General features: G+C 40.7%; 1 protein-coding gene across 1 annotated transcript; it reads right to left on the reverse strand.

Moving 5' to 3' along the window:
• Nucleotides 1-358: 358 nt before the first annotated feature.
• TRPA1 (transient receptor potential cation channel subfamily A member 1) lies at nucleotides 359-58,564 on the reverse strand. The gene is made up of 27 exons (XM_054985009.1): nucleotides 58,448-58,564; nucleotides 54,435-54,597; nucleotides 51,468-51,643; nucleotides 48,176-48,283; nucleotides 45,542-45,650; nucleotides 44,830-44,975; nucleotides 44,337-44,473; nucleotides 38,338-38,386; nucleotides 36,416-36,515; nucleotides 36,209-36,309; nucleotides 33,791-33,960; nucleotides 33,545-33,709; nucleotides 31,524-31,638; nucleotides 29,905-30,071; nucleotides 27,330-27,423; nucleotides 19,036-19,095; nucleotides 17,271-17,369; nucleotides 16,264-16,334; nucleotides 13,887-14,031; nucleotides 9,263-9,352; nucleotides 8,966-9,138; nucleotides 6,818-6,947; nucleotides 5,994-6,176; nucleotides 3,028-3,096; nucleotides 2,534-2,644; nucleotides 2,242-2,339; nucleotides 359-702 (listed from the first exon to the last, which is right to left on the reverse strand). Exons 1-27 carry the CDS (start codon nucleotides 58,562-58,564, stop codon nucleotides 504-506), a joined length of 3,345 nt encoding a protein of 1,114 aa, XP_054840984.1. The 3' UTR covers nucleotides 359-503.
• Between the last annotated feature and the right edge of the window lie 13,525 nt (nucleotides 58,565-72,089).

Raw genomic sequence — 72,089 nt, forward strand, 5'->3', positions numbered from 1 at the left:
CAATTGTATTAGAAGAAATACCTTGTGCTATGCCTTGTACAAGCAGAAAAGAGAGAGGGAATACAATTGCTTTCAAAGCACAAGCAGACAGCAAGGAGTAACTTCAGCATTTCCACTGTCCAAGGAATGCTGCATACATGGAACTTTCACAAGGGATCCAGCCCAAGGTAAAAACACCATTAATACTATTTTCATGCAACTGGAGCAAAAGGGCCTCTGAAACTAAATCACCAGATTTCCTTCCTGGGAGTTAGACCCACCAAATAAAATGGGGCTTACTTCTGAGCACACTTGCTTAGGATTGCTCCCATAATAACCTGCACACAGGTTACAGTAATTATAGTAAGGCTGCAGCAGAGGAAGGAGTGGTATTACTCATCCAGCAGTCTGTCATGTTTGCCGCTGATATCAGGAAGGGTAAAGTAGTCATTCAGCCACTGCATGCGATTGATTGAGAGGCTTCTTGCCTCAAAGACTGTACTTCGATTCTTGCTAGTAAACTGCTAGGCATCTTTACATTTTACAGCCTTTAACACTGTATCCCATTTGCTGTTCTTGTGGTCCAATTGCTCTTTCCTAAATTTGTGCTGGAATAAATCATTTGTATCCTCATCCTCAACCTCAGATATAATCTCCATTTTTTGTAAGACCAATTTAAGGAGGTCATGCTGTTTCTCCAGGAGTGTTGCCATATCCTTAAGTCTAAAACATAAGAACACATAAAGCAATTGTTGTTATTAGGATATAGAGATAGTTATAACATCAAAGATGAAAATGTTCTTTTAAGATACCCTGTTTATCCATTTTGCAATGCTGTACTTTAACCTACAGTAGCAAGGGACTACTTCATTTTTCAGATTTCAAGAAATTTGTTTCAAGGGCTGTATTTCTAAAAATGAAAAGAGGCTATCACCTCACATGCATGAGCTTCTTCTCTGCTTCCCTCCTTTCCCCTTAGCCATTTTTTGGCAGAAACAGTAAGGCCTGTATATTCCTACACTGATGGTAGACTGAGGTTGATGGGGGACTACAGAATATCTCCTATTTTGCAACCCTAGCCAGAATGAAGAGACAGACACAGGCTTGTAACTAAAGGGCCATTTATTAACTTAGCATTAACTGTAAACACAGCAAGGGCCAACTAAGCAGTACAGGTCAAGCCACAAGATCAGCCTTGACCTGTCTGGGCAAGCCCCACAGTCCCGGGTGTAGGCCATCCTACACCCATTGCCCCAGCCATACAGCATGAGGTAAGGACTTGTCCCTGGGGATCCCTGCAAGCATCTGCCCATGTTATAGTAGCTGTCACAAGAATACCGCATTGCTGGCATACCCTGTTTCCCCACCCATGGGGAAATGCCTCTGGGTGCTCACTGGCTTGCTCCCTATTCCCCAATACTCTCCTGCCACCACAAGGGCCAAGCCTCTGCTTAGGCCCTCACTCCCCACAGGTAGCTTAAAGCCAACTGAAGCCTTTGCTGAAGGACATCGAGAAATATCTCGTTGCCGTCTGTCAACAGGTATACACTGTTGCCTTGGTAGAGGTGGGAAAATTCAGCCCTGATCCTGGGGTGTGGTAAGTAAATCCCCAAGCCTTCCCCCAAGGGTTTTTTTGATGGCTCTATTAGCCTTACGTCGGGCCCCTTCGATTGCCCGCAGGCAATTGTAGCATCTCAGACCAAAAGATAAGCGACTGCTGGCCGGGATGCAGAGCCACCTACTGAAGGCCTGTGGCCCCACCACAGACAAGTTCCCGTATGTCCGGGAAGGGAGTTTGTCTCTTCCTCCATGCGGGGCTGCAAATGCCAGCACCTGGCTGAAGCAGCTATGCTGCTGCCAGGAGTGCCAAATTTCTTTCATTGTCCCTTACTCTTAATTTTTGTTAACCTAGTGGCTTGAATAGTTGGTTTTTGTTATTCTGAGAAGCTCAAAAAGGATACACTTGAGAAATTCTGCTTTATCCTGACGAGACTAACAGTATAGTTTGAAATGTATGTTCAACAGAAGTCCATTTTATAACATCTTTTACTTCCTCTAGCAATCTCAAAAATACAAAGTGTTTAATTATGTTTTACTATTTCCATTCTGTACACCAAAAACAATAGCCCACTGATTGACTGCATGTTGCACATTTAAGATGGCTCGCTCCCATGAAAGACAGACCTTTTAATTTAAGTAGACAATCAGAACAACAATTTTGCCATTAACTAAAATTTTAGTACCATTTTCCTTAACAAATACCTGTATTTCTGTTTCAGTACTTCTAGTTCTAAAGTTGTATCAGCACTTTGAGTTTCTGTTGCTGCATCATCACATCCAAAGCAATACTGAAACACACTCTGTAAAAGCAAAAATAAATCAAATAAAATTAGAAATTTAAACTTATTTTCTCAGAAATTTACTGATTTCTGTTTTCTTTATTGACGTAAGAAAAGGCTTCACTCAACAAAATCAATGGCAAAAGCCATTAAACTTTATGGCCAAAATAAATTAGCTGGAGTATAAATAAGAAATAATTATTTATCCATCTTACCATGAATCCACAGTATCTTGGCCGGTTAGGATACACAGTGATTGATTCTTGATCAACTCGGCTGAGAAACCAATAAGGAAGTTTTTTCTCCAAGTTTGTGTGAAGATTGACCTGAACATAATAAATGCCTTAATGCAAACTATTAACTGCACGAAACCAAAAAATTGTGATTATGCAAATCATTTGCATCTCAACAGAGCTGTGCAGTCTCCTTGTTTAATATTATGCTAACAGTGCCAGACATCAGTTATGTAAACTCAGAGAGTGCTGATTATCAGGTTTCTATCAAGGGTATAATTAATGCTTCCCTCATGATGAGAGACAAAGCTGTCAGGACAGCGACTAGTAGATATAAGCTCACAGATCCCTGCATAGAAGAGTACAATTACAAAAGACTGTTGCCCATCGGGTATATTATCAGGAAAATAATCTAAGGATGATGGTCATAATGGCTTCTTATAATTAATATCAACTCTGTAATATGTGCCACCAACCTGCATTGCAATCCTTTTCAATGCGGCAAATTTTTGCACTTCTGCAATATCCCCAACTGCCAAACCAATCTATAAACACACAAAACAGATTCACAAGTCCATTTTAAATTTCATGTTTTTCCTACATGGAATAATTAAGTTCTACTGATTTGAGTATTATTTTTGACATGTTATTATCCATAAATACGAGGAACGGCAACTTTAAAATTAATAGCTGCCATTCAGCACTTGTTTGTATATACTTATGTTCCAATGAAGCAAAGGAATATAAGGCTGTATTTTCACACAATATCGTATCTATGTTATCTGTTTATGCGGATGTCTTACTGAACTTGTCAGAAGCCTACAGCTGTTCAACCTACAGTAGTCTTTGTTTATAATTGCAAATATTCTAGTGTGAGCTTGTATGATATAGTAGCTAAGAGTTTTGGATTTAGGCCAGAGAGGATTTTTAAATCCCTGCTCAATTCACTGGCCATCAGCTAGTCACCTCTCTGCTTAATCTAAATAACAGGATGATTATGAAGAATAAAATGGTGATACACTCACCACACATACCATGCTAAATTAGAAAAACTTATGTCACACTACTGGCTCATCTAGTTTAGTGTACCTGCGGGACTGCCTCTCCCCATATGTACCCCGGAGAACACTAAGATCGGCAAATAAGAACTTACTGGTGGTCCCTGGTCCCAGGGAGGCCCGGCTGGTTTCAACCAGGGCCAGGGCCTTTACAGTCCTGGCTCCAAGCTTGTGTAACTCTCTGTCGGAGGACACTTGGGCCCACCAAGATCTCATATCTTTTCAGCAGGCCTGTAAGACAGAGATGTTCTGCCAGGCAGATGGCTGAAGCCAGTCTTTGACTGCTTTAGGAGTCTCCCTACCGGTCTACCGCCATGGGGAGGCTATGAAAACATCTGCCCCCCTACAAGCACAGTCACAGAAATATTATTAACAGCTGGACTTGACCCTCCCCTCTTTTGTTTACGTTATGATTAGGAAATTGGAGAAGGCCGCCATCTGAGATGTTGTCTATACATGTACCATGGTTGTTGGATTTTAATTGAATCTAAACGTTTTAATGTGTATTGAGCATTTTATTGTATCCCACCCTGAGCCCATTTGTGAGGAGAGTGGGCTAAAAATTAAATCAATAAAATAAATAAAAATAGTATTGACTTCTTGGACTGGCATCAGCTGTCCAAGATTTCGCACAATATATATCTCAGCCTTCCTACCTAAAATTATGTAGATGTCAGGAACTGAAGCTATTATCTAATATCAAAAGCTAATAAAATATTCCATCTTTCAGACAGCAATGAGAAGAAATAACTAAAGATATTTTATTCAGAGACATGAACTAAACCACACATGTTCTAGTTAATTCAAGAAGTGGGGAATGAATTCAATAGATGAAGAGGGATACTGGCTCCCTTTTCACTTCCATGTAATCATTTTTTATCTTGTAAATATATGTAAATTAAATTTTTGTCATTAAATAATCTAAATATGCCTACCTTTGTCACACAATTTATGTCAGAACAATCATTCATGATGAAAAGGTTCCCCTTTTAGCAATGAGGTTTCACAGAAACATGTAACTGGATCCTGGGGGCCTGCAACCTCTCCGAAGGAATCTTCTGCATGCACAGCATGTGCACTATTACTGAGCTTTCACCCTTATCCCAAGTTCTTTGTAGGAAATATAATATCTAAATATGCTTCCCATGGCTTTGAATCAAAAAGCAGATTGAGTCTTAAGAAAACGCAATTTTTAAAAGTCTGCTTTACCAAGGAGGTGTGGAACTTTAACTTCCAGAGAGTTTTCTAGAGCAAATACCAGGGTTCCAAGCTTTGATTATTTGAAAAGAAAGTAAACCATAAAGAAGGTTTGACCATGTTATAGACTACCATCATGTCAACATCCATGTGAGGCAGTGGATACCTGCTAAACTGGAGCATACAATCTGCTATCATTTGGAGGCCACTTTAAATGGCTTCCTGTTTCAGGGGCATTTCACTATGCAGCAAGCCATACAAACGCTGGCTTATCATGTAGATTAGATAATTTTCTTCACATTACTCTTGTGCGTGCTGACCTTAGATCACTGTTCTGGTAATTTAGTTATGTCTACAATACTGAATGAATTAAAGCAGAAGAATCACCATTAGTCTCCTTTCAAAAATTACAATTTTCCACACATTACTCCTGTAGTTTGCTAGCTTTATGTTGAAGAAGGCTCATGGTTGTTCTATTGAACATACTTTGGAATCTTAACAAAAATAATAGAATAATTCAGCAGTTATAAAATATAAGATTTATTCTGACAAATGTGAAGTTATACTTCTGTTCAAGGGCTATTAAAAAGGATTTCTGCAATTACATTTCATTATATATCTGCTCAATGGTATCTTGAGAAACTGATGTTCTCAAGGATTAGATATGCCCTCTTTTTTGCTCATAATCTTCAGGTACCAATAACAAGTGTTCATAGCATAATGAGAACATACTTGGAGCCTTTTGAGAATTGTTAACTAAGGGGGTACCAGTAATCTTTAAAAGTTTGGTTGTTTATAACAAGCACTATAACAAGCTCAGCATTGGCTGCTGCTGTGCTGAGAGGAAAGGGAGAAAATCTATCATGTACATATTTTCTTGTAACTGTTCTCTTAGGAATTAACATTCATTAATTTCAAAAGAACTTAGGCCTGAACTCTTGTACATTTGTTGATACAATGCTTGCAAAAGATGTCCATCTGTGGTGGTTGTAAGCACTATAAATATTATAATGCAAGCATTTAGAATCAGTCTATTTCCAGACTAATGGTAAATGTTGTCCACTGTTAATGCACAGTTAAGTGTGCAATCTAGCAGTCAATTTTTCTCCTCTACTTCAATTAGCGAATAAAATAAAATGTAAATAAACTCTGCGGTTCTGTGATCAATTTTCATACTGAATACTTACCAGCAAGTTCATAAGTAGAATTGGAATAAGCAGGGTGAAGACAGTGAGAATTACAAAACTCAGAAATGGATAACGCAATTTATGGGCGAACAATGGATCAAGGAAAGCTTCATGGTAATTGATATCTCCTAACATCATAGCAAATGTCTGCATTACAGAAAGATGTGGACTGCTAAATGGTTGCTAAAAAGTAAGAAAAAGAGAAAAATCATAGCATCTTGTGCACCAATATTGTGCTTATGTTCACAGACAAATACATAATACTACTCTTCATCTAAAGTCATGAACATATGGCTTTAGGATGTGGCTGAACTGTCAACTGTTACTTGTCCTTTTTTTCTTAAACAAAAAGTTGTTCTACATAGCATTTCTCTTTAACAAATTTAAGAACAATTTCAACTGGCTGCTGTAGTAATCATGTGCATCAATTTCCAGGAGACATTATAGATAATGATATTATCTTTGAGTTATGAATGACAACTGCAAACAAATGACTTTTCATTACATTATAAAGAATTGGATCCTATGAGCTTATTGCTTATGAGGCAAGACAGAGATCATGGCTTGTAACTGTAGCAAGCAATTTCCCTCAATTTACTTTACAGCAGCCCTCTGTGCCACATGGCACATTGCCCACAAGACTCTTCTGAACTCCAGTGTGAGGGGTTTTTTGGTGGTTTCATAGGGCTGATGAGGAGGGGGGTGGGAAAATGTCACAGGGTCCTATTTGTTTAATCTAGTTGATAAAATGTTTTTTTAATAGAAATTTGTTTTTATTTCTTTAATGATAAAGCAATATATTGTACAATCAAGAAATATCCAACCTGTGATCCCAGAAGAACATGGAAACTGAGCCCAAATGCTAAGACCAAGAAGAAGAACACAACAGCAATCCGGAGCAAAGTTCTCAAAATTTCCCAAAACATCACAACATAGATTCCGTAATTTTCAAATCTAGAAAAATATATGAAGACAACATGACTAACAATCTTTTTGAATTAAAAATAGGTTTCTGCAGCATTTCTTTTCCTGCAGTGGAAATAGCATTGGGTTGTTCCAAAATTATCCTCTCACTGTTTGAGAAATCTTCCATTGATGGCCCCTTCTGTCAGAGGGAAGAATTGTTTCATGAATGAAAGATTTGTCCCAGTGATTCTTCTCTAACAGAAGAGAATTTTTGATCAGACCCATCATGTTTCTCTGCAGTATTCCTATTTGAGAATGGAAACTGGTATTTTCTCTTTATATTAATGACAATTTCCCTAAGGTACTAATAAAAATCTGCATGTGGAAACAGATTTCATTCATTTTTTTATATAAGAAAATTTTACTGGGGGAATAAGGAAGTGATCTTTGTTATTACTCCCATACAGTGCTCCCAGGGCTATTCCTCGGTGTCCCATGAATGCTGGGATACATGGCATAGTGGGCAACCTGAAAGGGTGGGAAGCTCTGTTTCAACAGCAGAGCAAAGCTGGCTGATCATTGGATTTTACTATACTTTCTCCAGTCTCTCTGATTACTGTAGGAAAGCAGATAATACTGAGTGTATGTTTGGTAGGAACACAACAATTCATCAAAATGTACACAGCTTGCTACATATTGTGTACAAAAATCTGTAGATAAGGCCAAGATGTAACACTCTGCATTAATACTGTTCTGTATATAGAAGTGTTAATTCTTTGGTGGTTTAAAAGACATGAATTAATCCTGGGATTGATTTAGATAATGGCTTTTTATTATCATCACTGTGCACCTACCAAACATGCACTCAATATTATCAACTTTCCTATAGCCAATTAGCATCGATATTAGAGTGGAGCCTCGATTCATTTCCAGCAGAACACAAGCAACTGACCTCTTCAAGAAATGTGTGGAAAAACCAGAGCCAGCATGACTCAGGGGCTGCAAGAATTTTTTATACTTCTGAACATGTAGCTATAGCTATATCCAAGAAAGAGATCTTAAAGACCTTATTTCATGCACAAACCCGCCTTTTCAAAATCGCCGAAGTAAATAATGTGTCACCTCTGCATGCAAGTCTCAAAATATTTACTAAAAAGACAATTACTTATGTACAATATTTCAAAGAATAATTAATAAGATGGTTATTATCAATTCATTTTCATACTCTATCACAAATATATGTATAAATTCATTAAAAAAGCCCTCTAGAATATTGTTCTTTTAAGGAAAATTATGGTTTATATTAATTTATGAAACCAGGATTTGGCTCTCAGAAGACAACTTAAATACTGGTTACTTTGACAAATTTTAGCTCCATTACTTTTGCTTTATCCAAACATTTCTATAAACAGGGATTGTTGATGGGCAGCTCTGGGAAACAAGCAAAGATGTTCTTCTTTGTACATCATGCAAAACCATAGTTAACAGTAGCTGTGGTTAATAAACCAACTCCAAACCATAGTTTAGGATCCTGGTTTGATGGACCCTAACCAACCATAGTGGTTCAAGTTCAAATCAAATTAATTGCGCCCATGGTTTTATGTTATCTCTGAATCAAATCAGTGTATCTGGTGCACAAAGTGATTTTTGTTTTAATCCTTTAAAAAATACAGTGAAAGGCTTACTGTGATTCATGATGCAGAGTAGAGCATCCTTTCTAATTGGCCACACATAGCAACCATTCTGAGCCTATATGCATGCAGCTGATCAAATGAGAATGTTTGCTTAAATGGTTTTGGTCAACCCCTTTAGAATTAATTCTTATGTAAAGGACACATTTTCAAGGCACCAGTGATAACCAAGTACATGGGCAGTAGAACCCTGATATTGTTGTGATCTTCCTACACGTGTTTAAACCCCTACAAATCCATGTTATACTAACCTAGAGTCTATAAAAACTTCTCCTTTTAATGTATATAACTATGCATTTAATATATCTTCCCTATTCAGTGTTAGTCCTATGAAATTTCATAAATGCTCTCTTGCAGGATTAGCAGGATATTTACCTTTGCAGGTACAGCAAGAAATTCATCCATGACAAGAATATAGCAATTGCACCACACTCCCACTGTAATGCAGCTTGATCAATATTAATAAATAAAGATGATACAAAAATGATGCTTGTACTATGAATTGTCCAGTCAAGGAGATTGGAATAATCCAACAAATACCTAAGTTTCTAGGGTATAAAAACAATGAATATTAATATTTGGGATGGATGAAAAAATATTTTCATTCCAAAATATAATTCTGCACATTTTTTATAGAAAATAGGGAAGGGCGGTCATAATATGTGCACATACCTGTTGGAATAGCTGTATTATTTCTTTGCAGATTCCCAATACACTCATGATAAAAACCAAACACATACATACTTTTATGAAATAGGATTTCTGAAACAGAAAAAATGTACAGGGAAATATAAATGGATAAATATAATAGAAATTTTGTTTCCAGTTCCTGGTAGTTGGGCACCATGTGACTGCCAGTTACCGATACTTAGAACACACAAGTCTCAGACCTCCCTCCCTCCCTCCCTCCCTTATAACAGAAAAGCATATCTATGACCAGAGGAAGTTCAGAGAAAGTATGTTGTTACCTTAAATACACTGCATCTTGGTCCACAGTGAGTCTATTTGTACAATACCTCTTCTTGATATTTTCTTCAAGTATTCATAATTATAGTGGATTAAAGGTATAAGCAGGATAACACCAGTAAATGATACCTTAAGTGTAGCTATTTCTTACCAAACATGGTGCCACTCAACAAAGCCCAATCAAGAGAAGGAATCTCTATTCATTATTCGTCTTATTTTAGGGGGTCATAAACCAGGATGGAAGCCCATCATCACTTCAGAGATAATGCAGACTTTTTGCCTAAGAATAGTGTTTTATGCATGGTCACTTTATAGCGTCTCTGAATCAGTTCTGCTTCCCATGTTCTCCAGAGTTCTGCATGTGTCGGGGGGTCATGGGAAGCAGAAACGAGGTTTGACCGGTTTTAACCGGTTTTTCCACCTGCACTCATTCCCCGATTTTTTTTTAAAAGCCAATAGCATGCCACAAGCATTTCGGGTTCTGTCAGTGCAGAATCAAATACTCCAGTTCTGCTTTTGAGCCCCTTCCCCTTTTTTCCTCAGGAGCTGATTGGTCTATCATGCTCAGCTCCTGTTACTTTTTCCGCCATTTTTTTATTAGCGATACCGCAGTAACGCTGCTGTGAAGTGAGAACCAATTTTTTTAATTAGCAGAAACACAGTAACACTGCTATAATATGACCATAGATCAAGAGGAGTTAGCCGTGTTAGTCTGTAGTAGCAAAATCAAAGAGTCCAGTAGCACCTTTAAGACTAACCAACTTTATTGTAGCATAAGCTTTCGAGAATCACAGTTCTCTTCGTCAGATGCATGGAGGGCAAGAAGAAACTGGTCAGATATAGAGGAGGGGAGGGGAGGGCGGAGTAGATGCAAACAGCTCCTTCTGATATGGAGATCAGTTTGCTTCTGTAAAGAAAGCAAACTGATCTCCATATCAGAAGGAGCTGTTTGCATCTACTCCGCCCTCCCCTCCCCTCCTCTATATCTGACCAGTTTCTCCTTGCCCTCCATGCATCTGACGAAGAGAACTGTGATTCTCGAAATCTTATGCTACAATAAAGTTGGTTAGTCTTAAAGGTGCTACTGGACTCTTTTTGATAATGTGACCACTCTTTTTTGTTTGGTGAAGAAGTAGTAATGCTGCTATGATATGTAAACAATTTCGTCCAGTTTTTTTGGTGTGTGTGTGTGGGGGGGAAGTCAGCAGTACTGTGGTAATGCTGCTGTGAAATGTAATACATTTGTAATGCATGATTTTCCTCAGAAAAGTGATTGTCAGTGTTTGAAGTTACAGCACTGAAAATGCCATGAAGCATAAAACATCTAATATGGAATAAGTTTAATGTTCCTCCTGCAATGGCAGCTCTTCACCCCTGCCTTTTTAATCTAATAATGAGGTAACGTTTCTGTGATGTAGATTTTCGATCCTGTCTTGGCGCCAAAAGCATTTTTCCCCTCACTGTGCTGTTTAGTGTCATTCTCCTCATAACAGGTTCATGGCTATGGCTGTTATTAGAGCCCCTGGAGGCAGAGGGGTATCTTGGAGAGAGCAGAAGACGCTTGATCTCCTTGATATATGCGGGGAGGAGAAGGCGCAGGAGGCTCTGGCAGTGAGTCACTGGAACATCGACACCTTTGAGAAGATTGCACGGGAGATGTTGGTCAGGGGGCACAGGAGGACAGCTTTTGAATGTCGCACAAAAACGAAGGCAATGCGGCAGGGATACAAAAGGCTGGTGACACATACTGGAAAGGAGCAGAGGAAAAGTGATAAGTTCTTTGGGTGACTGGGGGTGGGGGTGGGGTGGAATAATGACAGAAGAAAGCAAAGGGGAAGGAGAAAGTGGGAAGGACCTGGAGAAACAGCTGTGCCTCTGGGTGTGCACTTTGAATGAGCTGCTGAAGACACAATCCTTCTTCCAGGCACAAGCCTGCTGGATGCAAGGTCACCCAAAGACCATTCCGGGGCAGGCTGCTGCTTCTCCCTCCCAGGACACCTTCCAAGTTGGAGATGGGGAGGGGAGCTTGTGCCTGGAAGAAGGATTTGTGTCTTTAGCAGCTCATTCAAAGCGCAAACCCTGAAGTGCAGCTGTTTCTCTAGATTCTTCCCACTTTCCCCTTCCCCTTTGCTTTCTTCTGTCAATATTCCATCCCCTTCCCTTCCGCAGTCCCCCAAAAGAAATTTGCTGCTGCTGCCACCGCCACTAGTACACAGCTGCGGGTCATGAGGAAGGGTCTGCGGAAGTAGCGTAACAATGAAACTATGCAATCGCGAATAAAAAACAAACAAAACAAACCCCTGAAAAACATGCCACTACATCGATTCATTCAAACGAGGTGTTCGATATGTGTAAAATTGCACCCAGACTCCAACTGGAAGCTGCTTCTGACAGTGCAGAATGCAGGAGAGCCATGCCGACTCCATTTCGAACGGATCAAATACTGATTTACTGGCTTCATGCATAAAACACTAATGTTAAAACTATATAACTGGGAATTTGTCTGTGTATTCTTAAGATTTGATCTCAATCTCTCATGCTTATCAAACATTGACTTCTCTGCACTGCATGTAATGTTCAAGCTGTACCTAGTAATACCAAGCATAACTAAGGTCTGGCACTGGCAAAAACTGCTTGACATTTACTTGTGAACTGTGTCCACCTGAGAGTAGAGCCATTCCAGTGAATATACAATGCACAAATGGAATGATAGTATGCTTAACCAGTTGTTTTGTATAAACGTAATAATTTTGCAAAACATTTTGGTCTGTTGTGGAACAGTCTGTTTCATATTCAGCATGCGAGAGAAGCCTCTGCCTAAAGCATCAAAAATCACCTAAACAAGCCCTTACTATCAGTTTTTGTATATTCAGAGAACCCATACAAAAGGTTTACCCCGAATTTGCATCTCAGCAGATAAGATAATTTATTTATTTATTTAACATTTCTGTTCTACTCCCTCCACCCGAAAAGTAGCTTCCAGAGCCTTTAAGAAATTATTGAATAAAATCACAACTAAAATCAAAGAAAAAAATTCAAATAAAAAATAAAAACTTCTGGAAGCTAGAAATATTAAAGCTAGAAACAATAATATAAATATTAATTTGTAAAATTATAAACAGCATTTAAAATCCAAATTAAAAAAGGAAGTAAATGAAAAACAGGTTGAATAACTGTTCTGTCTTTTGGGTGGGGGGTACGTCAATTCACCAACTGGAAGAATAAATAAGTCATAATTTGGCATCAGAATGACAGCAAATCTGGCACCACAACTGAGACAACCTTATTCCTAGTTACCATCTGCCACACCTACAAAAAAGCAGGAAGGTGGAGCACATCATCTGTTGCCAATATGAACGGGCATGAAAGAACATATGGAAGAAGCCTGCTTTTAGACATCCCAATATCAAGCTTTTCAGGATTTTCAAAGTAATTAACTGGGTATGGAAGCAAAGCTGCTCTAACACAGCTGATAGCAGCCAGCAATCTCAAAAATGTATTCTGCACCAGCTGAAGCTTCTGAACTGTTTTGAAATGGCATGTGTTGAGGATATGATAGTACTCTAACATGGATGTGTTCATTGTATGGATAACAGCAGATAAATCATGCCTCCCTAGGAAAAGTTGCAGCTCATGTAGTATCTGAAACTGGATAAAGGTGCTGTGTACAACAAAGATCTACTCTTCTCTTCAAAATACAAAAATGGGAAATACCAAATCTTAAGAAATACAATCCTTATCTATAACAGGTTGACACACTGGTCCTAGGTTGGCTTAATTATTTTGTTAACCCTAAAGGAGTTTAAGTAGAAATTTAATTATGTATAGGAATGAGTCATATGTAGCTGACATTCTAGAGTTTTGTTACGGCAAACTTTAAGAGACCGTAAAATTCAGCAAACTCCTGCATTAGCCTAACAATTTATAATCTGTTCAAATAATTAAAAATACAATAAGAGGTTAAATAATTTAAAATTGTGTTAAATTTTTTAGAGAAAAAATTACACAGTTGAAAATAAAATGATCTAACAGCATATGTCAGTTGTTCAGAACTGTGCTATTCCCAACAGATCCAGAGGAGTTAGCCGGAGTTAGCCGTCTTGCAACAGAATGCAAGAACACTCTCGCTAGATCAGATTAAGATTAATCTACTCCAACATTCTCTTTCCGATTCTGATCTTTCTTGAAGTTCACAGGCAGGTCATAAAAGCAATAGCTTTCCCATGTTTTTGTACCCTACATTCTACCACTTATTGCCTTGGTCACCCTAGCTTAGAATGATTGATAGACCCATCCTTTATCCCCACAATAAGCAAACTGTAATGAATACCTTATTGTCAAAAGGTCCTGGATGATTTTTTGTTCCATTGAAATATATTCCTGGTTCTATGTGGGTGATCAGAATGGTCAGAGGTATTAGGCCAAGAGAATACACACCTAGATTCATAAGATGTGCTCGGAACCCATAAGCCATCCTACAAAGAAAAAAAATGACTTTCTTAATACTATAAATGGATGGCATGTTCTATTTTACAGCAAAGGAAAATTTTTAAAGATAAAACTTAACATAACTTTTTAATATATATATATCACTATGAGATAAGTAAGTGAGTATGAGTCAAATTTCCCAGTTGCCAATCTCAGAGAACAAAAGCAAAAAGGAGGGCCAAGGCTGCCAAAAGTTGTGGGCATAGGAAATACATTTGATGTATGCAGGAATTCTGAGGAAAAACCTGGGCAGGACAGATCGCCTTCAAAATGTTCAGTAAATTTAAATCTCTAGTCTTATATAGGTCTACAAGTCAATGAGCTACTAATTCTGTCTGGGTCACCTGAACTCTCATTAGAAGACCTCATATTTGGGGGCTGATTTTATAGACAGAGTGGAGTGGTTTAATGACACCTAGCAAAGTTGGTGAGGGTCTCAAAGAAATCCAGCTTGTTAAGAGAAAGAACCTAAACGTTGTAGTAAAAGGACTAGTCTGGTAATCTTAATGTTCCGTGAAGCAATGTTTCCAATTGAAGCTGATCTCACACTAGCTGCATATGGGAATAAATTTCTTACTGGATTTTTATTATTCATCTATTAAAATATTTATACCCTGCCTTTCCCTTGTATCTCAAGTTAGTATACATATCTAAGTCAAAACCAACCCTAATAAAATAAAACTCCATCACCACCCACAAAATACTTGGGGATCAAATCTCATTAAAAACCCTAGCAAATAAAACAGCTTGACAGTGCCTCTATAAAATCTTCTAAGGATGGTGTACTCCACTTTTTCGGCACACCCATTCCACACAACTGAAAAACAACGGGTTCTAGTTGATTGCCAGGTAGGTAATCTTAAATGGGGGGGGGAACAGAAGGTAACAACTAGTGGACTGCAACTGATACATGGGGACACAGCTTCCTAGTTAGTCCCTGCCATGCCCAGGTTGAATGAAATGATTGTCAGGTTTGGAACTCATTTCAGAGAATAAATTCTGTAGTACTTTATTTCCAGCAAAGTACTAGGGATAACAGGGGTGGGAAAGCTGGGGTCATCACCATAAGTTAGTTGTGACTTCATGGCACATACATATGCACTAGGGATAACATCCTGGGCCTCTGAATTATTTAGTCAGTATTGATTTGTGGAGCCCTATATTTGTCATATTGTTTACTTATATTAACTCTAGAAGCTTGTTGCCAAGCAGATGGACATCTGGCACGATGATTCCAATTTATAAGAAAAGAATTAGAGAGGGGAAAAGAATAATAAGCCTATTAGTCTTTTGGACCTTCCTCTACAACCCTCAAAATGCCTGAATATGCTAACTATACCCCAGAGGAAATGTTGAAGTTGGGGAGTGTTGTGTTAGTTAAATAGAGAAAGAAAAGGAAATGATTAAACTGTGTCAATCTCTGAAATAATCCCTGGACTAGGAAATTTTAGGGAGTGGGATGGAATTTCACATTGTTTTCTGATTCCTCACAGGCTCCATCTTGTAAAACTAGACTGGCTTGTCCCTGTTCCTGTTATAAACACAGAAAAACCAGGTCACATATGGACAAAGCAGAATTTTCAACATATTTGTGGGACACCCACATCATGAAGAAAAATGTGTCTTTATAAATTAAGCCACCCACCAAACTTGCCTGCTGACTAAAAATGCTCCATAAAGGATGGAATGTTAAGAGCATCAGGTGAGTATTAAATGAAGAAAGACGAGGAATAAATTTAGCCTTTTCAAACCCCTGAGAGCTCATTCTTCAGAGGGATGAGGGGTGAGATTTGCATATTGTTCCCTCCTCCCACATTTTTGTATAGTCTACCCATGTGAAAGATGACTTTTCAACTTAGGGCCAAACTATGAAAATGTTGTCCACTTCTCTGTTTTCTGCAGTCTGTGGTGTTCTCTGTGCTCCTGAGGATGAGGAAGCCCTTAGAAACAGTGTAGGATGCAGAGTAGGATACTGCAGTTCAAATGTGAAATCAGCAGAAATTGCAAAACAAGCAAAAGAACCTTCCATTCATACAAACCATCCATTGAAATTAGTAACCTATTTAGATTTATATAGGGCCATGACTTAATGCACCAGCTGTAGAGAGAGGCATTTTCAGTTGGTGAGTTTCTTCTATGCTTTCTTTTTCCCCATAAATGCTAATTAGAACTTCTTTCTAAATGGGAAATTTGCAGAGCTAATTAATAAAAACACTCACCATTTCATGAGTAAATATTCTTTACAGACAGGATGACTGAGCAATTCAACACGGTTATGACGTACCATAGCCTAGAAAACAGGATGCAGATTTATCAATTAATATAGGTCATAATTGCAAGATACTGCTGGAACACAGAACTATTTATTAATTATAGGAGGAGTGTAATCCCTTACCTTTAATTTTTTTTAAAAATTATACTGTAGCATACATTATCCTTTATTGTTCTTTCATTTTTAAATTATAAACAATATCATAGAAATAAATATGTAAACATAAAAATGATAGTTGTATTCTCTGGAACAAACAAAATTCATTCCTCCAATTGGTAATTCAAACAGGACTTACGCTTAGCCAGATGTCGATAGTTAATGTAATTATACAGAACAGTTTGAGAACATGCAGAAACTTAATTTCTTTATTTCATTTTGTAGGTATTTAAAAATATACCAGAGAACATTAAAGCACTTTCCAACTACTTCTAGACTGGAAATCGTAGTCTGGAAATTGTAGTCTAGAGCTATATGCAAATAACAAGAACTCTAGCAGAGTAGTCCCAAACTTCAATGGATATAGTGTGTGACAGAGATTAGGATGACACGATAAGCATATCATATTTTAGATTTGGGGTCTATTTACATTGGATACACTTAGAATCCATTTGCCAAATTTGTTCTAAGGAATACAAAAGGCTCATTCTCATTTAGAAATGTTGCACCTTAGCGATTAGGTTGAACCCTACGTTGATTTAAAAATCTTAATTTGAGACCATTAATTTTTTCAGTATTCTGGGTCATACCCAAGAATTAGGGATTCCCTGGCATGATTGTGTTTCAAAGGATCTGATTACCAACTGACATATGAAACTAACCAAATGGAGAGGCACTCATTCTTTGGCTGTCTGGTTGTTGTGACTATTACCCAACGAAAATATTAAATTTAAATGTGAAGGAATACTGAAAGAAGAGGGTAGCATGGAAATGGAAATCACATACAACATAGCTTACATTTAGCGTAATAAGTGGTTCGTAGATGATGTCATCATCTTCCTTTAATTTCTTGGTTAAGTTCAAGGGACACTGAAGATATCTGAAGTTATATTCAACCTATGCAAGTGCAAACCAAAAGAATCTCAGCTTCACTTTAAAAAACAAACAAACCTTGTAACTGCCTAGTCCTATATCGCTCTGTAGCAAACTTTGACAATGTATAAGCATAGTCAACAAAAATCAGAGAAAGATAGCAGGTCTCCCCTCAAATCAACCTGGAGATTCCAGATAGTGTAGAACACCACAGCTAAGCTATTATCAGGAGCTAGGTGGAGCATGCATATTACCCCCATTCTTCAGTCATTCCATTGGCTGCCCATCAGTTACAGGACTCAATTTAATGTACTGGTTATCACATACAAAACCCTTCAGGTCTTTGGCCCCTCATATCTGCAGGACTGACTTTCTCCCTATGCTCTGTCAAGGCAGTTTTGCTCATCTTAACAAGGCCTTCTGCAGGTAGCACTCTGCAAATGTGCAAAATTAACAACTGCCCATACATGTGCATTCCCTGTAGCATCCCCCATCCTATGGAATGGCCTGCCTGATGGAAGGCTCTCACTCTTCTGACTTTCCACAAACTACGCAAAAGTAAATTATTCAAAAGGGCTTTTCTACATAGATAAGGCTGTACCATAACAAAATGGTTTAAGAACATTTGAGTAAAGAATTAAGACTATGGTGTACAATTTGTACTGTCTATTTTGTAAGTCGGGTTGTATTTTGTAATTTTTGCATCATTTAACATTGTCATATTAATACTTATGTTTTGTTTCTGCTTATATTTCTGGATGGTTTCAGATTCCCACAATCCAAATCCAACTGCACTGTCCATTTGATGTCCCATCCTGTTGATTGTATTGACTTACTCTGTGTAATCCGCCTTGAGTCCCACTGAGAAAGGCGGACTATAAATAACATAAATAAATAAAATAATTTGCATGTCTCAAATCTACAACTTCTTTGCATAGCTGTTGCCTGCAGCCTCTTCCCTGTCTGTTTTAAACTATTACTTCTTTTACATTCATCATATCATGTACTACTACTATTCAATTTCTGCAAAAAACTTTATTTTGAAGCAACATCAGATTAGGAAAATTAAATAGCTTTAGGACATGTTTGCCAAATTAATTAAATTATTCATTCCTAGAAAGTATATTTACTTTTTGGAAGCAATTGTATTAAACTGACCTGTAATACGGACATCAATTAACACTTTAATCTTTAGAGAATTACAGTTAAATAAAGTAATTGTTTAAAATATAAATAGCACTGTTATATTTGAGAGAGCCAGACCAGTATTGTCATTAGGCAAGGATCTCGGTTCAAATCTTCAACCAACCCTGAATTTCACCGGCTGTGCAATCTTTGCACAGAACTATTGAGTTGAATGGTACTTGCTCCCTAGCAAATGATTGCAGCTGGGAGGAGAGGGGCTTGGACCACTCTTTTTCAGACTATCCTTTTTTAGAGGATTATTGTGAAACATGTACACAAGCATGAGATCGTTGGAGAAAAATATGACGTAAAAACAGTTAATGTGATCCAATTGAGTGAAGCTGTAGCATACAAAAATAATACATTTCTAGTAACTAGGCTTGATGACTTTCCTATTATAATGAAAAAACAACATCAAAGTAAATGATATACTGCCGTTTAATGCTCTATATGCTTTAGCAACTCCAATATGTCTCAGTCTTGTAAACTTTTCTTTTTTACTTACACAGAAATCTCTGCTTGTCTTTTCTTCTGAGGATTCAATAATGCAATTGTCTAAAACTAACTTGTAGAGACAAAGAAATGAATGTCAGTACTGATGGAACACTTGAGCACAGTTAATATAAAGATGTTATTAAACCAAAATGCAGATAAAGCCAAAGGCCTTCAACAGAATAGGATAACAACTCTGAATGAAGCAATTAGCCATGCAGAGTTCCAAGGTGGATTCAAATGGAAATTCTCGACAGCAACACCCACTCGCCACATTTCCTTCCCGACCACACTTATGCACCACCAGTTCAGAAGCCCAGAGCATGAATCCACAGAACCGCAGAGGAAAGATTTACTTTTGCTTTAGATTACACACCTCTGGCGCAATCTATTAGACAGGTGGTACTTAAGTACTGGCTGTTGGTACAAGAACTTCCTGGCTGCAATAACACTCCAAGAGTGGCATTATGAAGAACTAGGAGTTTTAGGGAACATCTGACACATACTGACATGTAGGTTAGAAAATCAGACAGGGACTTACCTAAGGGTCACTTTAAATGTGGAAGGTGCTCCACGTGCGATCTGGTAATGTCCCCTCAACAAGTTAAAGATCTAGGTTTACATTGTGAGTTTTTTTCAAATTGCAATACTCAGAATGTGGTGTATGTAGGGGTGTGCAAGCCAAAAATTTTCGGCTAAAGCCGAAAGCAGAAAGCCGAAAGAGGATTCTCTTTCGTATAAGCCGAGAGCCGAAACGGCCAGCCGTTTCGGCTTTCGGATTTCGGCTTACTTTCGGCTTTAGGCTTTTTCAATGGGAAAATGCCTCCGGCGTCTTCCCGGACGTCTGGGGGAGGCATTTTCCCGCCGAATCAGCCCAAAATTGGTGGAGACCTTCCTCTAACCCCTCTCTACGAACCCCCCAAGTTTCAGACCGATCGGACTTTGGGGGGCCATAACATGGTCCCCCTATCCTCCCAGGTCCCCCTATCCTCCCATAAGCAGGTCCCCCTATCCTCCCATAAGAAAGCGAAGGAGCAGCATATTGTTAGCATGCTGCTGCTCATCTTCTTCATTATTTCCTATGGGGAAAAATGAAGAAGCAGGCTTCCTTTGCCAGGGGTGGCATTTTGCATGCCACCCCTTTCCCTCAGGGGCCCTTCTCCCACCCTTCCTCCCACCCCCCACCAAGGCTCAGCCTGCTCCCACTTGGGGGGGCATTTCATGGCCTCCCCAAGTAGGTGCTCTGCTCTCATCTCTACCACTGACAGCTGGGGGAGGCTTGTCTTGCCAGGGGTGGCATTTTGCATGCAAAATGCCCCCCAACCCTCTGGGGCCCTTCTCCCACCCCCACCAAGGCTCAGCCTGCTCCCACTTGGGGGGCCATTTCATGGCCTCCCCAAGTAGGTGCTCTTTTCTCTACCACTGACAGCTGGGGGAGGCTTGTCTTGCCAGGGGTGGCATTTTGCATGCAAAATGCCCCCCAACCCTCTGGGGCCCTTCTCCCACCCTTCCTCCCACCCCCCACCAAGGCTCAGACTGCTCCCACTTGGGGGGGGGCATTTCATGGCCTCCCCAAGTAGGTGCTCTGCTCTCATCTCTACCACTGACAGCTGGGGGAGGCTTGTCTTGCCAGGGGTGGCATTTTGCATGCAAAATGCCCCCCAACCCTCTGGGGCCCTTCTCCCACCCCCACCAAGGATCAGCCTGCTCCCACTTGGGGGGCCATTTCATGGCCTCCCCAAGTAGGTGCTCTTTTCTCTACCACTGACAGCTGGGGGAGGCTTGTCTTGCCAGGGGTGGCATTTTGCATGCAAAATGCCCCCCAACCCTCTGGGGCCCTTCTCCCACCCTTCCTCCCACCCCCCACCAAGGCTCAGACTGCTCCCACTTGGGGGGGGCATTTCATGGCCTCCCCAAGTAGGTCCTCTCAGCCCCTAAAGTCCACCGCTTACAGCCCCACACAAACCCAATTCCCCCCAGCTGCCACACTCAGACCCAAATCCCCACATTAGCCCCTCACAGACCCAAATCCACCCCCACCTGCCCCACACCCATAACCCCTGGAACAGGCTGGCAAAGGCCAGCCCTCTCCCTTTGTCAGAGAATCACAAAGCACGATTCCTGTCAAAAATACTTTATTTCTTGAACAGCTTTAGGTTACACAGCAGGGGGGAACACCAAAGGGCATGGCAGCACTATCTTACACAAAAATAACACAACTCACTTAACATCAGAGAATCATAAAAACACAATTCCTGGCAAAAAACACTTTATTTCTTGAACAGCTTTAGGTTACACAGTAGGAGGGCACAACAGGGCATGATAGCAATGTACTACAAAAAATAATACAACCCACTTCACCGTTTTTGACAGCAATTGTGTTTGTGTGATTCTCTGATGTGAAGTGAGTTGTGTTATTTTTGTGTAGTACACTGCTTTCCTGCTCTGTTGTGCCTTCCTACTGTGTGACCTAAAGCAGTTACAGAAATAAAGTGCTTTTGACAGCAATTTTTTGGGGTGATTCTTTAATGTGAAGTGAGTTGTGTTATTTTTGTGTAAGATACTGCTTCCATGCCCTTTGGTGTTCCCCCCCTGCTGTGTAACCTAAAGCTGTTCAAGAAATAAAGTATTTTTGACAGGAATCGTGCTTTGTTAAGTGAGTTGTGTTATTTTTCTGTGTGGGGGACTGCTGGTGTAATGTGTCATTATGCTTTGCCTACTTGTACTTTGGAAGGGAGAAAATAATTTTTTAAAAACTTTATTTTGTGTTGTTCTTGTTTTATTCTTTGTTGTGCAGTTGGTTCCCATCATAGGGAACAATGGGGCTGGCTGGCCAGCCATCACTGTAGGTGGTGGGGGAATTTGAGGGAGGGTGTCTGTGGTTCAGGTGCTCTTTCACAGGGACCAGCTGGCACTCAGAAGTGTGCCCACCATTGTGGCACCCCTGGGCTGTGCAGAATTGCCCAGGGAAAGAGAGTTTAGAAGTTCCCAGCATAGGGAACAAAGGGAGAGGGCTGGCCTTTGCCAGCCTGTTCCTGGGGTTATGGGTGTAGGGCAGGTGGGGGTGGATTTGGGTCTGTGAGGGGCTAATGTGGGGATTTGTGTCTGTGTGTGGCAGCTGGGGGGGAATTGGGTTTGTGTGGGGCTGTAAGGGCTGGACTTTAGGGGCTGAGAGGACCTACTTGGGGATGCCATGAAATGGCCCCCCCAAGTGGGAGCAGTCTGAGCCTTGGTGGGGGGTGGGAGGAAGGGTGGGAGAAGGGCCCCAGAGGGCTGGGGGGCATTTTGCATGCAAAATGCCACCCCTGGCAAGACAAGCCTCCCCCAGCTGTCAGTGGTAGAGAATGAGATTAGAGCACCTACTTGGGGAGGCCATGAAATGCCCCCCCAAGTGGGAGCAGGCTGAGCCTTGGTGGGGGGTGGGAGGAGGGGTGGGAGAAGGGCCCCTGAGGGTGAGGGGGCATTTTGCATGCAAAATGCCACCCCTGGCAAAGGAAGCCTGCTTCTTCATTTTTCCCCATAGGAAATAATGAAGAAGATGAGCAGCAGCATGCTAACAATATGCTGCTCCTTCGCTATCTTATGGGAGGATAGGGGGACCTGCTTTGGGGGGCCATAACATGGCCCCCCAAAGTCCAATCGGTCTGAAACTTGGGGGGGTTGTAGAGAGGGGTTAGAGGAAGGTCCCCACCAATTTTGGGCTGATTCGGTGGGAAAATGCCTCCCCCAGACGTCTGGGAAGACGCCAGAGGCATTTTCCCATTGAAAAAGCCTAAAGCCGAAACGTTTCGCCTTTTTTTCTTTCGGCTAGCCGAAACGTTTCGGCTTAGCCCGAAACGTTTCGGCTAACCTGAAAGAAGCCGAAACACTTTTGTTTCGGCTTTCTTTCGGCTTTCAGAAAGCCGAAATGCACATCCCTAGGTGTATGTAATTGCAAGTCCATGTAAGAAATTGTATGTTGGAAACACCAGTAGAATGATTAAGGTTCGTATACAGGAACATCGATCCAGACTACGCCGATGGTGGCTCATTTTCCAGAGAAAGAATACAGGGACGGGGACTTTTTATATTCAGTTCAGTACGTCAGCAAATACAAGGAAGAACTACTGGCACGGAGGGACTTAACAAGAAGAGAGGCTTGGTGGATTTATAAATTGAACTTGGTGGAGTCCAATGGACTAAATATTAATTGTGACTTTTCAGCTTACCTATGAGGAGTTTTTGCTGGTATTCTGGCCCTTTAACATCTGTTTGACTGATTGCTATTTAAGACATTTATTTATTTACTTAAATTTATAGTCCACCCTCCCCAAACAGCTGGGCTCAGGGTGGATCACAACAACTTAAAACACACTACACAATTTATCAACAGTAACCATTAAAAATATAAATACATATCATTCATTTAAAAACTTATACTACCACTATATAAATACAGCTATAACAATAAAAGCATAGCAGCACGTTAGACATTCACCTATCACTGTCCATAGAGCATTTTACAGCAACCATATAAAAGATGGGAGGTGACATTGGGCGGGAGGGCACAGAATTTCACCCCCCACTAAGGGGGGGCCACCGCCCATCATCATCCGTATGCCTGGCTGTGTGCTGGGCACCCGAAAGCCTGGAGGTGTGCTGGGCACGCGCCATTGAGTGAGTGGCCACTGTGCATGAAAACTGATATGTATCTGACCTTGATTCTTCTCTGTAAGTATGTTTCAGATACAAATGTGTTTTTAAGTTCTGATTATTAGATTACTAATGAATTGTATGTTATTTTTACAGTTGGTAACTGCCAGGAAGAAGCGGTTATCAAAAACGGTACTCCTCGCTAGCAAACCCATCGCAGTTGCTATTCTTTCATTTGGAAATTCTTGATGTACGAATTGCTATAAGCCTTGTGCTACTAATTGAAACTGACTTATATTTTGTATCTTGGTTTGTTACTCATTGAGTTCGGTGTTTACTCTGTGGTTTAAAGACGTGTGATTTGTTGAAGCTAGCCCTTGCACTTTAGTATTCAGAATTGACTAAGCACTTTTGCACCTTATATATTGTTTTTGTATGATGCTGCTAGCTGCTTCACATGTATAAAGACTGCTTGATAATTTGTTACATTGTATCTTTAATTAGTATAGTAAGTAAGTCATGGTTTACTCTTGTTTCAGAGAGCATGAATCCAGGCTGGCGGTGGAAAAGCTTGCCAACACAGACCCAGCCAGCCTGTTGTTGATTGGCTGGGTGCTTGAGCCCATTACCAATCTTCTTGCTGGGTACTTGCACTGTAGGCTGTCATGCTACTGAGCCCAGAGGGGAGCTGCTTGGGCCCTGATAATGGTGGCTGCCATGCCCTGCATCCATCCACACCCCACAGGCCACAAACTGGGGCCCCAAGTAAGTCTCGGGAAGGGGTTTCACAAGAATTAAAAACCTGATCATCTTTTTCTGTTCTAAACACTAAACCGAAAAGCCTCAATATGCTATTTCCAAGCCTCTTTCTAGGTTCCACTTTCTAAAGTGCTGCAAAAGATGCAATGGAAACCTGGAGGAATTTCAGACTAATCCTATAATATACCATAAGAAGGTATTGCAAGGGGATGGAATAGAAATTGTAATCCTGGCGCAAGCAATTTTTATGCACAATTAACTAGTTATGCCCGTTGGTTAGCCTCATGTTCTGTTCACTTGCTATGATCAGGGAGCTAATTGTTGACTGAGTTTTCCAGACGCATCTAAATTAGTTCTGTTGTGACACTCTGAGGAAACATCTGTGAGAAAGCAGTCTGTTGCCTCATCTGTTTCTACTACCTCCAATTGTTAAAAAGCCTATTGTTAAAAACAGAATGAATCCATTTGACATTTTTCAGACTGACTTACTACCCACTGATGAACTTAGCTAGCCTTATGACCAGTTCTTGCAATCATTTCACAAATAGACAGAAGTTACAGAACAGGCAGAAAATTAGACAATGATCAGCTAAAGGATTCATCCAGCTATGAAGGTGCAAACGTGGCATAAAGTGGCTCTTGCTTGTCAAGTAGGACACTTTTAATGACCTCACAGTAAACCTTGGTGATACATGCCTCTTCTTTGGTCTGGAAAATATTTAGTAAAGGTTTTTTATTTGTTACTTTAAATTATTATGAAGATATGATTTGATCATGTAGTACAAGCCACTACTGTGCAGGAGTAACATTTTTCGGCACTGTGTTCAAGATGAATGTTAACAAAAACTCATAAAGGCAATCCTATCAGAATCTCACCATATGTGTAATGATGATGTTCTTTCAAGGTAAGCTGTAATGTTTTGCCATGTAAATATTTTGGTGTGTTTAATTTCTGCTTATCAATACAGGGTTTTAAGTTTATGTCTGCTATGGTTTAAAATTCAGGCCTTTAAGGGAAGGGAGGCTGGATGGGTGAAGGAACTGTCTAATGTTTGGGTGGTAGCTCTACACTTAAAGGCAGAGTAAACTGCAATGGAGAGAAAGTTTTTCTGAGGGAGAAAGAAGCTGTGAAGTACCGTAGTTTGAAAAAAAGTTTCTTGTGTTCTTAATTATGGAAGATATTATCCTGAGAGGGACATAAGTCTTTGTAAGTAAGACATCTGTTTTATCTAAAATAAAGAGCCCTTTTTATATTTTGTTTATTTATTTAAAACATTTGTATGCTGCCTTTCTACCCAAATAATTTGGGTGATATGTCTGCCAAAGTGGCAAATACATTAAAAAAATTAAAACATTTTTAAAAATTTAAATTTAAAAAATTTAAATAATATTTAAAAATTCAGTAAAGAACACATACTAACACACAACACCAAGAACAGGGAGGAGGACCAATAACAGTTATTGTGTTATGCCAAATGAAACAAAAAGTCTTCATCTGCTGGTGGAAGACAGCAATTGAGGGGGACAGATTAATCTCCCTGGGGAGCTCCAGAGTTTTGGTGCCATGATCGAGATAGCCCTTTCTCAGGTTGCCACCCGTTTAGTCTCAGATGGTAGGGAGCCCAAAGCTCCAAAGATGACTGGAGTGAACGTGTAGAGGCTGTAGTGAACAGATTTTATCTTACAGCCACCCCCACACACTAACCATTCTGTCCTTCTACCAAATATCACTAAGCCTTACTGAACTATAGGTTAAACTGAGAGAAATTTGGTGGCAGTGAAAATCTTTTGGGAACACTAAGGAACTCAGGAAGCATAATATAGGTCTCAAAATGGAGTAGAATGCCACATCAGTTCAGCTGGCAATGGTGTTGACCTCAAAGTTTCAGAATACTTACAAGTAACTTGAAGTTACATTTAAATAAATGGAGAACAATACATATAAATTTACTTAATATTGGGATGTCAGAATGTTTCAAAACCAGTTTGGGATAATTTTATAAATAATAGGTTTCTGTGTGCCTGATTATCAGCAAATGATAAAATATGAGTCATTTCAAATATTGAGCTATATGAATCTGAGATTCTGAGTTTTTTAATGTGCACATCCTCAGTTCTAGAATGTAATTTTTGAAGTTACTTCTTCATGTGTATATCTGTTTCTTTATCTAATGGCATCAACAAGTTAAGAAGCTATATAAATATCAAAAGATAATTAATATATTTCTGTCACAAGCACTGAGTGACTAACCTCACACCTGATACTTGAGAGAGGATACTAAAGCCTATAGCCAATTCCTTGAAAACCTTGGCATCATGAAAAATTGCCTCAGCTGTCTAGAGTGTTGTGGTGGCACTGGGCAACAGGTGAAGGAAGTGGTAAGGGGTTGAGGAATAGAGAGAATGGGCAGGGGATGGAAACAGGGGCTGAACCAAGGACAAAAAAGATGGAGCCAATGGAAGGGACGCAAATCCCCCTCCACCTGAGTTCGATCCTGGCGGAAGCTGGGTTCAGCTCAAGGTTGACTCAGCCTTCCATCCTTCCGAGGTTGGTAAAATGAGTACCCAGTTTCCTGGGGGTAAAGTGTAGATGACTGGGGAAAGCAATGGCAAACCACCCCATAAAAAGTCTGCCAAGAAAATGTCGTGATGCGACATCCCCCCATGGGTCAGTAATGACTCGGTGCTTGCACAGGGGACTTACCTTTCATGAGTCCTTGTAGGCATGTGTTTGTAATATAATTTTTATGTTCTGTTCCCTCAAGTTCTCAGATTTAATTTCATTGTTACAAAATATTCTAGTATAAGATGCAAAAGAAATTTCTGTTAACAGAAAATACCTTCTACAGAGACATGGATTCATTTGAATCCAGCTCCATATTATTGCAATTTAAATTATACATTAAAATATCTTACTTTAAAACATTCAGGAAGATATTCAACCATCTCCAATATAGCGCATTTATTGGTAGAAGAATGGTGAGAAAATGTTTTCATAGACTCTTCCCATCTGGAAAAAAAAATGAAATTGCTTGGAAAGATACTATAATTATAGTAAGATACATTAACATGTTTTAAGAATTATAAAAATGTTAATTGTGCTTCTGTAGCAGCAAATAAATAATGACAAGTGGGGACCTGCAAGAATTTGCGAGGGCATCTCATTTTCACTTCCCCCACCATGCCCGCCTTCCCTTCACTGCCCCCTCATAGTCTCTCCCCCCTTTTCTACTTCCTTCTCTCTTCCCCACACACCTTTGTCTGCTCCCTTCTTCCTCTTTACCCCTCCCTCCCACAGTCTCTCCCCTGTGCCCCAGTTGAATGGTAGGGAACCTGCAAGGACTTCGGGGGGGAGGGTCCCCACTTGTATAAAACTATTTTGAAACCACCAAGCTTATGAACCTATTCTGAAACCAATATACTCATCAATACCCTGTAACCATCATTCTTATATTCATATAAATAAATCCTACTTCTAGGTAAGCGAAATGCCTGTTTCATCTGAAATATCTCACAGCCACCCTCACACATTGATCATTCTATAATACTATTTATAACTAAGCCTTCCTATAATACCAGTTAAACTAAAGAGATCTAAGCAAAAGTCCTTGGTGGCAGCAAAACCCCTTTGGGAACACTGAGGAAATTAGGGTAGCAGCAATATACTGATCACACACAGGGGGCATTAATGGTGGCATTCTAAATGAAGGCACTCTTGAGGTTAAAAAGCCTAGGTAAAGTGGAGCACACCTAAAGCTCTATGGGGAGGGAAGAGTGGGGTTTGTGACCAGGACCCCCCTGAAGTAGAAGTTTAACATAGCATGACGAGGAGCTGTAATAAAGGTCCAAGGCAGGTTAAACTGAAACACCACAGAGTTGCAGTGCTAAAAGAGAAGGAATTCGAAACATCTTGGCACACAATAGCTCATGAACATTCCTCTGCTATTTGCAATGGAAGCAAAGGTTTACTCACAAGAAGCCAGAAAGTTGCAGGCAGCACAGATAGCAAGGGTGGAAAGTATCTCCTCCGTTATATATCACGGTTGTTTAACTTTTCCTCTTTCCCTCCCCCTGACAGCCTCTACCTTAGAAAACTAAGGCCCAGTTATACAGTGGCAGCCACCAAGCTGGCCTCAGTTGTGCAGTGCTGGCAGCTAGGCCACGCCCAGTTGCATGGTAGGAAACCCACAAGGACTTGCAAGGCACATCTCATTCCCCCTGTATCCCCCTCCCCACACTATTTCCTTTCACCCTCCTCCTGGCAGGCCCATATCTTCACCTTTCCCTGCTTTCTTCTTTCCCTTCCACTCACCAACCCACCTTTTATCAGCCCGCTTCTTTAGCTATATGTATTATTTATTTACTTCATTTATATCCTGCTTTTCTCTACAGTGGGGACCAAAGCAGCTTGTATCATTCTTTTTGCCTCCTAGTAAGCTTCCACAGCAGAGTGGGGATTCAAAACTGGGTCTCCCAGATCCTAGTCTGAATCCCTAATCACTACACTGGCTTTCATGGGGTGGCTACTGTTGAACAGGAGCAAGAAGCCAGGCTCAGTGAGTCATGCAAGTCATGTGCTAGAAAGTTGCCTGACATTGAATACTGTTGTGGCTGCCTAGCAATGGCTATTGAAGGTGTCTGTTCCTTAAAGCTACAGATGCTCTTTTATCATTTTGGGTAGTTTTAAATCCCCCATGGTTGTTTGTTTTTTTTAGATTTCAGATTTTTCTGCAAATATGGTATGTTACTCAGGTTTGTAGAAAGATCTATCATTCTTGACTGTCCATGGCCCCAGTCTCTGGATTTAAATATCCACAGATGGAGCCATGATGACAATTATATATATTATATATGCTAGTGTACAATATTAATGTCAAACTTTAAAATATATAGCAGAGAAAAAGAAAAATTCTGGAATACCTATGAAAAGGAAGAGATTTCAGATGAAATTTTAAGAGGTTTTATGTTGTGAGAAGGCAGCCTTTTCAGTACAGTCTGACATGTTAAACATGCAGGGAACTAGGAAAACATGCATATTGTAAAGGCTAGCACAATCTCATCAGATCTTGGAAGCTAAGCATTGATGGCTTCAATTAGTACTTGGATGGGAGATCACCAAGGAAGTCCAGGATTGTTACGCAGAAGCAAGCAGTGACAAATAAATTAGGCAACAAGGATTCTCTATGACTTCACTGGTATCAGTAGGGCTAAGTTTCTCAAAGAGAATCATCAGTAGACTTTTAAGAGAGAGAAGGAAAGACAGAAATGGGGAAGAAGGTGAAAGAGCAACAGTAGATGCCTTTAACTTTTACTAGAGAATGCTGAAATAAAAGGTGGGTATAAAGGGTACAGAAATTATTTATTTAAAAAACATTTTAGTTCAGTATTGGTATAGGAGCGTTTTCAAATGGTGGAAACACATAATGAACTATATTAAACCTATTATATTATGCAAGAATTTGCATACTGTTACTTGTTATAAACATCTCACCTTTTATGTAAGATAACAACATTCACAACATCTTTCCGACCATTGTGTATTGCCTCATGAAGAAAAGATGCATCAGCTTTGCTCAAGAGTATTTTGGCCCCATCATCAAGAAGCATCCTAACTGCTTTTGCATGACCTTCACTGGCAGCAAGATGAAGAGCTGTGTTCTTTTTCCGTAGGGGCAACATATCAAATATATTAGTAAAAATTTCTGCACAAAATCAAGTTCTATGAACCATTAGATCACAATTGCACTGCTAATTTATGAAGCTGCAGAATGAGGGGACAGGACCCTGTTCTGTTTCTCATTTTCTTAGAACTTTAACTCATATATATTTGGGGGAAAATGGAATAACTATACAAAAGGTAAAGTATTTAAAATATTAAAACATATAGAAACTGTCCTATGTAACTCAATCCACATAATACATGTTTATCAAAATAAACATTTTAATTTGTTTGCTGGATAATGATATTGTAAGAAAGTGTAAGAATTATTTAATGGAAGTTTAAATTGATCTGAACATTTGTTTGCAACATGACATCTTTTTTTGAAATGTCAAAGAATCACATGACTAAGACACTAACAGAGCAGACATGCATGTTAAAAGAAGGAGGCCAATTTTCCTACAGAAGGCTTCATGAGTTTATTCAAAACATGCATCTAAGATTTTTTTTCAAAAACCTGGATACAATCCTACAATGCAGACCTACGCCTTTCTAAATCCACAGGGAAAAATGGACACTCAGGACAATTAATTTCAATGGATTTAGAAAGTATAGCTCTGCTTAGGATTTTACTGTAAGTTAGGCACTATTTCTATACATTCTTTGGAATAATCCCACTGAACACCATGGATATACCTTTAAGGAAAGAGCAACAAATCAAACTGAAATTGATTTCAGTGGAAAGAAGTCAGGCAGATGCTGGATAAGAGCCTTATTTTTATTAAAGAAAATTATTCATATGATTCGCAGGATCTGAGTCCAGTGGCACTTAGAGACCTACAAGATTTTCAGGGTACAAGCTTTTGAGAGTCAAAGCTCTCTTCTTCAGATACTTCAGAAAATCTTGTGGGTCTCTAAGGTGCCACTGGACTCAAATCCTGCTATTCTACAGTAGACCAACATAGCTATTTACCTGAAACTATAAGATTGTTATACACAACAATATAACCATTCAAATATTATATGTGATAGTGTCCATTTATCTAAGAAATTCATACTAATATTTCAATTGAGTTAAACTGAAACACAAAGATTTAAACTATTGTGATCCTATTGATTTCAAAAATGACACTAGACAGACAGAGTTTCTCCTTTTTAAAAGTCTTATTACTTTTTTATCCAATTTATAGGCTAAATTTATTTATTTGAAACATTTCTATGGCACCTTTCCACTCAATTCAGGATCTCCAAGGCAAGGTGTAAGAGAGGTAGCCAAAGCTAAGTGATTACATAGGTTTCATTTTTGTGAAAATGAAAGAACTGCAAGGTTTCTTCACATTGTGATATTTCCTTGTGAAAATAGTTCACCTTGTTAATTATGTGCTCTAGAACAATGTGGCTGCTTCATAGCACTTTGCAGTTTCATGGATGGAGATTATGAATTCACCTACCCCATCTTCATCCTCTTTGTCTGTGCACTTTACATTGGTGTCCAAAATTATCCTCATCGTGCGAGTATACCCTCCAAAGGCAGCGTGATGCAGAGCTGTCCAGCCTTTAAAATCGCTTTTGGAAAACAAATTGAAATAAATAGTAACAAAGCATTGCCATGATTTTTATATTATATACACACTGAAAAAAGCAAATATAAATATGTAGAGATCAGTAGTGTGCAGGGATATCATGATTATTTTTGAGATACAGTTAGGGGACAGAGTATTTTAAATTTCCAATTCCAAATAATATTTTCCAGTCAATGGAAATGTCAGAGTGGACTGCTGCAATGTTTTATATGAAGCTGACCTTGAAAACTTCTTGGAAGTGGTACAAAATGCAGCTGCTGTACTGCTGACAGGGCTTGGATACAGATTGCCTTGGGGTTTTATTTATTATCTCGTTTTAAGCTGTAATGTTTTAATTATTACCTGTAAGTTGTCTAGTCCCTTATGACATCATGTAAAGACACCCCCCCCCGTCACTTTCAGCCCCAGAGTGCAAATAATTAGACTCAGAGTCTGACAAGGAAATAAAATTCCATCTAAAATGAACAGAATACAAAGCAAGGTTTTCAAGTACCCATTGCAAGAAGGTTCATCCTACATACAAACAACCTCACTAGCTAAAATTATTTCAGATTCTAGCAATATAAAGAATGGTCTGTGTTTGTAACAGAAAAAGATAAATATTACATAAGACCTAAATAGCTGAGGATAATACTTAGCAGCCCATAAAAGAGAAAAACCTAGTCTCCTTCCTGAGTTAATCATCATATCAGGATTATCTCATGTCATGGTCAGATTTTGTCCCAAACAGGCATGAGTAAAAGAAAATAAGATTCGTTGAAGTCTGAAATTAGCAAATAAATTAATTTAATTTGATTCCAAGAACTATAACAAGACTCCCCAAAACCAAACTGGAGGGAAATTAGGTATACAAGAACAGGGTTTTAACCAGAACAGGTAATACAGGTCAGGTTTTCCCATCTAAGCCTACCTCCGCCCTTGCAATTTTTCAAAACAGGTAGCTACGATCTCCCTTTTTCTTAATCTCCTCTGCTTTCTCTCACCCCACTGCTCTGACACAGCTCCTGCTTCCTGCCATGGAGCCTCCGTCTGTCTCTGCATAAGTGCTCCTGCTAGGTACCCACATATTTCCCCATGTATCCAGCATAACATTCTCTCTCAGATCGACAAGACTTGCATCTTCTTTCATTCTCTTTCCCTCCCTCATCTAGTCATTCTTTCCGTATTCTTCAGAGATACATCCACATCCCCACAATTCTCTCATGGACTAGTCATGAGAGAGAGAGAATTGGGCAGCATCTTCATTATCAAAGATTTTAGTAACTGTTTGGAATTGTTAAAGTGGATATTTGAAATATTTTGTTTTCAGTTACCAAGTATTTTGATTGTCAATTCCTTCCTTTTCAATTTCCTTTCTATCTTGCCTCTGAACTATAATATGTACATTAAAAAGTTTTTTTTTTAGAACAACAGTCTTATTCTCTTATGGGGAAAATACTACATCAGTTTGCAATCTATGTGAATAAAGATTCGGGTTATCCAAAAGCCCAGAGTTGGAGGCATGTATGAAGGGCCACACATGTATACTTTCTCATTCCCCGAGTAAGTAAAAACTGCCTTGAGCCAAGAGAAATGACAGGATTCTTTTATATATATATATATATATATATATATATATATATATATATATATATATATATATATATATATATATATATATATATATATATATTGTGCAGAAATAGCTATTATCAATATCTCTGCTCCACTGCCAGTGAACTAAATAATACTTTTAAGACCTAAAATATTACATGTAACACTAATATGTATTCCTCATGTTGGCAAAATATTTTCCTTGATAATTCAGATTAATTCAAAGGATGGTTGTTAAATGCATGACATTATTCTATATTTATTTCAGGGAAGAAACAAAGAAAATATATACCTACCAGAGGAAGAGAGCACCTCTTTTCAGAAGAAACTGGACAACTTTTTCATGACCATTTTGAGCAGCCAAGTGTAGAGGAGTCATGCCCTTCCTGTCGCCTTCATTCAAGAGCCTGGTATCTCCCATATCTCGTAGAAGTCGGTGACAGGTATTGATACGTCCATAGCTACAAAAAAAGTTTTATATAATAATGACTAAAGATTATATCTGGAAGATTAAAGTGAAATGAACCAGCTCACAGACTTACCTAGCTGCAAAATGCAATGGAGACTTCTTATCTCGGCTTTTAGAATAGATGGAAACATTCAAGCCAAGGAGGTTATTCACAGAAAGGGGAACCCCTTGTCTACATGCATAATGTAGTGGAGTACATCCCTCATTATCTTCATCAGTTACAAGGTCTTTAATATGCTTCATCTGTCACATACAAAAAATGATATTAATAATATGTGAAAATTATCGTTTTGCAAAGCTATATTGCATTTAAGTCTGTATAACCTGGGACCCCTCAATGGATCAAAGGAAGAATAAACAATTTGGTATTCCCTCCCCATTATTTTAACTAACCCATGCAATAGGACCATGTACAAACAAGAGCTATTCTTCTACAAGCCTTGTAAGATTATAAAAACCCTAAAACCCTAAAATCCTACAACTGTGTGTGACTGGAGTGTCTTAGGGCACTTGGGGCACTTGTGAAAATTAGAAGAGGGTGCTTGCCCATGTTATCTCAGTAACTTTTCGCTACACCATGCCTGTTCTTGCATTCTTCACTACCCAATATCATATGGCCCTTTGTAGTATTTCATTCATGCAATTCCATTCTGACGAGTGACTAGGGACCTCCTCTTGAATGGAGAAGACATGGGCTTGAGCATGAGCTACTCAGTCTGTTCTGCTGCTACTCAATCTGTTTCTGGGAAGAAAATAAACTTTGCTTTCCACATAATGTGCACTTTCCTGAAAATCAGACCTGTGCTTCCCACCTGCCACGAGGGTACCCCACTGTGAGCTACTGGGGGATGCCTTGTGGAAAGTCTACTTGTATGTTCTCTTGTTGCTATCCCTGTGTCTGGCACAACCTGGCAAGAAGGAATTTTGCCAAAGGCAAAAGGAAATTTTGCTACATGCAGGAATTTAAATCCACATCTGCAAAGCTGGATTATGTTAACTCCAGGTCTCCTGCTGCTCATGCTGTTGTCCTCCCTGGGAGTTGTGGGGCTAGTAGTTCTTTTTCCCTGCCTTGTGCCACTCTGCCTATGATTGAAAGCATCACAACAACAAGAGCCATGACTGAACTGGCAGACAACAGGTGGCTTCCTATTTCTGTCACTCACAGAGGCATTAAAGGCATACTACTCCTTGATATACGGATGTTGCTAGTGTTCCTAGGGACTCTTTTGTGTTCCCTACATGGTATGGACCTTGCAGGGGGTATTTGTCATTTTTTTCCCCTCTACAAAATGACCAGGGGTGTGCAATTCGGGTTTCCAATCTGGGTAAAATACCCGAATTGGACCCAATTTGCAAAGATTCAGGACTTCCGAATCGAGCCCAGATTCGGAAACCCCGAATCAAAGCTTCCCAAAACAACTGGTATTGCTTACGGAAGTTTCGGGTTAAGGGTTTAAAATGCTCCTTTCCTTGCCCCTGCAAAGCAGCAGGGAAATAGGCATTTAAACCCCAGATAAGCTGTTTGGTGGAGAAATCTCGGCCAAACAGCTGATCCAAGGGGAGAGGGAAATGTCCTTGGCTTTTTCACCCAAGGGGAGGGAGGAAGAGGGAGCTTTGAAAAAGTCCAAGCTGGTTATTTCACCCAATAGGAGGGAGCGCCCTCTGCCTCCCACTCATTGGATGAAATAGCCAACCTGGATACTTTCAAAGCTCAGAGCAGCGCTGAAAAGCCCTGCTCAGAGCTTTGAAAAACTCCAAGCTGGCTATTTCACCCAATGGGAGGGAGGCAGAGGGATCTCACTCCCATTGGGTAAAATAACCAGCTTGGAGCTCAAAGCAAGGCTTTTCAGCACCACTCATCATATTTTGATGCATATCAGGGAAATCCTGAAACAGCAACAGGGGGCGTGGCCATTTCAGCGCTCAAAAAGGCATAAAGATGGGGAACAAGAGCACCTGGTCTTGCCATGCCATGGGCCCAGTTAGGGTCAGGCCCCAGAGGCATTTTTAAAACATGCACATTAGGTTTCAAAATGGCGGCAATGTCCCCAGCTTGGACTCAAGGATGCCATATCTAGTGGAGCCTTGACAAGCTCAGTGGAAAGGCTGTAAATCAACAGTTAAGACGTTCAATGAGCTGAAGTTTTCCATTAGACATCATCACATTATTTGCTCATGTAAAATAAATATAGAAAATTGGAGACTTGCTAGATACGGAGTACCTTTTTCACCTATATATGCTTTACAGAATATACTTCTACAGTCTGATTTCTCTACAGAAGATTCTGCTGGAAGATACTGCTGCTAACAAGGCAGGTTTGCAATAATAAATTTGTCTATTAAAACATGAATAGACTAAATAGGCAAAAATAGTGATGATGAATATTGCAAGCAGATATGAGTGACCGTCTCATGAGCACATTCTGGGGAAAATAATACTGCCTCTAACACTATAAGTTTACTAACGTACACAAACTGATGTTCCTTGTACCTGCAAAAATTTTTCATTCAGATGTTGTAATCCTCCAGGATGTAGTACTGTTAGATGTAAAAAATTACGACCTAGGTGATCTTTTAACTCCACATTTGCTCCTAAATACACAGATAGGAAAATTATTTCAAGGCTATTTACTCTTAATGCCAGTATTTCAGCTAACATTAGAATTGCACACAATTCGTTCTCTTGCCCATTTTGTACCTTTTGAGAGTAATAAATTCACAATTTTCCATGACGCACAAGAGGTAGCAAGTAATAGTGGAGTTCGACCTTCAACATCAACACAATCAATCTTTGCTCCCTGCAATTTAAGATTAATCGAAAATTTATGTAATGTAATTACAATACAGACAACAAAACCAGAAACATATTATATATGTTTGCTTAAAACCTGTTTACTTTAAAGATGCCATAACTTTTTTTACTTGTTATAAATGGACCTCTCAATCCACCCTTTCAGGCTGTCTTATCTGACAAAGGTACAAATGGGTTCATTTGTCTTTGTACAACATTCCTTACAATGAAATAACTTGTGATATTGTGTTGTCAAAACTAATCAGCACAGAATTTTGAGCCATTGTGGAAGAGTGATCTGGTATTGATATAATGACAACTAGGGATATGTACTTGAAAAAAAATACAGAATTTTTTAGATTTGAATATTTGAATACAGAATATTTTTCAGATTTGAATACCAGTTTCCATACTGGTATTCTGGATTATTCGGGTCCACAGTATCATTTTGAAATTCAGATTTGAAGTTTTGGGAACTCCAAAACTTTTTGGGCCCATTATGTCCTGTGGGGTTCTTTTTGGGGGACTGGAGTGGCTGTTTTCCAAGCTAATGACATCTACATTGTAGGATACTTAGTCTTGTGTGTCCACTAAAGACCTCCAGAGTTTCAAGTGAATTGGATCAAGAGGTTCAGTTCTAAAGACCCCTGAAGAAGGTACCCCTTACTTGTCTCCTTTGTTTCCAATGAGAGAAAAATCTATGCTTTATCCAGGACAAAGAATCCAATAGACAGACACACAAGAGCAACCACTGACCAAGTCTCCAAATGCCAACAACACCAACAAGCCCAACAGAACTTATGTCAAGCCAGAGAATCCCAGCAGATTGATGTGCCAGAACCAAGGTCAATCCAGAGAATCTAAACCAAACCAATTTAAGCAAGGGACATTTTTGCAAGCCCAACCAAACCTGTAAAACTGAAGCAAAACATCCCTGGGAACCTTAAAATTACAACCTCAAATATTCACAAATATATCCAGAATTTTGTAGGATCTAATTATCAGTATTCTGAAAAATCCAGATATCAGTGATAGTGTATTTTTTGGATATATATATATTTGGACCAGAAGTATCTGAATGCAGATTCCTACTGATAAAACGCTGTACCATAAATGTACTGTCAATTGCTGGTTTCTTAACATGAAGTCTTAGTGCTTTGGAAACAGAGGTTATCCTATGCTGAGTTACTTCATTCTAAGCCCACATCTCAGTCCACATGTTGGAGGTGGCAAAAAAATAGTGTTTCACAGTATCCAAATAGCCTTGATAAACATTTGAAGTAAAGAATATTACTTTTGCAATCATTCTTAGTATTTGGGATTATTTTTCTACCCTAGAACATATTTGTTGGTGGAGAAGTAAATGTTATCTTTTGAAAATTCACCGATGGTGCCAGCCTGCTAATAACTATAGCATTTCTTTTCAGTCAGATACATATCATATACAGTCAGGCTTCTGTTTTATCTGTGGCAGCATTTTAAACTGTCAAAGAAAAACAGTCACTGGTCAGTTAAAAGAGTAACCTCTCTTCAGCAGTGGGAATATCTAGGATAAAAACATAACACTCAAAGGTCTTCCAGCCTCATATATTATCTTACATCAGCAATATAATTTAACAATTATTATTCAGTATAATCAAACTTATATGTACCCAAATAAACATACCACAACATCAGTGGCCTGGACTTCCTAAACAGGAAATTAATTTTTCGCTGTTTCCTTGTGCAAGTTACCAAACAACTTGACAACCATGTTACCATGCAACCTGACATTAGTGCTTAACACCAGTCTAGTATTAGTAGAAATTCAATTAAAATTAAATATTTACCATTGATATCAGATATTCTGCCAGTTCATAGTGATCAAACAATGCAGTCCTGTGAGAGAAGTGGGGGGGGGAAGGATACAATAAAAACACAATGCTATGTCGAAGAAAACATTGGTGATTTTAACGCCATGAAAAGCCTACATTATGATAATTACAGACTTTGGACACAATCGCTCTCATATAGCACACATGAACCTTAAACAGTGACAGTGTTTCCCCGGTTTTGTTTATGAGCACAATGAGGAATTCTTGTGCAAGTGTGATACATTTCTCTTTTTTAAAAAAATGAAAATACTCTGCATGCACAGTGTTGGATCCTGCATATGAACAAAATCATCAGCAAAACACATGCATTCTCTGTTGTGGCCCTCACCTGATGGAATGGCCTGCCTGTTAAGGTCAGGAAAGCATCCACCCTCCTGGCTTTCTGCAAACTATGTAAAAATGAATGATTCAACAGGGCTTTTTGCACAGAAAATAGGGCTATACTGTAATAAAACGATTCAGAAAGAAGCTTGGGGGGGAAAGGGTGAGGACTAGGAGTGTGCAAAGGCACACTATTTCGGGATTCTCATTCGGCTATACCGGAAACGAGAATCTGTTTCAGCAACCACTAAATCCGAAACGGCAAGCCATTTCGGGTTTAGCGGTTCGGGTATCGTTTCCGGTTGTTTCGGGTTTCTTTTCAATAGGAAAATGCCTCCGTCTTCCTGACCTTCCTCTAACTCCTCTCTAACAACCCCCCAAGTTGGGGGGCCATGTTATGGCCCCCCAAACCAGGTCCCCCTATCCTCATCTAAAAAAGGGAAACGTGAATGTATTTTTAGCTAGCTGCTGCTAATCTTCTTCATTATTTCCTATGGGGAAAAAATGAAGAGGCAGGCTTGTCTTGCCAGGGGTGGCATTTTGCATGCAAAATGCCCCCAACCCTCAGGGGCCCTTCTCCCACCTTTCCTCCCAACCCTCACCAAGGCTCAGCCTGCTCCCACTTGGGGGGCATTTCATGGCCTCCCCAAGTAGGTGCTCTTTTCTCCACCAATTCCACCTGGGTGGGGGGAGGCTTGTCTTGCCAGGGGCCCTTCTGGGGCCCTTCTCCCACCTCTACTCCCACTCCCCACCAAGGCTCAGCCTGCTGCCACTTGGGGGGGCATTTCATGGCCTCCCCAAGTAGGTGCTCTCAGCCCCCAAAGTCCACCCCCCACAGCCCCACACAAACCCAATTCCCCCCCAGAAGCCACACACAGACTCAAATCCCGATTCCCCACATTAGCCCCTCACAGACCCAAATCCACCCCCAGCAGCCCCACACCCATAACCCCAGGAACAGGCTGGCAAAGGCCAGCCCTCCCCCTTTGTTCCTTATGCTGGGAACTTCTAAACTCTCTTTCCCAGGGCAATTCCACACAGCCCAGGGGTGCCACAATGGTGGGCAAACTTCTGAGTGCCAACTTGTCCCTGGGAAAGAGCACCTGACCTGACACACAGACAACCACCCCCTGACACCCCCACCACCTACAGAGAAGCCTGGCCAGCCTGCCGCACTGTTTCCTATGATGGGAACCAACTGCACATCAAAGAATAAAACACGAACAACACAAAATAAATTTTTTTAAAAAATATTTTCTCCCTTTCAAAGTACAAGTAGGCAAAGCATTATGACTCATTACACCAACAGTCCCCCACACAGAAAAATAACACAACTCACTTAACATCAGAGAATCACAAAAACACAATTCCTCTCAAAAACACTTTATTTCTTGAACAGCTTTAGGTTACACAGCAGGGGGGCACACCAAAGGATATGCCAGAAGTATCTTACACAAAAATAACACAACTCACTTCACATTAAAGAATCACCCAAAACCACAATTGCTTTCAAAAACACTTTATTTCTTTAACTGTTTTAGGTTACACAGTAGGGGGGCACAACAGGGCATGAAAGCAGCGTACTACACAAAACAATACAGCCCACTTCCCTTTTTTTGTCAGCAATTGTGTTTGAGTGATTCTCTGATGTGAAGTGAGTTGTGTTATTTTTGTGTAGTGGACTGCTTTTACGCCCTGTTGTGCCTTCCTACTGTGTAACCTAAAGCAGTTAAAGAAATAAAGTGCTTTTGACAGCAATTTTTGGGGTGATTCTTTAATGTGAAGTGAGTTGTGTTATTTTTGTGTAAGATACTGCTGCCATGCCCTTTGGTGTGCCCCCCTGCTGTGTAACCTAAAGCTGTTCAAGAAATAAAGTGTTTTTGACAGGAATTGTGTTTTTGTGATTCTCTGATGTTAAGTGAGTTGTGTTACTTTTGTGAGGTGGAAAGCTGGAATGCCCTTTGGTGTGGCCCGCTGCTGTGTAACAGAAAGCTGTTCAAGAAATAAAGTGTTTTTGACAGGAATTGTGTTTTTGTGATTCTCTGATCTTAAGTGAGTCGTGTTATTTTTCTGTGTGGGGGACTGTTGGTGTAATGTGTCATAATGCTTTGCCTACTTGTACTTTGAAAGTGAGAAATGTTTTTTTAAAAACTTTGTGTTGTTCGTGTTTTATTCTTTGTTGTGCAGTTGGTTGCCATCATAGAGAACAATGGGGCTGGCTGGCCAGCCATCTCTGTAGGTGGTGGGGGAATTTGAGGGAGGGTGTCTGTGGTTCAGGTGCTCTTTCACAGGGACAAGCGGGCACTCAGAAGTGTGTGCACCATTGTGGCATCCCTGGGCTGTGCATATTTGCTCTGGAAAACAAAGTGTTATAGTTCACAGCATAGGAAACAAGGGAGAAGGCTGGCCAGCCTGTTCCTGGGATTGTGTGGGGCTGCTGGGGCTGGATTTGGGCCTGTGAGGAGCTACTGTGGGGATTTGGATCTGTGTGTGGCAGCTGGGGGAGAATTGGGTATGTGTGGGGCTGTAGGGGGTGGACTTTGGGGGCTGACAGCACCTACTTTGGGAGGCCATGAAATGCCCCCCCAAGTGGGAGCAGGCTGAGCCTTGGTGGGGCGTGGGAGGAAAGTTAAGAGAAGGGCCCCTGAGGGTTGGAGGCATATTGCATGCAAAATGCCACCCCTGGCAAGACAAGCCTCTGTTATTTCCCAGCTAGAAATAGTGGAGAAAGGGGGGGAAGAGCACCTAATTTGGGTGGCCATGAAATGCCCCCCCAAGTGGGAGCAGGCTGAGCTTTGGTGGCAGATGGGAGGAAAGGTAGGAGAAGGGCCCCTGCAAAATGCCCCCCCTAGAAAGACAAGCCTGCCTCTTCATTTTCCCCCCATAGGAAACATGGAGATCAGCAACAGCATCCACAACGTAAGAGATCAGCAGCAGCAAGCAAAAACCTTTCCCTTTTAGGCAAGGATAGGGGGACCTGTTTTGGGGGGGCCATAACTTGGCCCCCCAAAGTCCAATCTTTCTGAACCTTGGGGGGTTGTTAGAGGGGAGTTAGAGGAAGGTCCCCACCAAGTTTGGCTTGATTTGGTGAGAAAATGCCTCCCCCAGGCTTCCGGGAAGCCTGGGGGAGGCTTTTTCCCATTGAAATGCATTACTAAAAAAAGCTGAAATACCGAAACATTTCGGAAATCGCTGTTTCGGATTACCCGAAACGTTTCAGGTTTTCTGAAACGTTTCGGGAAAACCCGACACAACCCGAAACAGGTTGTTTCGGAGGGTTATCGGGTATCATATACCTGAATTGCACACCCCTAGTGAGGACTGTAGACTATACTATTGCATTTAGTACGTACTACCTGTTGCTGTAAGTGGTTTCCTTCTATGCATTCTTTGCATTATTTAATGTTTCATGTTACTACTTATGTTTTGCTTCACCACTGTTTTTGAGCTCTGGTTGTTTTCAGATTTCTACAAGTCAAATCCTATTTCATTGTCTATTGGATGCCCTATCCTGTTCACTGTATTGACTTATTCTGCATTCCAGAAACAAAGGTGGATTATAAACAATAAATAAAAATCATGACTATAGACATCCACCTCCTCAGATGGAATAGAGGAAATGAGGAACAAATGCATTGTTTTCTGCATATTGATAACCATTTGCTCTAAATCTATGAATGATTTTTCCAAGGCTTTCATGTAAACATTAAGAGACCAAGAACTTTGTAGTGGAAATGCTTTAACTTAGAACACCTGTTCCCTAATATTAATTTCTAGAATCAGCCTACCAAGTAGGAGTGAACCACAGAAATACAGCCTCTCTAGCTCTCAGCCCCACTAGGTAATCCAGAATGATATTAAAAAAACTAAAAGTCCAGGGAAATAAGAAGGATCACACACACTAGGTCTCTTTCCACCCACCTTCTGGTCCTTCTCTAATGCAGGTTGTCCATCTAAGGTAGTTTTAATCCCAAAGATGGATGTGTGAAAAACAGGTCAAAGTCCTGCCCTTTTCTGCCAACTACCAATTCCCTTTAAATTGGTCTTGGAATGTTCAGTGAGTCAGTAACAGCCAATCAGAGAGGTGCTGTAGCACAATGGTTAATTGGTTGGCCTGCAAATCAGTACTCTGCTGGTTTGAATCCCACTACTGCCATGAGCTCAGCAGATGGCCTTGGGTAAGTCACTCCTCTCAGCCCCAGTTCCCTAGCTGTATTGTGCAGATAATAATACACTAACTTTGTTCACTGCTCTGAGTGGGGCACTAATCTGTCTAGAAGAGTGACATATAAGCACAGCAGTAGTAGTACTCGTTGTTGTTACCTTGATAGCAGATGGGAGAGTTGGAACAAAATGCAATTAAGAAGTTTTTCCTTTGGACAGGATGAAGCTGCCAGTCAGGCAGGTTAGGGGAAACATTGGTTTCATGAGACAATGCTTATATCAGTATCTGTCTTCAGTAGAAGCAGGCTGATCAAGCATGGTGTCCAGGAAAGGCTTACACTAAATTATTAGTTTCCATTCATTAGTTTTCCATTACAGAGGGAAGCTAAAGAGTTGGGGGTCTCATTTCAAAGCACTATGGTAGTTTGGGATTTAATAACCCTGGATCCAGTTGATGTTGTATCGACCATTCTTGTATTTCTCACCATAAGGACCTACATAGTTATACTACCTCTCCAGGGAACCTCCAACGGCAACCCCCCACACACACACACATCTCTCCCAGCACCTCAGATACCATTTCCAATGTCTCAGTACACCCCAGATAACATAGTCCTCAGTCTCCCATATCTTAATATTAGGTTCTTAAAGTGCACCAAGATAACCATCTCAGCTGTTCTCCCAAATAGGAACTAAGATGCCAAAGAGGTGGGGGAAGACTCCCTTTTTGTTGCTCAGCTGACTGGCTAGCCACCAGATCACAAGCATGACAGCAGCCAGAGATACCGGCATGGGGGAAAGGGAGGGCTTACCAAAATGGGAACAAAAATAAGGAAAACAACACTAACTAAACTAAAATGAAAGAATTTTTTAAGACAAAGACAAGATGAAAAAAATGGTATATCGCTATGTAAGAATGGGTAACCAAGGCTCCAAAACATTCTCTACCCTGAAAATCCTCACTGTATTGTGCTCAGTGAACTGGTGGTGGTGGTGGAGAAATAATTTTTCGCTGTCATTATCTCTGACACAGAAATGGCCTTCAAATGGGCTGTAGCATGTACTCAGCATATGTATCCTTGGTTTTCCTCTATTTTTGTTCTAGTCAACATTGTCTCATTGTCCCCAATGCCCAGATATACAAGACATAATCTGGCTCTGGTCAGTGGAAAAGCACATTTAGGAGTAATTCATGAGATTGAATGGCCAGCTCTGTCAATCAGAAAGCTCCCCAGAGCTCTCTGGAAGTCAGCTGTATCCATCTCAACTGGGCCCATATCCTTGTAATCTTCCTATGACAAGGCTACTGCTGATACCTTCCCAACTTCCATATAACCATCCAGATGACTGGCCCAGAATGCCATGCCCAAAATGTGACATACTGCAGGTGACAGGTATCATCTCATGGTGGTCAAGGAGGTTATGAAATTCTCAGTTGTACCATCTAAGGAAGAAGCTAACTCCCTCACCTGTGAAGCAATGTTTCTTTATTCCCATCTAAGGCATTAACTATAGAGTCTTCGCCTTTATAAGATGACATCATTAATTTCAGAATCTCAGTTGCTCCTTGGGTAGCAGCAAAATGAAGAGCTGTGCATTTGTCATTCTGTAAAAAGGGAATATAAAGCATAAGATGAACAATCAATGACTATCCCTCAGCACAGCAACCCCACTCTTCCTTGGAGGTCTCCCATCTAAGTACTGACCCTAGTCAATCCCATTTATTTCCTAGTTTCTGGCAAGCTTGGGCCAAATTGGGCTATTCAGGTCACTAAGCACTTTTAAGTTTCACAAAATTCAGTGCAAAGATTAGCAGTGCAATCCAAGTCTACTGAAGTCAATGGGCTTAAAAGTTTAGGACTTCATCGTTAAGCACATACTTAAATCTCTCCATTAAAATGTGTGATTTATATAAAGCAGGCCCAATATGTTTAAGTATATGTATATTATATTAGCTGTTACCTGCTTGAGATCAACTTGTGCTCCATATTCAAGGCACATCTTAATCATTTCCAAGTCACCACTTTGAACCGCTAGGTGGAGAGGACTGCATCTTCCATGATTGATAAAATTGATATGAGTTTCAGCACAGTAGCCCAGCTCTTCACCTTAAAAATATGTTTAAATTGCTAACTTGTAAGAAAGCACAGATTATAATATTACAATTATAATTTTAAAATGTCATCAAGTTTCAGAGTGCATTAATTCTGACAAGCCACTTTTCGACTAATACTACAGAATTTATGCCAATAAATTTAGGAATGAATATAAAATAGTATGTATTGGCAAAAATTATGTAATTTTTGCTCACATGATCAGGTTTTATTCAATTCAGAGATATAACCAAACGTCCAAGTATTTCTAAGGAAATCCATTGATTCATGAGGATTTAAATATGGCTAGCTTGCTCTCCTAAAATGACAAGGTTGCTTGTATGTTGGTATAGACAACTAGTTCTGATAGTGGTTTAATACAAGAAACAGTGGTTAATATCACATTTCCTGCTTGCCTCCATTAACAACTGGCATGCTAATGTCATTAGAGCAGTTTCACATATTACAATAATAACTGCAATTATCACATGAGAAATTTGTCATCTGAAAGACATTTTAAAGGAATAAATGCTGCTCTGAGTCTAAGAAATATTAATGTAACATTCTAAAAACATATTTACCCTTTTTTATAAGGATTTCCATGCATGGTTTTGCACCAGAAAATGCTGCTGCATGAACTGGCATACAGCCAATGCTGTTCGCTTTACATATTTTACCACCATTTTCTATCTGTAAAAAAGAAAGATGAGACATTAAAGGATAATTTCAAAAAGTTCATATGGAACACAGAACCCACTGCATACTGTCACCTGCAAAATTTTGGGTGATGTCAATAAGTACAGTCCCTAGAATGCCAGTAAATCCCATTGAATATGAAACCACTTTGGTGCAGTGAAGCATTTGCATTCATTTAATTTCAGAAGGGACAGAGACTTCCATAACATTCTGAAGACTTTCACGTTACCGTGTTCACACATACTTCCTGCATGTACATGGGATCCAAAGGCCCCTTAAAAGTGCATGGTTGCTTGGTGGTAGTCTTACATCTCCTGATAAGAAGGAACCAACCACCTGACAAGTGTAACTCTCTCATATTCCCTTTGGTCCTGCTAGCAACATAAGGTCATGCTAGTAAGGGCCAAAGGGCAGTGAAAGAATCATGGTTTGTTCCCCTTTCAGGGAACACTTGCAGGCTCCCCCACCTGCTCCATCATTCACACTGTTGATACTGCACTAACAGGGCCTTTTACTACGGTGGTTTTTGCCATTATTACTCTGCTAGAGGGAAAGAACCTAGCTGTCTGAGAGCAAGTCACACATCTGGGGTGAACATGGTTATTTGGTGCTCCTCCCATTAGGAGACAAGGAATCATCTCAGTGCTCCAGTATTATTCCAGGCACTGCTAGGCTAATTTCCCATTGAGAGGGGCTCAGGGCCACCATAATCACTTGAAATATGTGATCTGTTAGCAGCTATTCAGGTTTCTATTGAAGGCAGAAACTGCCATAGTAGTAGCCGGCCACTGGCATCACACTGACAGAAGTGTGAGTAGTGCAGCAGGACAGGACTCCTTACAGGCATCTTATCCAGGAGTGTGCCATATGTGTTTATAACACCAAGTCCGAGTGAAAGTCTTCTGGCCAAATATACTTCATTAATAACAGTTCGTATATTACTTCTTCTGCTGAATAGAGTAAAATGAGTTTTGCCTGACTATGCTCAGCACAATGATTTTTAAAACTGCATTAACCTCCCACTCCTATACAACCACTGAACTGCTATGCCTCATTCATACATACTTCATGCACCAGGCAAGTATTACAGCTTTTCTTTTTTTCAGAAGTAATAAAATTGAAGTTCAGCATTAATGTTAAGGGGCTTTTCCTAGCAGCCTTGAAAAACTCTAAATGATTTAAAACTCAGAAATCTTAGATTTCATCCCAAACTGCAGAAAAATGTTTGCTATCAGGTAGCTGCCAACAACTTAGGAGAACCCCTTCTAATTCTGCTGCTGTCTTCAGTAAAGCTTGTTACTGATGTAAAGCTAAAGCGTAGTTTAGTGTTATGCTTTGAACTTAGAGATTCCATCTTTCTCTCTCATATTTTGTCACCTCATGCACTATACGGCCCTCCCAGCCAGCAGTTTCCACTGATAAAGCTAGGGGCCGCTCTTTGCCTCCCTGAAAGGAGCAGGAGGCAGAGCATCTCCATGGTATCTGGGTCTCAGGCTGGGGGTGGAGACAGCAGCCTTATGAGGCAGCTCTGCCCAGCCGGCTGGCAGTTGCTCTGTGTGCTCGGCCCACCCACCTCACCCTGTAGTAGTGCAGGATTAGCTGGCTGCTGTTGACAGAGCCAGGTAGGATTTTCCCCCCCTTTTCCCTAATTGGCATGGGGAAGAGGTGGTTTTTTGCCTACCTTGTACTGCTTGCAGAGGTTGAGGTAATTGATAAGGTGGAGCCACCTTAGGATGGTCACTGGCAGGATAGAGTCTGGGGATAGGGAGCAGGCCGATGAGCACCCTTGATGTTTCCCCATTTGTGGGGAAATGGGGGTCTTCCAGGAGTGGTTGGTACTGCTTGTGACAGCTGCCAGCTGCATAGGCGGACTGCCCTAAGGAACCCCGCGTGCAAGTCCTTCCCTCACTGCTGTACGCCTCAGGCATTAGGAGCTTGAAAGGGGGGACCCAGATTTGCCTGGCTGGCCGGGTCCCAGCCACACACATGGATGGCTCGCACCCGGGGCTTCGGGGCTCACCGAGACAGGTCAAGGTGGAGGTCCAGGGGTGACCCCATGGCTTGACCTGCACCGCTAGTTGGCCCTTGCCGTATTAATGGTTGATGTTATGTTTAATAAAGTGGCTCTTTAGTTCCAAGCCTTGTGTCTGTCTCATTATTCCGACTAGGGTGGCAATGATTCCTTTCCACCTCTGGTTCTGTAGCGAACCAGAATCTGTCATTACATCTGAACCAGATAAACTATGATAAACTATGATTGGGCAAACTGTACTTTGCCTAAAAAACAGAACTGTAAAGCATACTTGTTTTTGATGTCCAATTTAGGTTTGCAGGGAAACTGTGATTTCTGGATTCTGACATAACAGTAAACCAGGACCAGAAGGAAAGGGAGGGAGCTGAAGAACATGCAGAAGGGAAGGTGAGACTGCATAAGGCCAGAAATTACACAGAAATACAAAAAGGTAGATATAAATATCAATTCTAGATAAGTAAAAACATCCTAAAAATCAACTACATACCAGAATTTTCAGTGCTTCAGCATTATCTTTGTAACATGCTACTAATACGGGTGTGTTCCCACCTTCTCCTTCCAGGTTTACATCTGTAATACTATGTTCAGCCAAAATCTAAATATTAACATAAAAATTGACTCACATTATGTTGTAATTGTCTTAGAAGCATAGGATACATTAACATCAGAACACTGACATTATAATTACAGGCAGGTCCATTCTCTCCTTCTCTACTGGTAACAGGTACAGCACATTCCAGAGGAGCAAAATCAAAAAGATGCATCTGATGAAGAGAACTGTGATTCTCGAAAGCTTATGCTACAATAAAATTGGTTAGTCTTAAAGGTGCTACTGGATTCTTTTTGATTTTGCTACTACAGACTAACATGGCTAACTCCTCTGATTCCAGAAGAGCAACCACGCTATTTTGTTACAGTAAAACCAGGAGTCTTCTGGCACCTTTAACACATTTATTATGGCATAAACTTACATGTATTAATGTCTCTTTTATCAGATTAATGAAGTATCTATTTTAACTGGCAGGTCTATCTATCTAGAAGGAGAGGGTGCTCTTCTCTGTTTAATGAAGACAGCAAAGCAAAGGACATTTTTTTTACTTTGATCTAATCCATGATGTCCCAGGTCTTTAATTCATTTTAAAGCTAGGTCCGTTGCCAGGTTGTATCCTCTTCAGTAAGACACAACCAGGGAACAGCACTAGCTGTAAATAGCTTCTAAAATGCTTAAAGGGATGGCCTCATGTATAGAACATTATACTAAATGGTTTTAGATGCTAGTAAGACAAGGATGGTAGATGCCAAGCCTAGAAAAGTTACAGTCTGCAAATTAAACTGAAGATGACAGCCAGGATCCCTCAACCAAAATCAGTTTTGCACACCCTGATATATTTGTCTAAGTATATGATACCAATGTTCTTAATGGACCCCAACCATACCATCAGTTTGTCTATATTTAGCTTCAGTTTGTGCACCCTCAGCCATTTAACTGAAACTACTTTTGGGATAGTTAATAAAGAAAAAATTGGGTTGGATGACATTAGCATATTAGTAATAATGAAACTTGTCTAAATTGACCCACAAACAAACAAATAAATATATTTATGTTGGCCCAGAAGTCAATAATTTTATTTCAAAGTGCCCTGTAAGAATATGAGAACGAGTTGTAAATTTATTCCTCTGGGTATCTATAAACAGCCTTTTACCATCCAGAACAGCATCTTAGAATTATACTTTACAGATGTACTGATGGTGAAGGGGGAAAGGACTTTTGTCAAAATTACTAATAGTAAATTGTCCTTCAAGTTGGGTTCTCTGTCATGTTTGATTAGCTTCAATTCAGGATTTCAACTGTTTGTGATCTAAATACCTTGAAGGAACCTCTGAAAGCCTACACGCTGAAAATCTTATTGGTCTCTAAGTTGTCACTGGACAAAAATTCCTTTGTTTCCTTCAGGGGCTCTGCCTCAAATTCAGTCAAATTCCAGTTTACTAGTTTCCTGTTCTCACCATGAAAAGGAAGACATTTTGGCCTCCATCCCTGCAGCATTACTCTTTGTGTGTTTGCGTGCACATGCATGTGTACGTGCACATTCGCACACATGTGCACATGTGTATGTAGGTGTGTGTGTTAAGTGCTGTCAAGTTGCAGCTGACTTATAGTGACCTCTGCTGGGGTTTTCAAAACAAGAGACTAACAGAGATGGTTTGCCAATGCCTGCCTGCCTGCCTCTGCATAGTAACCTTGGTCTTCCTTGGTGATTTCCCATTCAAATACTAACCAGCTCTAATCCTACTTAGCTTCCGAGGTCTGATAAGATCCGGCTAGCATGGGCCACCCATGTCAGGGCACAACATCACTACCCCAAGGCTTTTTTTCTGGGAAAAGATGTGGCAGAACTCAGTGGTAGAACTCAAGACCACACAATGATGTCACTTTGGGTCAGCTGGAACAAGGGGGGGAGTTGTTTAAATTGCCCTTGGCGAAAATAGTCACATGGCCGGTGACCCTGCCCCCTGATCTCCAGACAGAGGGGAATTTAGATTGCCCTCCGCACCGCTGAGTGGCGCGGAGGACAATTTAAACTCCCCTGTGTCGGGAGATCAGGGGGCGGGGCCACTGGCCATGTGACCATTTTTAAGAGGTTCCAGAACTCTGTTCCACCGCATTCCCACTGAAAAAAAGCCCTGACTACCCCTATAAATAATGGTCATCTACTTTTCGTCATCTGCTTCTTGAAGTCTCGGCCATGGCTAATTAAAAAAGATAATTCTATTTATCAGTAAACTAGTATGCTTAGGATTGTAGCTTAGGCACAAACTACACATTATAATGTATACAAGTCCACAATGGGGACCCACAGCCATACCGAACCTGCGAGTTCCTGGTGACAATTCCATTTAAAAGTGCCATGGGGGTCTGATTTAGATGAGCACTGGAGCTTGGGGAGGAGCCCCCCCTGTGCAATTTCCCCATCAGGGGGCCGCATATGTAAGCATTATATGTGGAGCCTCCTGGGTACAAACAACACTTCCCCCTGACGTTTTGTCTTGGGAAAACAGCAAGGGATTAACACAGGAGCACCTTCCCCACCATGGTCTTGATAAGAATTGGGACCCCATGGCACTATTAAATGGAGTTCCCACTGGAAAGCTGCAGCAAGTGCCCACTGAAGACCTGCTTATGTTGTAGCATGTAGTTTGGCCCTGGGACAAGGCATCTTTTATCTAGGATACAATACAGTACAGTAAGATTCAGAGGTCATTATTTCAACCATTAGTAAAAAGAGTCCAGTAGCACCTTTAAGACTAACCAATTTTATTGTAGCATAAGCTTTCGAGAATCAAGTTCTCTTTGTCAAAGAGAACTTGATTCTCGAAAGCTTATGCTACAATAAAATTGGTTAGTCTTAAAGGTGCTACTGGACTCTTTTTGATTTTGCTACCACAGACTAACACAGCTAACTCCTCTGCATCTATCAACCATTAGTATATTTAAAAAATTTACACAATGGTACACATACTAGTTTCAATTCCAGAAAGTTTACTGTAGGAAAAGTAAACAGGAATTTACACACTTTAAAGACTAACAGTATTTTATTCCTGCATAAGCTTTCATGAAAAAGGGGGGGGGAGCAATTTTATTGTATTACAAAGCTTCCACAAACCTTATGCTAGAATAAAATTTCGTTATTCTTTAAACTGCCACCGACCAGACCCATGTTTCTTTTTATTATTTTGAAAATAACCAACATAGAACTGTTTTAATTTTATCCATTTACCTTAACTATTTCATTTTGAAGAGACAGTACAGCCAAGTGAAGTGGTGCCATCATACCGGAGTTAAGAATATTTGGGTTAGCTCCTCTGCTAAGAAGTAATTTAACACTTTCAGCCTGCTTTTTTTTTGTGGCCCAGTGCAGCGGTGTGTTTCCAGAGCTGTCAGTCACATTAAGTGCTAGGTCAAAGGGTAGTAAAGCAGATCAGATGTCATATCAGTTTTGCTTCACCTAAACCAGCAGATGTTAACATGATGATATGTTATAATAAATAATAACTGCAAATGCAGATCTTAGCCTAATAGATAATGAAATACCACTCACTTGAGTGAAAACTTATTACTATATAAAGTGTATTTACTGTGTATTTAAATATAAAAGCATGTATAATGCTCAGTGTTTTTGAGCATGGTTGAATCCACATTACTCATTCTAAGTCGCATGTTCCCCGCATTCCCCACGCAATCCCGAGTGCCAGTCACATTACCTCATTAAACAGACGCATTTCATTCGCATTTCTCCCGAATATGCGGTCACAGGTTTTCAACGGGAGTTTCATGGTGGCCGTGCACAGGCCAATGCGCAATTTACACGTTTTTTTTAAAAAACCACCCCCCTTCCTGTCTCTCCAGCCGTTCCGAGAGTTCCTATTGGATGATTCAACTTGCAAGTGCTCCGTAGTCTGCAAAAGACTATTTTTGACTTCATAGCATTGGATTTATTGATTATGCTGTTTCTGAATCAAATCTGGTAGTTTGAAAAATCATTTTGGGGTGAATCCATCCTCAGAACGGACTCGCAAAACTTCCTTTTTAACTGTTTTTTATTTTTTTTATTTTATATTACTGTAATATCGAAATTATGAAATATCGAAATAATGACACTCCAAGGAAGTGAAACTTCAGTAAAATTCAGGCACTGAACTGTAGTGCATAGGAAATGCCCACGAAAGCTTCCCACATGCTTCCAAATTTCCAAAAAAGAAACGGGAGAGAGCCATCAGTGCTGTCAGTGGGGGAAAGAGAGGCATCATTATCTTCAATGATGTTTCTTTATAAGGCAAGATCGAAATAACGGAAAAGTGCACTCAAAATTTTTTAAAAAATGGGTGGGAAAAAGGTCACGCCTAAAAAAGTGGTTTTCAAGCGGCCGTGTGACCGGAGGGGCGCGCAAGAAAGACGGATTGGAAGCAGGAATGTGAACGAAGAGGAAAAAATCGCGGACTGGAAGCAAACGGAAGATATCCGATCAACATGCGGGTAATGGGTGAATGTGGATTCGACCCATGTTTACTTTTCCAATTCATCTGTACATTCTAATTATCTGTGTTCAAGAAACTATTCTCTTATTGATTTATTCCAGAGAATTATACACATTTTCCAATGGAACATTACTACCTGCAAGAAAAGAAGCAAACTAGTGTGTTTTCAAACACAAAAGTATACATTTAATATCCCTACATTTTAAAAAGAAATTAGTTACCTATTGGCTCTTCTTTGTTTGAAAGATATTTCATTTTTAAAAGGTTCCAAATTAGTTCCAAAGCTCCTAAAAGCCCAGGCACAACAAAGTGTTTTTTTGTACAATTATAAAAGAATGGAAAAGAAGAGACAGTAGGAAATTTAGGCTAATTCTGAATGATAGGTTGAGGACATATGGACTTAACTGTATGGGGAAGTGATCATACACTCAAGGCCTGATTTTTCAGTATGTACAGACATTTTACTGATCCTCAACAAATGTCATTAATCACAGAACAAATGACTGTGCGCACACACCCATAACAGTCCACACAATATTAAAAGCAATTTGCTATCCAAAATCTAACATGCTATTACTGTTACTTCATGTCAAACTGCTTATGATTTGTTTCAACATTGTTTCAGCTCTGCATCAGATTTCTGCTTGTTTTCAAATTTCTGCTATCTATACATGATTATTAATTGAATGACCCAGCTGTTGATAGTATTGAATTACACTGTGTCTCAGTGAGAAAGGCAGACTATAAAAAACATAAAATAAATAACATACATACTTCTTTAGTTCTTGTACAAAAAACTGTGCCTAAGTATGTCTTCAAGCAGAAATGTTGCCTACAAGCTGGCCCTCCCTCAAGCCTGACTTGAGGCCAGGGGCCACCTTTGCTACCACGAAGGATAAGCAGCAGCACTCCCCTAGCCTTGTAGTGGTCACGTGGTTGGGGCAGGGCTAGGTGCCCAGTACCGCCCCCAGTATCAGCACTCTTATGCTCAGCCCACCTGCCCACCTTGTAGCAATGCTGTTTCAGGGCCAAGTAGGATTTTTTTTCTCTGACTGACCTTGGGAAGGAAGTTTTTTGCTTACCTTGTACTGCTTACATGGACTGTGGCTATTGGCTGTGGTGGTGCTGATATAGGTGGTCGCTGGCAGGATAGAGTTGGAGGAAAGTGAGCAGGATACTGAATACCCCTGGCACATCCCCATTGATTGGGATATAGTGGCATGTCAGGATCAGCTGGCATGCTTTATAGCGGCCAGTCGAGAGGGCAGGCTGCCTGGTGGGATCCCCTATACAAGTTCTTCCCTCATGCTCCACAGCGCAGTGCTTGGAGCTTTAAGGGGAAAACCATCCACCAGGCCAACTGGATCCTAACCATGCATCTGGATGGCTCGCACCCAGGGCAGTGGGTCTCACCCAGACAGGTCAAGGCGGGGTCCAGGAGTGACCCCAGGCCTTGATCTGTTCCACTAAGGCCCTTGCCAAGTTTAGCTTGTTTTACAGTAAATGTTGTGGCCAAAATAAAAGTGGCTCTTTAGTACGCAAGCCTTGTGTCTGCCTGTTTATTCAAAGTGGAGGGGCAAAGCACAATATTGTACAAAACAAAGCTGCCACACAATCTTCATTCATGTTAATAAATCTTAAGGGAATAAAGTATTTTCAAAGCATCACATACACTATGTAATGATTCATAATAGTTTGTCATTTGTCACCTTCAACTGAAGAACCTTCAATAATCATTTGCATTGACTCAAGTTGACCTTGTCCGGCAGCATGATGCAGCGGTGTGGCATTGAGATCGTCTACTTTATTAAGTCCATCACGATTCTTCTTAATGAAGCTCCGTAGTCTGCAAGCACTTCCATCTGAGATCACCTAATTTAGAAATTTTCAAAAGGACTATGTTCCATATTTTCAAAGAGAAAAGATGACAGAAACTCCAGACATTTTAGCACTCTGCTCGAAAGTTGGTTAATAGTTTCTAGCCAGTAACAAACCAGTTAAACCACAGCAAAGATTTAACAGAAGTGAATTTCTTGAAATCCATCAACTGTAGCTTCATTTATTTGAGTTCTGGAAATTTATTTTTCTTCAAGTCCAATATATCATCATCATCATCATCATCATCATCATCATCATCTACTACTACTACTACTACTACTACTACATTCGATTTATATACCGCCCTTCAGGATGACTTAACACCCACTCAGAACAGTTTACCAAGTATGTCACTATTATCTCCATAACAAAACACCCTGTGAGGTGGGTGGGGTTGAGAGAGCTAGAGGCTGTGACTGACCCAAGGTCACCCAGCTGGCTTCAAGTGGAGGAGTGAGGAATCAAACCCAGTCCAGATTAGAGTCCCGCGCTCTTAACCACTACACCAAACCCCAGGGTTTTTGCCCTTGTCATGCTGTTTGTCCTAACTTTCTAATTTTATTTTGGTTTGTTTATTTCCCACTGTTCTCTCCAAATGGGACTCAACATGGTTCAACTCCAAGAACACATTTGTTTATTAAATTATTTACATATTTATATGTAAATTTATATATACATATTTTATATGTATATATAAATTAATTACATATTTATACCCCACTTTCTTCCCCAGTGAGAACTAAGTGCTGTTTACAATATTGCCATTTTCCCCCACAACAGTCTGTGAGGTAAGTTAGGCTGGAAGAAACTGGACCAAGGTCAACCAGTGACCTTCTGTGGCAGACTATGGACTAAGTTGCTCAGACACTAGACTGACACTTTAACCACTATGCTACATTACGGGATCAGGCAAAATATGAACCTTTTCCTCTTCTTCCTCTAATTTCTCCTTGCTTTTTTAAAGCCTAATACATAATAGAAATAAACATATGACAAAAATAGTGAGAAATCTACATATAAGCATCCATAAAAGGTTTCTAAATATCTAAAAATATTTAGCCCATCTACAGTTGTTCAACTATAAATAAAGTTGTAAGGTCCTTCATCCAATGAATTATAGGAGGTGGGCATTTGTCTATCCAATGTTGTAATATAAGTCTGTTAGCTACAGTAAGGGCAGGGAGGGTCCATTTTCATTGACAATCAGATTCCAGGATACAGGTGGGTAATTTAAAAGTATGTCAACATCTTCAAAAATCAATGGATATTCTAACACAAAATTAATATTACTAATAACTTCTTCCCCAAAAGACTAAATAACTGGGCATAGCCAAAGCTTAACAGATGAATCCTGTAAGCTACAGTGCCAGCAATTAGACACTGTACTATACTACAAAGTATACTATATAGTATACTATAAAATATACTGTATACTCTACTATAAAGGTGCTGAGGTGTTTAGCATACCCTAAACATATTTTCTCCTGACCTGTTTTCACCATGTTCCTTCTCCTCTCCCCCACCATCCTCAATTAAACCTGGATTCCCTCACTCTTCATCCCAGCTGCACTGCCTCTTCCAAGCCCTGGATAGAAAATCTCAGCCCTAAATCTCATTCTTCTCCTAATCACCCGCCCTTGCCTCATCCTCCCCCTCTCTCTCTCTTCTTCCCTCTCTTGAGGAGACTGCACACATACAGCACAGTGGAATCCAATTTTGGACTGTCGTGGGCAATGCATCTAGTTTAATGGGATGGCTTCCACTAGGAATGATTTAAACTATTTGTTGACCGAGTATTCTCAGTTTGCAGGACTTGCATTTGTGTATTAGTTTAGTCTTGGTGTATTTTAAGTAATTGCCTTTGCATCTACTCTATTTTCACATGTTTTTCTTTCAGCATATATATGTTTAATAATGATAAAATCTAGTTCAATTTAAAGTTGTCTTTCTCTCACTCTCTCTGTCCCCTATATTTTGCCTGTTTAAACACAAAATTAAGATTCCTTGCCTTGGAGGTCAGGTGGTGCACATATATGCAACCCCCTCTGTCCCTTGGTTACAGAATGTATCATATGTCACTCACAACCACATCATCATTTCCTCTAAATTTTACCATAAAGAAATGTAGCTACTACCCCTGCAGCAAGGCTACCCCTCCTTCATTAGACAGGAAGGGGACATTGTGTTATGAGCACCACATTGGAAGGGGGTTGAATATAGAGGAGGAAATCATCCCAAAATGCTGCAGTAAACTTTAGATCCAGGTCAATAAAAAGCATGCAACTGTTTCTAGTAGCAGCACTTCTGCTGTTTATGAATCACAGGAAATCACAAGATTTATTCTAAATCATGGGCAAAAGTAACTCAAACCAGATCAAAAATGCACTCCCTTGATCATAAATGCCTGCATTTTAACTGAGCTCAAGCATTCTACCAGTATATATAGTTCTGATACAGGTTTGTTGTTGTTGTTGTTATAGTAGATACTTTAAAATCACAGAGCTGGAAAGGATAAAAACGTGAGCCTCTGGTTCAAAAACTGCCTTAGACAAAGTCATTTATACTGCAGTCCTTAACAAACTCACGCCCTTTAAACCCTTTGACTTCAATGGACTTAGCATTGCATTGTTAGAATGCCCAATTTTAGAATATACGCCTATATAAGGATGGCATAAGGGCAATGTGATATTGTGAGAATGGAAGTTTGGTATAATCACTATTTAAGATATTGAGTAGGCTTATGGTCAAGATTTGTTGGGCTTTCTAAGAATATGGATTTTCTAATCAAGTTATTTTGAAGTATACTCAAAGAAGTTAAAAGTTATTATTACCTACACAAAACTGTAAATACATAATCCTGTAAATTATTTCCTAGAATAAAACATTAGATTCTTTAAGGGAATATGAATAATTTTTTGACTTTCTAGTATCTAGGCTGTTTGGGTTAGGAAGGATATCTAGCCCATATTTTTTATGAGCACACAGGAAACTAGCATTGGAAATCTTAGGAAAATAACACTGGAAATAAGATGATTAATTTTTTCACAAGTGACACTAAGAATACTTTTTTAATGTTGATGGTATTGAGCAAATGTTATTGAAAACAGAAGAGGAACAACTCTAAATCAAACACATATTTGATTCATCATAAAATGTATGTCAGAATTATAGGAAATGCAAAATATTATTTGTTAAAATTGACAGAGATGTACATCCTAGCATTACACAAGTTACACACCTCTGTTTACAAGGACAAAAAACATAAACGTTGTTGGAAAGTCTTCAAGTATTGTATATTACACACATCTTTTCTGAGAAAATGAAGCACATTCAATATTTTTCTGTGTAAATAGTTATCTTAAAAGGTAACTTTTTGAAAGTACTCTTTACAGGGCAAAATAGGTAGGTGAAAAAAATCCAAATTCATACTAGGGCTTCAAGACAACATGCCAGTTTCATATCTATTTTTTAAGAAAATAATATAAAGAATTCCACTCCAAAAGAATAACTTTTATTTCCATACCATAGCCGCACAGAGGCGAATGACTGCCCTCTGTTTTAGAACAAGAGCAGCATGCAGAGTCGAGTACGGTGCACCGGTCTGGCCCTACATTGCTACGGGTAGTTATCAGGCGACTCTCAAGAGAGATTTTCCTGACAGGGCTTCTGTGCTTTTAGCATCTGCTGAACAGACAGAGCCCCAAACGTTTCAGCCGTCCCCATAAAGATAAAGTGAATTTCTGCCTAGTTCATACGTAACTCTTAAAAGCACCATAGTCCGCCAGGAACAGACCAGCCGCGGTCTAGTCACGTCTCTTAAGTCCTTTGTAAGGTAATGCTTTACCTTAAACACATCCTGCGAAGCCACCGAAGCAGCGTCGGATTCACACACGACTCCTTCGTAGGAAGTGCACCGGTTCTTTTCCCCGGACTGGAACAACTTCGCCAGGGAGCGCTTCATAGCGAGCGCGGGGATCGGTCCTCGAAAGCGTCCGTCTGCTCGGCTTCCTCCAGTCACTCTCCACTGCTCGCAACCTACGAGAACCACGACAAGAAGCCACCAAGACACTCGAGATATGGGGGGTGGGGGGTGGAGTCCGATGATGGGGGCAGGGCGGGGCTTGCGGGCGTGCCCTGCCCAGGGAAACAGGCAGAGGGACGCAGCCTCAGCACCTGCGGACACCTTCGCGATGCTTATAAGGGGGAAGGGGCCCAATGGGGAGAAGGGCGCGCGGTGTCAGTGGGGGTGGGTGGAGACGACGGGACGGGGCTTTGTGACTGGCCTGGCTGGCACCAAAGAGGTGCGGACAGAGCGCGCTTCGGACTTGAGAGCAGCGCGTGGGCCGGCAGCTTGGTCTGGGAGGAGAGTCCCGCCTCGCTGCAGAGGCTGAAGGGCCGGCAGGGGCAGAAGGGGGACAGGATGAGCTGTGAGGGTTGCCAGCTCCAGGTGGGGATTCCTGGCGATTGGGGGAGGGGGTTGTAGCCTTGGGAGGGCTGAGTCTGTGAAGGGGAGAGACTTCTGTTGAATATAATGCCATACAGTCCACCTTCCAAGGCAGCTAGTTTCTCCAGGGGAGCTCGTCTCTGTTGCCTGGAGATCAGTGGTAATTCCACGTTGGGAATACTAGTTAGGAAGGTTGGAGTGTACCTTTAGCTTGGTTCCTGATTGCTTTCCACTAGCCATTGTTACAGTTTTGTACTTTGCAAAATGCAGAAAGCTCAGAACAACAATGAGAACAACATTTGATTTATATACTGCCTTTCAGGATAACTCAGAGCGATTTACAAAGTATGTTGTTATTATCCCCCCAAAACACCATGTGAGATGGGTGGGGCTGAGAGAGCTCCTAGAAGCTGTGACCTACCCAAGGTCACCCAGCTGGCTTCAAGTGGAGGCATGGGGAATCAAAACCAGTTCTCCATATAAGAGTCCCGTGCTCTTAACCACTATACCAAATTGGCTCATCAATGCAAGAGGGACTAACCTGTCAGTAAGGACGGCAGGGTAATTATGCTGATTTCTTATTTTTACTAAAGGGAAATCAGGCTGTTCCTGAGGAGTGGTGCGGTTCTTTTTTACCCACCTGCAAGCAGTGTTACAGATATCAACTCTTGAGCCTGTGTCTAGTGTCAGGATCTTAGCTTGTGATAGAATCACCATTAAAATATTACCTTTGGACATGGGCAGCGTTTTTCTATTCACACATTTCATAAGCGGGGATGTGGGAGATTGACATCAGAATGTGAATAGAAACTCTGCACATGAGAATGCATAGGCTGCTTCTCAGTTTTTTCTCTCCATTTTTGCTTCCAATTAGAGTGCATCATGCTTTAATTGTCCTCTTTCCAGATTTTTCTGCCCTCAATACTCTTTTCCAAAGCATGTGTTACTCTAGTCTTTTAGGAAAGAATGCAATCCGAGCACATCATCATATTGGCTGGACAAAAAGGTGTACGTTTTCAAAGATCTTGCTAAAATTGGCAAGATGAGATTAAATGTTCACATTGGGCTGTGTGTTGCCATGTTGTTCCCATGCCTGGTTTATAAAAAGAAATTAAGGAAAGTTCCTTGGCTTTGATTATAAGAAAGCTCTACAAGCTTCGAGGCTCACCTAAATAGGCAGATTGGGGAATCTTCTCAGCCCAAGGCTTTAACTCAGGGATTCTCCAACTTTGCTGAACCTTTTTAGAAAAGCATGTGCCACCACCACAAAATCTGTCATAAGGATGGGACTAATCACATAATGATTGTCATAGGGATAGGACCTATACGGGTAGGGCCAATCACAAAGTATTTGGAGATTCCAAGCCTCTCCAAGATTAGCAAACAAAAAAAAAACACCCTCATCAACTAGTAGGGAGCGCAATGAATCTGCCTTTTTTCCTGGTCTGTTCAAGATTGTTTATCCTGAAGTTTCAAACAGCAAGTATGTGTCAGGATTCAGGAAACATACTGGTGGAGTGCAGTGGCACCTCTGGGCACTGCTCTATGTTTGTGATGGACAGGACTAGTTCCAGCTCCACCTCTCCTCAGAAGCAACCAATGAGAGCTGGCATAATGCTGGGCCAGTAAAAGGGAGTCTGTTGGAAGAGGAGGAGAAGGGTTTTGGAGGCTGCTATGGGAGGCAACAGAAAGATACTGCTGGCTGTTAAAAACCTGAGACATATTAGCAATTTCTTGGTTAAGCATAATATATCTATGTGTTTACAATTATTTTCTCCTACTTTAAACATCTTGTAAATAAAGTTTCTTCCTTTTTCTGTTTAATCCTGGCTGGCTTGAAGTTGTTGGCTGAGGGGCAATAAAACTTACGCATGAAGCTAAAACACTCTGATCACAACAACCAATGGATCAAGTTTAATCTATTTTAAATGGTGGTAGCATATATAACAGAAAGTAAACTCCAAGTTCCCTTTCCACAATACCCCCTGGTAGAGGGGAAGTAAATATAGTGAACTGGCTGCCTGTCTGTTGGAGCCTCTGGAAGGGGAGGGAGAAGACCCATGTGGATTTGGGTTAGAACTCTGCCTGAAAATTAGATGTTAGACAGGTGGTCGGTAATGACTGCCCTTAACTGCTTGGGAGGCCCTCAGACCCATGAAGAGAGATTCTTGGTGGGTGGCAGTGCATAACAGGGCCGGGGGGGGGGTCACAATGTTGAATATAATACAAGAGAGAAGAGTCACTATGATTACTAGAAAAATCTTGATAGGGTACATTTCTATATCAAGCACTCAAAAGTTATAGCATGAATTTATCTTGTCCAGAGTAAGTCCACATATAGACCGGGCTATGGGACTTTTGGGGTGGGGGTAGGGTGATTTTCAGCAGCATTTACTCACAATACCTGGCAGCATAATGTAAATTAACTTGATTCATAAGATACTTAAATATAAAGAATTTATATAAGATTATTTAATTTGTTACCTATCCCAAACTTTTAGGATAGCTCAGGATTTTAAAAAATCCTGTACATTCTATGCAGCAAACTGATTTGCACTGAACACCAATGCATGTTATTTATTTATGTCATTTATAGTCCGCCTTTCTCACTGAGACTCAAGGCACATTACACATTATGAGATTAGTACAATCAGTATCAAGTACATTTCAATACAGTATCAAGGACATTTCCATAAACAATGCCATAGGGTAAACAGATACAAGTTAAAAAGACATAGTATTAGCAAGAAACCAATACAGAGTAGAAAAAATACTGAAGCAGAACATAATCAATTCTAGGATTAACATTAGACAACATGGAGCACTGGTGGTACATAGAAGTACATATTTAAAGCAACAGATAATAGCTAAGGCAATATAGTGATGAAGTCTATGGTCCCTAACTCATTAGCAAACCATCTGAGACTCCATCCCTACAATACAGCCCTCCCATTTGAGTAAAAAGCCTTTTTGAATAGTTCGGTTTTGCATTGTTTATGAAAAGCTAGGAGAAGGGGGGCTCTTCTGACTTCCTCAGGCAAGTCATTCCACGGGATAGGGGCCACCACAGAGAAAGCCCGTGTATCGGCTGCTGCTGACTTCACCCGTCTGCAGCCTGGCACCTGCAGGAGACCCTGTTCAGATGAGCGATGCTGCCATGGAGGAACACAGGGCAGGAGACAGTCTTGTAGGTATGCCAGACCAAAGCCATGAAGAACTTTGTTTGGAATAACTAATACCTTGAACTAAGCACGGTAAGGGATGGGTAGCCAATGGAACGACTGTAGGATGGGAGTGATATTCATGCTCCTGCTCGCTCCTGATAACAGTAAGAGCTGCAGCATTTTGCAGTAACTGGAACCTCCTAGTTAACTCAGATGGGAGACCTACATGGTACTTAAGAATACAAGATTACTACTATTTGCTATGCCTTTTGTTCCAACATGTAAAATATTATTACAGAAGTCACTATAAAATTTTTAAAGCTTTTTGTTAGTTTCTTTTGGACAGAGTGCATTTTCATCCTCTGTTTAAACTAGTGTCAGCTCAGACACTTAAAGTAATTTTAGAGGAAATGCCGAGAATATGAAAAAATGTACAAAAATGGTTCCTAGAGGGAATCAAATGGAATTATAAGCCCTACTGACCACAGTTTCATATTTCTGAATAATGTATTCACATAAGAAACTAATTCAAATAGGCAGGCAAATGTAGAGAGTATTGTTTTCCCCTGAGTGTACTAGAAACACTTTTATACACTTTCTTCTAGATTCAAACTTGCTAATGGTAAAACAATGGACCCATTAAGATAAGGAAGATTCACCAAAGGTAACCACAGAGCAAACCTTTAGTGAAAATATGATTGTTTAATAAATGAACTTTGTATACAGTGAAGGCACAATCCAGCCAATGCTAAGCGCTTGAAAGCCCCATACAAAGAACTCTTGCACTGCAATAAATGGTTTTTATTTATTTTTAAGCCTAAAATGGCATACTCATTTGCAATTATCCAGTTATGAATACAAGCTTGAGTGTTCTACACAGAAGGCCGCTGATGGCCCCAGGCAAGGTAATCACCACACATGTTTGCATGGAGCACCCAGTGGTCTCTTGTAGTGATAGGATACAAGTGTAGCAATAAATAAAAGCACAACAGCAATGAGGTTTACAAAACTGTAATTCTAGGACCCACTGATTCCAATGAAGAAAATTTAAGCATGAGCTTATTTATATGTATTTTTTTCAATTTTCCAGCCAAAATTGGCTCCCATAGTGGCTCACAAGAATTAAAAAGCTGAAAAAATAACAAAAATAATGCTTCCTGCTCTCTCCGATAGTCCTGTCAATGACAGGAAATTGGATGCAGCTTAACTCGCACATTGAAATCACTGGGACCTAAAAGTTCTTTAAATACATTTGGACAGCTTGGGCTTTAAATAAATACAAAATTGTGTTCTCCTAATTCTAGCAAATCAAAAAGTTTTGGGAGGGCTGTGCTAAGGAGGGGGCATAGATCAATGATATACCATCTATTTTGTACACAGAAGGTCCCAGGTTCAATCCCTGACATTTCCAGTTAAAAGGGTTAGGTAGTAGATAATGTGAAAGACCTTTACCTGAAACCCTCAAGACAGAGCCATTGCCAGTCAGAATAAACAATACTGACCTGGACAGACAAATGCTCTGGCTCAGTAGCCATGTGCACAAGTGACAGTGGACACACAGGCTATCCATGTACTTGATTTTTCTTTATATAAGTGTTGAGTAATTATCATGATCAACACATACACACTTCAATGCGTGATTCATGTGTAATCCATCTTGAGTCTTATTGCGAAAGGTGGACTATAAGTAACGTAAATAAATAAATAAAAATAAATATATCCAGATACTGGTCCCTACTTTCACTTATAAAGTGAATATCCATTAGATATTTCTTAAAAAACAGGGCTACTATGGTAGCTTTGTGTTTTTATATGTTCAAGCATATGAGTCCTGTTACAGCAACTCAGTATAATTTGGATGCTTTGAAATATTTGGAGTTAATGTGCGTAACATTTCTCAAAACTGAAATAGAGAAACATGAAGTTAAATGTTTAAAAGTTAAAAAGTTTAAAAAATATATGAAAATAGAGTTAGGTTTTCTCAGGATTTTTCTTTTACTTGCAAAAAAAAAATGTGAAAGATATTTTATGACTGCCCAAAGGTGGGAAATATTAATAATCATGATGATTATAAGATGCATCATGTAATCAAGTTGTACTTAATTGTGCTAAATCCCCCCAAAATCAATGACAGATTGACAGTAAACCACAATATGTGCTTAATGGATACAATAGCCAGGGCCGGCGCGCCCATTGAGGCCAGGTAGGCAGTGGCCTCAGGCGCGGGGGCAGGAGCACGCATCACAAAGCAGCAGCCTCCTATCCCTCCTGCCCCGTGCTGCCACCACCGCCAGCACAAGCCCCCTGCTGGGCGCAGCTGCTGCAGGTAGGCATCTGTGGCGGCGCAGGCAACCGAGCAGGAGAGCTCGGAGGCCGCCTGCCACAGCGATCAGGCCGGTGGCAGGGCGGCGCTCCCGTGATGACGTCAAGCATGATGTCATCATGCAGGCTGGTGCGCGCACGCTTGTGCGTGTGCAGGAGAGCACCCGGCCAGCCGGCCACAAGTGCCACAAACCCTTGCGCCGCCCCTGACAATAGCTCTGGACAGTGTACACATGTGATAAATTATGCTCACATATTTCAACATTGCTATTTCTTTTTTACTTGCTAATCTCTATGGGAAAAAGGTCCCAGCAACAGATTTCCAAAAAGCATTAACATTACTGTTATCCAGCCTTATGTTCCATTTAACTAATTCCAATGGTTTGAGAACAGTAAAGAGTCCAGTAGCACCTTTAAGACTAACCAACTTTATTGTAGCATAAGCTTTCAAGAGCCACAGCTCTCTTCATCAGATGCATGTTTGAGAATGCTACCACTGAAAGCAATACCTAGGGCTTTGCATGAACCAGTTTTGCTTTTTATATTGATTTGACCTTAACTATACTTTTTAAACCTTGAAAAACATTTTTTAAGCTGAAAGATATTCTTCCACTATTCAGTGTAATACAAGAACAATAGTCTGGATTCAGTAGTGCCTTTATGGAAACTGAACATAGTTCATATAATAGGGTTTGCCATTTTCACAGATTTCCCATCTGAGCAACAGTCCCTGTAGTACCTCTCACAATATTCCTGACATCTCAGTTCTCTAGAAAAGTTTTTAAGATGGCATGAGGGACTGCATTAAAAAAAGATATTTTTCTGTGAGTGAAACTCCACTCTATGACCTTTGGGTCTAACTAGGGTTGCCAGCCTCCAGGTAGTGACTGGAGATCTCCCGGAATTACAACTGGTCTCCAGGCCGCAGAGATCAGTTCACCTGGAGAAAATGGCTACTTTGGAGGGTGGACTTTCTGGAATTATCCCATTCCAAGGTCCTTTCCCTCCCCAAACCCCACTTTCTCCAGGTTTCACCCCCAGATCTCCAGGAACTTCCCAACTTGGAGCTGGCAACCCTAGGTCTAACATACCTACGGGACTGCCTCCCTCCCTATGTCCCTCCATGGCAGCTTTGCTCATCCGAACAGGGTCTCTTGCAGGTGCCTGTCTGCACATGGGCGAAATCAACAGCAGCCTGTACGTGGGTTTTCTCTGTGGTGGCCCTTCCCTATGGTATGGCCTGCCTGAGGAGGTCAGGAGGGCCCCCGCGTTCTTGGCTTTCCACAAACAATGCAAAATGGAATTATTCAAAAAGGCTTTTTACTCAGATAGGAGGATGGTATTGTAGGGAGGGGGTCTCAGATGTTTTTCTAATGAGTTAGGAACCATAGACTTCACCATTATGTTGCCTTACATATTATCTGTTGCTTTACATATGTACTCCTATATACTACTTGTGCTTCAAGTTGTCTAATGTCAGTCCTAGAACTGATTATGTTCTCTTTCAGCAATTCTTCAACCCCATATTGGATCCTTGCTAATACTACGCCTTCGTAAACTTATATTCATTTACCCTATGACATTGTTTATGGAGATGCCCTTGACACTGTATAGAAATACCTGTCCTTGTCCTTGCTACTGGTTGTACTAATCTCACACTATGTAATCCACCTTGAGTCTCAGTGAAAAAGGCAGACTATAAATGACATAAATAAATAAAAATTAAGAAGGTTTGCCTTTCCTATTGAATCAGCAGTAGCCTCCAGCCTATCCAATGTTTGCATGAAGAAATTATTAAGTAATTGTGTTAAATAAAAGGGAATAGTTGTCAAATAATCTTACTTTTCTGTGAAAAGAAAGTTGATTGGTATATTTACAAAATCAAAATACATTAGATTTAACTTACCATTATGTTTATTGAGCTTAATTCGTTTATGAGAAAGGGCAGTAGTAATTTGGACAGGAGAAAGGGGATGGAAGAATTTAAGCAGGGATAGGAAAAAAGAAAACAGAAGTGCATTACTTGGTAGCAGATAGCACAGAGTAAATCTGTATTCCAAAATATATATATTCTGAGGAGAGATATAATGACTTAATATGTAGACATTTCACAGCCTTTGCCAACGAGGAAGAAAATGGGCCGGTAGCAGGTGATAAGAAAGGGCATGATAAAAGTTGATGGTTGAGCTACATTCAGGAACAAGACAAGTTTTACATATGGCAGCATACTGTCAAAATAGTCAGAAGTTTTAAAAGCTTGGTGACATGATACAATCGTCAGGAGGCGAGCGGTTTTCTGAAGAACAGCACCAAACTTAAATCTATAAACATGCCAATAATATTCATCACTTGTTGATCTATTATATCTGCAGAAGCATACTTCAAAACATTTCCAATGAACAATCTCACTGTGTCAGCAGAGTGACAGTTTTGTTACCTTGCAAAGAAGGTTTCAGAAATGAAGATCTCAGTTCTGCGTGAAGAACTCCAAGACACAGCTATTCTCATCTGTTCTTCCTTTTATAACATTCCATAGGAAGTGCTGCCAGCAGCTGTTTCACACTGCATATCACTCTTTATACGAGTTATTTATGTAAGATATGCCTGGCCAATGGTCAGCGTAGGAGGAGCACACATTCTCCTGGAGCCCATTTTCTTTTAACATCTGGCAAAGACAACTTCATGATTGGCTGTCTTTATAACTGTATCACAAGTGTCTAATGCAATACCACTTTGGCTTGGTTAGATGGTCACAGAAGGGCATTTGTTGACCTTTTTAGTGAACAAATTGCTCTTAATGGATAATCTAAACAGCAGCATACAGGAATACAGTCTGCACAGTTAGAGTTTTCTGAATTCTTTTTAAAAAATGGCACATAAAAAGAAAACAAATGTGAACAGTATGTGTTTCTTTATAGCATAGTGGTAATGTGTATATACTTTTTATTCTCAACATAAATTGTTCCCTTTTCTGTACTCTGCTCTGAAATGGAACAAAATGGCTTCATTAAGTTAGTTTTCTAGTGCACTGTCAGTCTAAGCAACGAGACAAAATTTTGCAATGTGCTTGAATTGCAGAGTTTTCTTGACTTGAATGCTTGATAGGAGAACATTTGTGTATAGTACATTTGTGTAAAGAACAGCAGTTGGAACCAGATGATCAACCACTTACAAAATGCACTAGTTATTATTATTTACTTAACTGGAATAGAATGAGCACAACACAGTGAAAGATTTTTGTGTGTACAAAACTCCCATTCATTTCAGTGGTGTTTCAATGGCAGAAATTCCCAGTGGATCATGGACAGTGGACAATGACAAACATGAAGAATCTGAAACACTTGATTGCAAGTCTGAAATATTGTTACTATAGTTCCCTTTTATGGGCCTAGCCTAAGTGACATGCAAGCAAGGATGAGCTAGTCTCACAAAAGAATGGTAATGTTTTAATGGGACTTAAATGATAGGAAATGGCTCTGTACAAACACCCATCAAGCCTTGGAGGAGTGACCCCACCTCCCAGCCATAGGGGCAGGTTGTGTCTTTGTGTAAAAAACAAACAAACAGTTTTTAGATTCTGGAAGGGACAGAGCCAGACACTGCTGAACTTTGGATGAAGTTCCTTGAGTGTCTAGGTGTCTCATGTGGAGTAGCAGATTTGTTTCATTGTGAAATTGTATATATAGTTGTGAATAAAATATTTTTATGCCATAAGTCTCCAGTGCTCTCTCTTCTAAAGGGAACTAATCCAGATAAGCACTGCTTCCGGAACTTATTACTGCTGAGTGAGGTGGGAGTCACATAATACTGTGAGCTAGTGTGACTGAGTTAATATGGGCACCGCACAGGGCTGCCAGGCCCCCATTGGGGATGAGGGATCCCTGCTCCCAGCGTCTGCTCCCCACCACCCCTCACCTGGCCAGTGAGGGAGAAAGGCCCATAGAATGAGCCCATGGAATGGGCCCAGGAGGCAAAAAACCAATGTGCAGCAGGTCCACTCCCACCAGGCATGATGACATCACTTCCAGAAGTGATGTCATCATGGCCAACAAGAATGCATGCACTCAAGATGATTGCTCACATTAAGTGCCCAATCCATCTGTCCCCCACCCCCTGCCGGGCAACCCTAGCACTGAAACACCTAGAGCAAAAAAGTTGCAGTTCCAACAAAATGGAGGCTTGAGTACAGCTGTTCCAGTCTGGTTTAGAGAACCATATTTCTTCTACCATGTCATGATCTGGCTGTGTCAGGAAGGCCTAGCAAGTTCTCAGAAGCCTGTTAGCAGTGGGAGTAGGCCTGCCTACAATTCCTAGGTGCCCCTGGGCCGTTTTGGTGCCCTTTTTGGCCAATCAGAACACAGGGGGCTAGTGCTATATAAGTCTGGGAGGGGAAAAGCCTGGGTTCTTTCTCCCAGGGGGCAGGCCAGAGGAGGTTTCTGCTAGGGAGAAACCCTCCCAACCCTTCTGCCCTCATCCAGGTAGGGTGAGAAGACAGGCCTGGCAGACAAAGGGACAGTGAGTTCAGTCACACTAGGGCCTTTTGTTTATTTTGCTTTCACCCATCTATTGTTGCTAATGCACCTTGCTTGTTTGTTTGATATTAACTGACCTCCTTGTAAATAAACCCTTTAGTTTGTTGTTACTCTGTGGGGTCCTCACGCTTGTTTATTGGCCAAGCTATGGAGGTCAGAAGGGTTGGGAGGGTACTCTGGGCCATCCCAAGGGACCCTAAATCCCAGAGTGGTGGCAGCATAAGGTGGCTCACCCCACCTGAGACATGACATGGTGGTAGGAGTGGGATGGACCCTGGTAAGGCAGGGACCCTGGTAAGGCAGAGTGACATTTGGTTTTGGAAAAAAAACCAACCTTTTTTGCTTTTGGCTTAAGGAAGCCACATTTGCTGAAGGTGATTGCAAGACCAAGTAAAGGTCTGTTAAAGGTGTGGTGAAAGGGTTTTTTTTTTGTTTTAGCTGTTGGGTCAACCAGATAGTGAGGCTAGAATAGGTAGTGCATGCTCCTCAGAACTGGAAAGACAAAATCAGAGGATGTACCTGTTCCTAGAAGCAAGACCCAAGCAAGGGCTGCTGGGGCCCATGTCTGAGAAGAAAGGGGCAGCCAGAACAATGGATTGCCCGAGTGAAGAGGTCTTGCGTCTCCAGCTGCAACTTAAGCAGGCAGACCTTGAGCTAGAGAAAATGAAGCTTGAGAAAGAAGAGAAAGAGAACCAAGCTCGCTTGGAGCTCAAAAAAGAGAAAATGAAGCTTGAGAAAGAGAACCAAGCTCACTTGGAGCTCGAAAAAGAGAAAGTGAATCTGGAAACAGAGAATGAGGCATGAGCTTGAGATGGCTAAGCTCACAAAGGGTCCGCCTCATCCAGATGCCATGGTGAAACAGGACTGTCGGAAGTACCCCTTGTACTAGGAAGGAGAGGACATTGAGGCCTTCCTGCAGAATTTTGAACTAGTCTGCATTGACTACAAGGTCCCCCCAGAGCAGTACATGGAAAAGCTGAGACTGCACTTGAGTGGTGTCCTGGCTTCAGTGTCCGGCCAGATGGAAGGTGAAGAGAGAACAGATTACAAGCTGTTCAAGCAAAGAGTGAGAGAGAGTGGGATTCACCAAGGAAGGGGCCCAAAAGCACTTCGGAGAGATCAAGCTTGAAGGTAAAGAGTCCTACCCCCAGTTAATACACAGACTGGGAAAAGCCTATGACTTATGGGTGGAAGTTGCAGAAGCCAAGACCCTGGCTAATGTCAAGGCCCTGATGTGCATTGACTGGTTCCTGAATCTTCTTCCTGAGCACATTCGGTGCCCGCTTGAGGACAAGAGTCCTTCTTCCCTTCAAGAAGCAGGCCAGTGGACGGAGCGACTGGCAGAAGCCTATGGAGGGCAGATGTACAGCGTTCATCAGGACTGGCATAAGAGGGAGTCTCCTAAGTCCCCACCCCAGTCAGAAAGCAGCCAGAAGAAAAAGGACAGCCGTCCCAGCAACAGCAACCTGTTTTCCCAAGTGCTGGAGGGAAGTTGCCCACGGTGGAGAAGAAGGTGCCACGGTGCTTTACGTGCTACCAGTTGGGCCACTTTTGGAATAAATGCCCCAAGGTCAGGACTGACATGCACCACATGATCCCAGAGAGGCCTCAGATTGCTTTGTCTGCATTTGATTCAGAGTATATTCCCCAGCACCACCGGAAAAAGGTCATGGTGGATGGCTGTGAAGTTGCTACTTGGCAAGATACTGCTTCTCTCCTGAGGCATGACATACCACTACAGGGGTTCAAGGCTGGCCCAGAAGTTTGGCTGTAGAGCACCCAGCAGGCCATGGCTGAGGATATCCAGGAAATGTATGAGCAACTGATGGGCTATACAGAAACTGTTGTGTTGCAGTATAACTAAGTCTTAAAAGCTAAAAGGGTAGAGGATTTGGCTATCCAGGAGCCTGCCAGTAGTAATAAAAGTGAAAAGCTGGAAGAACAGCCCCAGGAGTAGGCAAAGTATTGGGGAAAGAATATGCAGAAGTTGAAACTGGACAGTGCTGGAAGTGTATCTTGGAGGAAGATAAGCTGCGTCCATGGAAGAAGAGTTTCTTACAGAGTTTTTTACCCCAAGGAAAAGAATGTGCAGGAGGAAAAGCCAGAGTTATGTGGGCCAGTCACAGTTATTTAGCACAACTTGTAAGGTTCAGGGCCGAATCCACACTACCCTACCTTCCGCTTTTCATGTGCATTCATCGCGCTGGATTCTATCCTGCGATGTCCCAGTTTGTGTTCACATCCCTTCTCTTACTGCTGCTGCCTCACACTATACTTCGTCCACATCCCTGGTAGAATACGGGGCGGGTTTTGATCTGATGGTGCCGATGACAACATTGTGTTCATTTTTTTTTTCATTTTTTCATCAGATTTCCACTATAGCATTTTTTTGCTAAATTGCTATGGTGAGGCCACACCCCTATGATGCCTGTGATTGGTTAATGTTATTCTATGCCTTCTTCTTTGAAATCCATTGGCCCATTATTCTGGCGGGCTAATTTGAAGTGATATTGGAGGTGTAGGGGTGATCCAAACTCTCCAAACAGGCAGACTAATAATTTGACGCTTGAATGTAATGTTAGAATGATGGATTTCTTCTATAATGGTAATTTCAACAGTTAAAAAAAATTAATTTTAACAGCCACCGATATTTCTGACTGTTCGGCATCCTAAAAATGACACGGAAATGGAAATGACGCCACCCGTTGATGTCTCCGTGGGGATTTTGGAGCACCCCGATTAAGATTTATGGCCGGGATTGTGCAACAGCACTAGGAAAGTCCCCTTTAAAAAAAAAAGGGAAAGGGCAGGCAGGCAGACATGCTGCAGAGAGAGTGAAAAAGTTTGATAATTGCACGGCAAAGAGGGATGGTGTTCCGGAAAGGCTGCAAACACGGAAGTGGGGTGGTTTGAAGGGGGCAGTCTCCTTGTGAAACGCTTCTATTTGTCCACATCCATGGTGAGAACCACGCAAGAGAAGCGTTCGAATGTATGACAAATTCGTCTGAGGCGCAACGCAAAAGA

Source organism: Eublepharis macularius, chromosome 7 (assembly GCF_028583425.1).
Source record: "Eublepharis macularius isolate TG4126 chromosome 7, MPM_Emac_v1.0, whole genome shotgun sequence".
Taxonomy (NCBI): Eukaryota; Metazoa; Chordata; class Lepidosauria; order Squamata; family Eublepharidae; genus Eublepharis; species Eublepharis macularius.

Bases quoted from the DNA above. Each gene is read 5' to 3' on its own strand.
- TRPA1 (XM_054985009.1), bottom strand. From the start codon at position 58,564: ATGAAGCGCTCCCTGGCGAAGTTGTTCCAGTCCGGGGAAAAGAACCGG. The intron at 38,387-44,336 runs GTGAGGGAGTTA...CTTCTCTCACAG, and splicing joins AAAGAAACATTGCTTCACAG to GACTGCATTGTTTGATCACT. The intron at 31,639-33,544 runs GTAGGTATATAT...GTTTTCCAAAAG, and splicing joins AGAGGTGCTCTCTTCCTCTG to CGATTTTAAAGGCTGGACAG.